The sequence below is a fragment of the Zea mays genome, chromosome 7 (assembly GCF_902167145.1).
Source record: "Zea mays cultivar B73 chromosome 7, Zm-B73-REFERENCE-NAM-5.0, whole genome shotgun sequence".
NCBI classification, from domain to species: Eukaryota; Viridiplantae; Streptophyta; class Magnoliopsida; order Poales; family Poaceae; genus Zea; species Zea mays.
The window spans coordinates 93,124,277-93,195,189 of record NC_050102.1 but is presented as its reverse complement, the minus strand read 5'-3'; the positions used below and the strand labels follow the sequence as shown (position 1 = coordinate 93,195,189).

Sequence of the window (70,913 nt, the reverse complement as noted above, 5' to 3'; positions counted from 1 at the left end):
TCTTTGCGATAGACTTCGGGTTTTTTCGCGCTTGTGCTAGTCCGGCTGCGCCCTTAGGCGACTTCTGCGCGGATAGTCTTCGCGATAGACTTCTGATTTTTGCGCACTTGTTGTGCATAGTCCGGCTGCACCCTTAGGCGACTTCTGCGCGGATAGTCTTCGCGATAGACTTCTGATTTTTGCGCACTTGTTGTGCTTAGTCCGGCTGCACCCTTAGGCGACTTCTGCGTGGATAGTCTTCGCGATAGACTTCTGATTTTTGCGCACTTGTTGTGCTTAGTCCGGCTGCACCCTTAGGCGACTTCTGCGCGGATAGTCTTCGCGATAGACTTCTGATTTTTGCGCACTTGTTGTGCTTAGTCCGGCTGCACCCTTAGGCGACTTCTGCGCGGATAGTCTTCGCGATAGACTTCTGATTTTTGCGCACTTGTTGTGCTTAGTCCGGCTGCACCCTTAGGCGACTTCTGCGCGGATAGTCTTCGCGATAGACTTCTGATTTTTTGCGCACTTGTTGTGCTTAGTCCGGCTGCACCCTTAGGCGACTTCTGCGCGGATAGTCTTCGCGATAGACTTCTGATTTTTGCGCACTTGTTGTGCTTAGTCCGGCTGCACCCTTAGGCGACTTCTGCGCGGATAGTCTTCGCGATAGACTTCTGATTTTTGCGCACTTGTTGTGCTTAGTCCGGCTGCACCCTTAGGCGACTTCTGCGCGGATAGTCTTCGCGATAGACTTCTGATTTTTGCGCACTTGTTGTGCTTAGTCCGGCTGCACCCTTAGGCGACTTCTGCGCGGATAGTCTTCGCGATAGACTTCTGATTTTTGCGCACTTGTTGTGCTTAGTCCGGCTGCACCCTTAGGCGACTTCTGCGCGGACTTGTCGCACGCGAGGGTGGCTAGCGCTTAGCCTCGCGGTGACTTCGAATTGGTCGAATGCCGAAGACCGTTGTCGCGGTCTTTTTTCGACACATGCTTTTGCGGGGGATTTTTGTCACATATATTGCATGGCTCCGCCTCGTTAAAAACCTCACCCCCCGGGAGGAAAAGAGTGCGGGCCGGTATAAGTTTGATTGCGGCGAATTACAAGGGCGAAAACAGCCCTAAATGGGTCAAACAAAAAATTTGCGAAGGTTGTCGATGTTCCAGGAGTGCTCCAGGTCCTCGCCGTTTGGCGTTGTGAGCCTGTAAGCGCTGGGGGAAGCTTTTGTCTTGACTATGAAGGGGCCCTCCCACTTGGGCTCCAGCTTGCCCTTGGACTCCGTCCGAGCTGTTCGGACGAGTACGAGGTCCCCCTCGCTGAACTCCCTCGGGATGACTGCGTGGTCGCGCCATGCTTTGGTCTGGGCTTGGTATTTGTTTAGGGCCTGTAGGGCGAAGACCCGGTCTCCGTCAATGAGATCTTTTGAAGTTGGCTCGTCCACGTCGGGGACGGCTGACGGAACTGTACGCGGGGACCCATGCTTTATTTCTTGGGGGGTCATTGCCTCCGATCCGTATAGAAGGCGGAAAGGAGTGAACCCGGTTGCCCTGCACTCAGTTGTGTTTAACGCCCAGACTGCCTCCGGTAATAAGTCGGTCCATCTGCCTTTTTTTTCATCGAGGAGCATCTTCTTGACAGCTGTGAAGATTTTCCCGTTGGCACGCTCCACGACCCCGTTGGACTGCGGATGATAGACTGAAGCGAAGGCAAGCTTGGTGCCGATGGAGAAGCAAAAATCCCTGAAATCTTGACTGTCGAACTGCTTGTCGTTGTCAACTGTTAGCTCGGACGGTACTCCGAAGCGGCAAACAATGTTCTGCCAGAAGAATTTTTGGGCAGTCTTTGATGTGATTGTGGAAACAGCCCTCGCTTCAATCCACTTGGTGAAGTATTCGACGGCTACGAAGGCGAACTTGGGGTTCCCCTGAGCGGTGGGCAGGGGCCCGACAATGTCCAGGCCCCAGCGCTGGAGAGGCCATGTATGGGCAATCAACTTTGTATATTGCGAGGGGTTGCCTGACCGAGGAGAGAACTTCTGGCAGGCTTCGCAGGACCTTGTGACTCGATTTGCTGCGCAGATCATTGCAGGCCAGTAAAACCCTTGTCGGATCACCTTTGCAGCCAGGGCCCTTGGCCCCGCGTGCGAGCCACACGTGCCACTGTGGACCTCGCGCAGGATTTGCATGCCTTCGGTTTCGGTGACGCATTTAAGCATTGGCTGACTGACCCCTTTCTTGTATAATTGGCCCTCGATCAGTGCGAAGTCCCGGCTTCGATGTCTGAGGCGCTTTGCCTCGCTGACGTCGGTTGGATGATAGTACCCCTGTAGGAACAGGGTTATTGGTGCCCGCCAGTCTTCGGTCATGATTAGGTTGACTATACGGTGGCCCTCGCTATCATTGGTTATTTGGAGCCCTTCGGGGCTCCGGACGGCCGGTGTGCCGATGGTGTGAAAGAACACGTCGGAGGGCAGGGGGTCGCCCCTGGCGGCGGCCTTGGCTAATGCATCGGCCTCCTCGTTCTTGGCCCTGTCCACATGCTGCAGGGTGAATCCCTTGAACTGTCTTTCAAGACTTCGGATAGCCGCGAGGTATTGCATGAGCGCGGGATCTTTTGCTGCATAGTCTTTCTCGACCTGGCCGGCAACTATCTTGGAGTCTGTTTTGATGATACATGTGGTGACTCCGAGGGCCCTTAGCTTGCGGAGGCCGAGGATAACCGCTTCATACTCTGCTATGTTGTTTGTACATTTGTCGGATTCCAGAGCGAAGCTGAGGCGTGCTGCATATCTGTGTTTGACTCCGGCTGGTGAGGTGACGACTGCTGCGACGCCTGCCCCCGCATGACACCATGCACCGTCGCAATGGATAGTCCAGACCTTCTCTGTGGACGGGTCCGGCTGTGTTACTGGCCCCGTCCAGTCGACGACGAAGTCTGCCAGGACTTGCGACTTGATAGCTGTCCTGGGCTCGAAGCTGATGTGGTAGCCGGAGAGTTCGGCTACCCACTTGGCAATCCTCACTGATGCCTCCGGGTTTCTGAATAGTTCGCCGAGCCCCCTGTCTGAGGTGACTCGGACCTTGAATGCTTCAAAGTAATGGCGCAGCTTGCGCGAGGACATAATAACTGCGTAGGCGATCTTCTCCAGCTCTGTCATGTTGCATTTGGACGGTGTCAGGACTTCGGAGACATAGTAAACAGGGCACTGTCTGACTGCGCCCTCGACTGTCTGCTCCTGCACTAGTGCCGCGCTGACCGCGTGCGGCGAAGCCGCGACATAGAGCAATAGGGGGAGCGAGGAGTCGGGGCTTGTGAGGATGGCCAGCTCCGACAGGTACTGTTTTAGTGAGGCGAAGGCCGCTGCTTGCTCCGGTCCCCAGGCGAAGTCCTTCGCACCGCGGAGTGTTTTGAGGAAGGGGAGACTTCGCTCGGCGGACCTGGAGATGAATCTATTGAGAGCGGCCAATCTGCCTGTCAGACGCTGGACGTCCCTGGCGGACTGCGGAGGCGACATATCGACGATGGCCTGGATCTTGGTTGGGTTGGCCTTGATGCCGCGGCGGGACACCAGGTAGCCCAATATCTTGCCCTGGCGAACACCGAAGACGCACTTTTCCGGGTTTAGGCGGAGTCGTGCATCTCGCATGTTCGCGAATGTCTCGGCCAGGTCGGCGAGATGGTCCTCCTTATTCTTGCTGGCGACGACGATGTCGTCCACATATGTAAATATATTTCTGCCGACCTGCCCTTCGAGTACTGTTTTGGTGAGTCTGGAGAAGGTGGACCCGGCATTCTTGAGACCCTCCGGCATTCTGACGAAGCAATAAGTGCCGAAGGGTGTTATGAAGCTGGTGCTAGCCTTGTCTTCCTCCTTCATGTATATCTGGTGATAGCCGGAGAAGCAGTCAAGGAGAGACATGACCTCGCATCCGGCCGCGCTATCGACTATTTTGTCGATCCGCGGCAACGGGAAATTGTCCTTTGGGCAGGCCTTATTGAGACTGGTGAAGTCTATGCACATTCGCCATTTCCCGCTTTTTTTCTGTACCATTACGACATTGGAGAGCCACGTGGGGTAAGCCACTGGCTCGATGAATTTAGCCTCCAGGAGGCGGTGCACCTCCGCCTTGGTAGCCTCTGTCTTTTCGTCTAACATTTTGCGAAGTCTCTGCTTTTTGGGTCGCACCGAAGGGTTAATTCCCAAGCTGTGCTCGATTATGGATCGGCTGACTCCGACCAGATCGAGGGCGGACCAGGCGAAGACATCTTTGTTCTTGGCCAGGCAGCAGAGAAGTCTCTCTTCTTCGAGTGAGGTGAGGTCTTCGCTGATAGTGACTGTCTGCTTGGGCGTGGCCTGATCGAGGGGGACAGTCTTGGTCCCGTCTTGGCTCTGCAACTGTGCCTTGTCGTGTTGCTTATCGGTTGGGCTGGCGGGCGCGGGGACCTCGCGCTGGGTCGTGAGACAGTGTACGTTCCTCTGACCAGGCACGAAGTCCCGCTCTATGTTGCGCGCCGTCTGCTGGTTGCCGTAGATTGTGATGGCGCCTAGCGGACCTGGTATCTTCATACATAGGTACAACCCGTGGATGGCAGCTTCGAACTTATTGATGGAGCCCCGGCCCATGATGGCGTTGTATGGATATACCATGTCGACAATATCAAAGGTTACTTGCTCACTTCGGGCATTGGGTGCTACACCGAAGGAGAGGGGCAACTCTATCTTGCCGACTGGAAAGGTGCCCTTGCCGCCGAAACCATACAAAGGGTTGTCCGAAGGCTTCAGCAAGCTGTGGCTTATACCCATGCGGTCGAAGGCGTGTAGGAAGATGATGTCCGCCTGACTGCCGTTGTCGACTAGGACTTTGTGTAAGTCCCAGCCTGCCACACTGCAATTGATGACCATAGCGTCAATGTGGGGGGCGCTGCGCAGATCGACGTCTCGTGCATCGAAGGTTAGCGGTATGTGGGACCACTTCGTCTGTACGACTGGGCCAGTGACCGCGACATGGTTGATGCTGCGGTAGTGGTCCCGCTTCTGCCGCTTGGTGTCGAAGTCAGTGCTGGACACCCCTGTTATCATGTGAATGACTCCGCGATATGGCTGATCGGCGAAGTCTTCCTGCTTTGGGGCATGGGGGATGTTTTGGTGTTGCTGGTGTGGTGGTGGTGGTGGAGGAGGTACGATTTGTACTTCCTGATGGTGTTGGTAAGCGTGGTGCGGTGGATGCGGAGCGGGAGCGTGGATATATGGTGGAGGGGGTGGCTGGTAATTATGCGCGACAATTCTGGGATTGTCGGCTGGCTGCGCCCGCGCCATTCTGTCCCTGGTGGCCTTCGTCTCGGGACAGTCTTTGGTTTGGTGGGCGCAGTCTTCGCCGTGGAAAAGGCAGTAAAACCGGCGCGGCGGCTGCGCGCGCCCTCGGCCCCTGCCACGAGTTCCGTTTCCGCGGCCCTGGGGGGGATATTCCTGGCGACGAGGGGGGTCAGCAGCAGGCTGCTGGTTGGCGATGTTGTGCACTTGCTGTTGACTGCGGCCATCTCGACCGGAGTCTGGTTGCGGAGTCCTCGTCCACGTGCGGCTGGACTGCGGGGCATCTTTGGGCTTCCGCTGTGACTCAATCTTGCGCTGGTGGAGCTCTTCGGATTTGGCATATTTTTCGAAGAGCTGATATAGCTCTTGGAGGTTTTTGGGTGGATCTCTGATACAGTGGCTGTAGAGGACGCCAGCCCGAAGGCCACTGATGGCGTAGTGGATAGCGATCTGATCATCGACGGAGGGCAGTTGTGATTTGAGTGTTAAAAATTTGCGGTAATACTCCCGCAGAGTCTCCTTTTCTAGCTGTTTGCAAAGCGAGAGCTCGGCCAAAGCGTCGGTGTCTGGACGGTACCCTTGGAAGTTGAGAAGGAACTTGTCCCTGAGACTTCTCCACGAATCAATGGACAGCGGAGGCAATCTGGTGAACCAGGTGAGTGCTGGGCCTTCTAGAGCGATGATGAAAGACTTCGCCATTGTGGCGTCGTCCCCTCCGGCGGATGCAACGGCGACTTGATAACTCATTATGTACTGTGCCGGGTCGGTGCTGCCGTTGTACTTGGGATATGCCCCTGCTCGGAAGTTAGCTGGCCAAGGCGTCACTTGTAGGTGCGGCGCCAGGGGACTTCGTTCGTCGAGGTAGTTGACCCCTTGGAATGGCGCGTTGTGCTGGAAGGCATAGTCATGCTGGGGGAAACGCGGGTTCTCCGGCTGCGCCCGGTGTTGCGGGGGTGGGCCATGCTGCAGGCCGAGGTGGCCTTCGCGCGTGTCTTCCGGTTGCGCGCGCTGCCGGAGGGGTGGCTCTTGCTGTGGACCGAGGTGGCCTTCGCGCTGCATCAGCGCGATCTCGCGCTCGAGGTCTTGGGCCTTCTGCTCCTCGTCGCGTATCATTTGCCGCACCTTGGCTAGTGCGGACACACGCTGGCGCTTGGCCTCCAGTATCTCTTTCTGCCTCTGGAGATTGCGGTTCTTGAGGCGCAGGGCGCGCAGCTGTAGCTGTTCTTCTGTTGAGACGCCGAGGACCTCGCCGTCCTCGGTGAGATCCGCGCCCTCCAGTGGGGCGAAGCCTGGGGGCGGCTGCGATTGTCCTTCGGGCCCGCAGGTGCGGAGGGTGTCGTCTTCGCAGGTGCGGGGAATATTGTCTTCGGTGGGCTCTTGGTGGGTGGATTGGGTGAGGGCGAGGGCCTTGCCCTTCCTTGCGGCAAGCAGTGCTGCCTTCGCAGCCTCGTCAGCCTTCGGGTTAGCTCTCTTGGGTGCCATCGCGGGTGGTTTGGTCGTAGCACGAACGGTGGGCGCCAAATGTTGGAACTTGCTCTCAACAGCAAGGAGGCCAACAAGGGTGACTGGTGGTGACCAACAGGGTTACGTGCTCGGGGGCAAAAGCTCTGTTAATCTAGCCTCTCACGGGCACTGTGCGGGGGTATTTATAGGTGTCTGAGTGCTCAACGCCTTGTGTTAAGGACGCATGTGCCCTCAGACACCTAGTTTGTCCCCAGAATATTCCCATAAAGCAGGGTTACAAGCCGTAATTACAAGTACGCCTTTACAAGTTAGGCCCGTAGTACAGAGGCGGCCACGCGGGGCCCGTTACAATGGGCCAGATCACACGTGTGCCTTAGGACTGAACGAGGCCGCACCGCGGGAAGACGTCGCCGCAGGCCTTCGTCAAAGTGCCGAATGGAGCGAAGGGTGTCCATGCCCGCTTTGTCTCTGTCAGACCATCCACTGCGGCGGAGGCCTCGAGCGAAGGGTGGCGTCTTTGCCTTCGCCCCAACACTTATCTATCCACGTCATCTTGCAAATTCACTTGAGTTCTTCCAGTCTCAAGATTTCATAGACAGTACAACATTGCCTTTGCTCTATGGAGACAAACCTATTGTACTCTAAGATCAAGTTGACAAGTAGCCACACTAGCCAAAAAAAGGTGAGGTGTAAAGCACTGCACCCATGGAAATATTACATTGATAAGTTGGGTTGTAACCCAACAGTCAATCAAACTCAACAACACCATAAAACTACATTGTATAGTGTTTTCACACTACACCAAGTCAGATTAGATCCTCTATACACAAGCTCAATAAACAATCGGTCCTACAAGTACTAGAACCCAAGAATCCTTTTGGGAAAAAAACACCCATAGTCAAGCATATAGAAATATATGATGGTAATAGCTCAGAGATTAGTAAACATTGCATCCCAAAAAAACATCATGACGATATGTATATAAAACAAGTACATTAGTATCTTCACTTGCATAATAATTTCAATAACAACCACATCAAGAAACCAATATTAAATAGAAGTAACATTTCATATCAAGCATTACGTCGTCAACGACATACCCCATCAAACCATAAAGGGATTTGGAGTAAGGAAATTCTAGTCATCTATACAATAAAATACTAATATGAAAGATATATGAACCCATACCCTTCCTATATGTGCAAGTGTGTCAAATTTATCTTCAAATTGCGTAGAATCTAAAGCTTATCCTCTGATACCAACTGTAACACTCCGGGTTCCACAAACAACCCGGAATGCTACTGAACTACACTTCCGACGTCCATATATAAAATTTCGGCAGCATCCCCTTTGCAAGATTGCATAAAAGAGGGGGCAACAGAGTATAAACATATATCATGACTAAAACATACTAAGTATTATTAATCGGCTAGCAAGGAAAGATAAACATACGACCTGAACTGAATTAACCAGTGCGCACGACCATATAAAAAATAAACAAACTTCCTTTGACAATAAGTTTCTAATTAAATCATGGCTGCGCCTGGGCAGCGTTATTGTGAGAGTGAAAGTGGACGTGCTGCTACTCCCCTCATTCCCAACATGTATCAAGTACCTGCATTGAGTAATGCAAGAGTGAGATGACACATCTCAGCAAGTAAAATAATATCAAACAGTTTAACCACATAAGAACATTGCTTTACCACCACTTGATTCCACAACCTTCTTATTACAAAGGTGCAGAACGTATACAACGTACAACACACCTAGTTACCACACCTCGTAGGTAGAAACCACAATAGTAACATAGTAATGTCACACTTCATATATTCCTCATGAGTGCAAATGTCTGCAAATGTAAGGATGACTTCTGCCTTCATACCTCTAAGGATATGAAGCCGCATCGTACCCCTCCTCGGGCAACGTACGATGCTAAAAATGTACCGGTACGGTCGGACCATAAGATCACGACATAACTTCAAAATGCAAGATGGATGATGCGATGTGCATGTCATGCCTACAACACTTCATATAACATGATTCAAAAAGACACTTCAACTTCATCCAGATGGGAATCAACCACATATATCATTACCAAATTATGATCATCATAATATTAGACAATTGAGAATTAATACTTCCAAACAAATAAACTTCATCATAGAATTCAATGATTAACATAATTAAAACTTATGCATACTCAATGACAGGGAATAGGATGCAAACCAAACGGTAGCAACCACCACTGTATTTACTTGCCTTTACCAGAAGTTCGGGCAAATCTATAAGTACGATCCGGAAGTCCACCACCTGTTTTTGACACCCAACTTAGTACACCAATTTCACATAATCAGGCTCATAAGCGACGCCGCACCTACGCACAAACTCAAACCCCGCCGCGGGTTACATCTCTCCCTACACCCACCAAACTGCAGCGACGCTGCTTAATAATTTCGTAACTTTAAAATTATGATAGCAGTGGTAACAAACAAAAACTCCAGAGGCATCTACATAAAATTCCCCACAAGTTTTGTATACAATTTATAATAAAATTCCAATATCTAATTAGCACAAAACAGTCCACAAGATGAACCCTGTAATATGTTTTTCTTTGTCTTTTGGACAGCGACATACCCGGATTCAAACAGCGATATCTTTTAAAATATAATTCCAAATCAAGCGCATAAGTACTCATTGGAAAGATAAGAAAAATCCCTACATGATTATCATACTGGTTAACACTAATTACCCACGAAAAATTCTCAGAAACTGCTAATACCACTGCTGTTCACCCACCTGAAAAATCTGTTTTTTTTGGACAGCAACATAACCGGATTCAAACAACGATATCTCCTAAATTATAACTCCGAATCGAGCGCATAAGTACTTGTTGGAAAGATAACATAAAGCCCTACATGATTCTCATACTGATTAACACTAATTACTCCCGAAAAATCCCCAGAAACTGCTAATACTGCTGCTGTTCGTCCACCCCCTTAAAATTCTGGACAGCCCTTCTACCAAATCGCACACGCAACATCTAAACAATTGGATTGCCGCTTAAAATGAACAAGAGATAAACACAAAAATCACCTTGGGTTCTCCCCCTTTTCTTCCTCCCTTCCTCCCTCCACCGAAAACTGTTGAAGATTTGCACCACGCGACGGAGATCCGAGCGGCAACGAATGGCACCATGGGAGGAGGAGATGGGGGGCGGCTAGGGTTTGATGTGTGGCTGCAAGTGCTTGAGAAAGGAGGAGATGGGAGGGGGGCGGCCAAGAGGGTAGGGGAATGGGGGGGCGGCTGCACAAAGAAGGGGAGGTTAGGGGGAGGGCGGCTAAGGGTATGGGGGTTAGTGGGCTGAAACAAGATTTACGGCCCAACACGCCCACGCGACGGCTCCCGACCCCGATGCAAGCGCCTAACCAAAGAAATTCTACTGCCCTACTGGTGAATGTTTTCCTCAAATTCCAAATTCCCAAAACGCAACCACCGAAAGAGAGAAAAAAACAAAAAGAATACCCTCCAACTTCTCTTCTTTGCAAACCGGGTGTCACATTATTACTAAAACTTGGCTCTACTAATAGTAATAAATACTTGACCAACTAAAAGCAACTGCTTAATTAACTCCACATACAACTAGTCCACTTTAGCCAAACGGGACATTTGCTGAGTACGTTGATGTGTACTCACCCTTGCTTTAAAAACCACCTCCACCCCAGGTTGTCCCCACTGTATTCAGTGCTCAGGAGGAGATGCTGGCAACATGGAGGACTTTGAGGAGTTTCAGGACTACGATGAATTCTAGTTATCTTAGTGGCAAACCCCCAGTCAGCTGCTTGTGAAGGCCTTATCTACTACATTTCGTATTTCGCACTTTGATTATGTTAATGGCTATGTTATAGACTTTGTGGATGTCTTGGACATCTGGATGTAATAAAGTACCTTTCCGCTATTTACTTTGAGCAATGTGTGATGATGTCCAATTATGTAATCGCTGTGTACGTGAGTTTCTGATCCTGGCACGTACATGGGTCGCATTCGGTTTGCCTTCCAAAAATCGGGTGTGACATTTCATCTATGATCTCTTATTTAATTGGGATGATATTTATTTATACTTAGTAATTGCTAATAAAATTTTGACCAACAAAATTAAAAGAAATGCTCAACCTTAACCATTATCCTTGGTAAGCCTTACACTACACTTTTACCCACATTTGTTGAGCGATCACCGTATGGGAGCTCACCCTTGCTATAATCACACCAGGTCAAGAACAGGTACCGCCATAGGAAGACCGTTAAGAAGAGATCAGAGAAGTCTAGGTCGTCTTCTCCTAGTCACACTACAGGAAAACACAATTTTTCCGACGGCCGACACTATTTCCGACGGTTCTTAGGGTACCGTCGGAAATAGCGCTATTTCCGACGGCCCACGGCCAGCCGACGGAAATAACGCTATTTCCGACGGCCCCGGTAGTGGCCGTCAGAAATAGGTGGAGGCCCCTAACGGCCGTTACCCGCGCGGCCCCCCGGCCGCACACACACAACGCACACACGCACACACGCGTACAGCGCCGCCGCCGCGCCCCTGCAGGAGCCGCCGCCCGGTTTGCCGCCGCCACCGCCCGGCCGGGGCTCGCCAGAGCCGCCGCCGCCGCCCGGCCGGGGCTCGCCAGAGGCGCCATCGCCCGGGGCTGCCAGAGCCGCCGCGCGGATGTCCCCGCCCCCCGGTTTGCCCGCCGCCGCCGCCGCCCGCCCGGGGCTCGCCAGAGCCATCGCCGCCCGGCCGGGACTCGCCAGCGCCGCCGCCACCCCTCGAGCCGCCCGCCACCGCCCGGACGGGACTCGACGCCTGCCGCTGCCCCTCGAGCCGCCTGCCACCGCCGGCCGAGGCTCGCCACAGCCGCCGCCGCCGCCCGGGCCCGTCGCCCCCGCGCGGACGTCCCCGCGCGACGCCTGCCGCTGCCCCTCGAGCCGCCCGTGCCCCGGTTTGCCCGCCGCCGCCACCCGGGCCCATCGTCCCCGCACGACGCCTGCCGCTGCGCCACCCGTCTCAGGTTTGCGCCCCCATCACATAATCTTACTAGGTAAATATAATAGTTTAAAGTAGTCGTATATTAAAACACTGATGACAATTAAAATCTTACTAGGTAAATATTAAAACACTGATGTACTGTCTCTAATGATTATATTTAGACTTGGAGAGTTGTAATCCAAGTGAAAAAGTAGACAATTGGATATCCTATTGTCTAAAATCCATTAGGTCATCAAAAGAAAGAAAAAAAAATCCATGTCACAACCTCTACCACTGGCAAGGGTGAATTTGGACGAGAGACTCCTATTTGAGACGATTGCGCCAAGTTGCTCTAATATGGCTTGTATAATATGCTGGTGGTGCATAACATAGTATTAGTAATAGGTCTATAGGCGATACTTAACTAAAATAGGTCTAAACTTATGCGTCACCCGTTTCGGTCCAACATATTGCTTAATAAAGTAGTGTGTTGTACCGAAATTGTCCCTTTTTGGACAGCCTTAGAGTGAACGACATATCAAATAGGATTTATGATGAGTCAATGAGTTTGAGCGAGATTTCGACAGCATAACCCTCTTGTTCTCCGTTGCACCATTACGGGCGTGCAATGGAGAACAATAGGGTTATGCTACCGAAATTTCGTTCAAACTCATTGACTTATCATAAATCTGTGATATGTCGTTCACTCTTAGGTGGGTTTAGGACCTATCCTTTCCTATAATTGTAGGACCACCGGCTGATAATATATCTAGAAATTAATGAACTTGTCTTGATCTTTAATTAGTCGAACGATGGGTGATAGTCGTCGCTGGATGTATGAAGGCTGGCGAAAAAATGATCCTTCGCTTGAGTGGATACAGAAAACCGAAGATTTTATCAATCGTGTTTTTTCTTCGTCAAGAAATGGTCGAGTGCGGTGCCCATGCAGTGTTTGCAAAAATTATCAACGTCAAACCAAGAAAGAGATGTCTGGTCATCTTTGCAAAAATGGCTACGTGCCAAATTATGAAGTTTGGGTGCATCATGGTGAGGAGCTTCCCCGTGGATATGCTCCAGAAGGTCAAGACGATTTTGACCCGAATTTAGACCGAATGGAGGAGATGGTTCAGGATTTAAGAGAGGATCCCGATTTAGTGTTTCCAGATAATCCTGAGGATCCTCAACCGCCGGAAGTTAAAAAATTCTTTGAACTTCTCAAGGTAGCAGAAGAGTCGTTGCACGAACACACGAGAGTAACCATTCTTGCTTTTGTGACGCGACTTATGGCTATCAAGTCTAAGTTCGCATTCTCCATCAACTGCTTAAATGAACTTTTGAATTTGATCAGCGATGTATTACCACCAAATCACAAAATGCCCAAAGACGTGTATCAGTCAAGAAAGTTACTCTCTGGCTTAGGTATAGAGTATCAAAAAATTGATGTTTGTCCAGATAACTGTATGCTTTTCTGGAAGGAAAATGAAAAATTAGACAAATGTTTGAGATGCAGCAAATCAAGGTTCGTTGAGGTCGTAAATGAAGATGGAGAAAAAATGACAACAGAAGTAGCAAAGAAGCAACTTCGTTACATGCCTCTCATGCCTCGTGTAAAACAGTTGTTTCTCTCAAAAAACACCGCTAAGCAGATGAGATGGCACAAAGAACGTGAACGCGAGAACCCTCAAGTTATGATGCACCCATCTGATAGTGATGCGTGGAAGGCGCTTGATGATTTTGATTCGGATTTTGCTAGTGAAGCTAGAAATATTCGAATCGGGTTGGCGACGGACGGGTTCTCACCTTTCAATATGACCGCATCACCGTATTCTTGTTGGCTTGTATTTGCAGTTCCATACAATCTTCCACCTCACCTTTGCATGAAATACGATTACATGTTTCTGTGTCTAATCATTCCTGGACCAGAACACCCTGGAAAACATCTCAATGTAATGTTGGAACCTTTAGTCGATGAGTTGAAAAAATTGTGGGAAGGAGTCGAAGCTTACGATTGCTACAAGAAAGAGAGATTCAATCTTCGAGTTGCGTACTTGTGGTCGATTCATGATTTCATGGCCTACGGTATTTTTGCTGGATGGAGTTGTCATGGAAAGTTGACATGTCCAATATGTGGTAAGGATACAGATTGTTTTCGTCTTGAGTTTGGTGGGAAGATCTGTTACTTTGATTGCCACAGATGTTTCTTGCCTCTCGATCACCCGTTCAGATTTGAGGCAAATCAATTCAGAAAAGACACCATTGTTACCAAAGGCCCACCGAAACGTTTGAGTGGCACAGAGATTCATGCTGCGCTCGATAATTTGAAACCAGACGGTACTGGTTACCTGGGATTTGGAATAGAACATAATTGGACACATAAATGTTCTTTGTGGGAACTCCCTTATACGGAGGCCTTGATTCTGATGCACAACATTGATGTCATGCACCAAGAGCGGAATGTTGCTGAAAGCATTATTAGTACATGTATGGATTTTCCCGATAAAACCAAAGATAATATAAAGGCCAGAAAAGATTTAGAGAAAATTTGTAACCGACCAAGCCTGGTCTTGCTTCAGAGTGGTGCTAAGCCACGTGCATCATTTTGTCTAAAATCTAAGCAAAAGAAAGAGGTGATGGTGTGGTTGAAAAACTTAAAATTTCCAGATGGGTATGCCGCGGGATTCAGAAGGTCCGTGAATTTGAGGACAGGAAAAATGAATGGATTGAAGAGTCATGATTATCACATTATTATGGAAAGATTACTTCTTGTAATGTTTCGGGGTTACTTGAATAATGATGTGTGGACGGCGTTAGCTGAGTTAAGCTACTTCTATAGACAACTTTGTACTAAAGAAATTAAAAAAGATGTGATGGAGAAATTAGAGAAGGAGATTCCGGTCCTTATTTGCAAATTGGAAAAAATATTTCCCCCTGGATTCTTCAATCCGATGCAACATCTACTTGTACACCTTCCATATGAAGCTAAGATTGGGGGTCCTGTGCAGTATAGATGGATGTATCACATAGAAAGGGCACTTAAGAAGCTTAGTGCAATGGTTGGCAACAAGGGAAGAGTTGAAGGGTGTATTGCTTAAGAATTTAAATATAAAGAGATATCAGCCTTCACGAGCGTATACTTTGCAGAAGAACACAATGTAAATGCACCTACATTAAGGTATAATGTTGATCAAGCTGGTCCATGCAGTAAACTCAAAATTTTGTCATTCGAGGGAAAGACAGTTGGAGCATCAACTGAATATCACATTGGACGTGAAGAAAAGTTGGATGCATTACTCTACATGTATGAAAACATGGAAGAGATGACTCCATACTTCAAGTAAGCATAGATTTTCAAAATTGAAGAGCAACATGTGCTCATTACTCCTTGTAACTCTTTTATTTACTTTTTTCAATAGAGAGTACGAACGACAGAATAAGGGTAAACTGTCGACGAGGCTGTATGAAATCATGCTTCGCGAAGGAAAAGAAGGCACTCCCAATTTCATTAATTGGTTTCGAGTTCATGTAAATATCATATCTGTTTTCTTATGTGTTCATAGTTTATCTTTTTAATAGTTCCTCCTATTGATCTATATTCGTAACTGACAGTGCGAAAAAACTTCCAACGTTGATGAGGACTTACGTCAGATGTCACGTGCACTTGTCAAATTCAGAAGCTATGGTCGTTATGATGTTAAGGGATATCGTTTTCGTTCAACCAAATTTGAATGTACTCGACCTTTAGCTGCGACAACAAATACTGGTGTGGTATGTTGGTCTTTTGATGAGCAAGGAAGGGAGATGAATTATTATGGAACTATCAAAGATATATTGGAATTTGACTTCGCTGAGGGAAAAAATTTGAAAGTTATGTTCTTCAAATGTGATTGGATCGATCCTAAACATGGGATACGACAAAACCAATTTTGTATGGTAGAAGTCAAACACGAGCGTATAATGACTCGTGGTTGTAGTAAATTTGTTCTTGGTTTTCAAGTGGACCAAGTGTATTATATGTCATATCCCTGTATCGATCTTAAAGACTGGTGGGTAGTGTAGAACGTAAATCCCCGTGAAAGATTATATTTAAAGGGTGATACAAGTTATCGACAAAATGAGGTGGAAGCTGATGTTGAAGAAATTTATCAAGAAATTGAAGTTCTACCCGTTTTTAATATAGAAACAACAATGGAGCCAGATTCAGTAGCGGGCGATCTTAATGATGTAATAGTTCCTCCAAAAAGGAAACGAAAGTCGAAGAAGAAAAAGACGCCCGAGAGAAAGTCGACGCGCTTGAGAAGACAACAAATTAATCCTGATTTCGAATATGATTAAGAAGTAAATATTTATTTTGATGAATTAAAATTTAATTTATTGTTATACTATGTTGTTATCTCTTTATTGTTATACTAATATAATTTTCAATATGCAGGATGGTGGCTCGAAAGTTGAAGAATTTTGTGAAGGGCATGACGAAGGGCTCTTCTTCTTCAGGAAGAAGCAAAGCACAAGAGTGTCTGTTCCAAGGTACCGAGTCGCTCTCGAGCAACAGACGACAGGCTTTGATGGAACATCTTCCACCTGATATGCAGGGACAGGTGTGATTACTCTAAATTATTATTTTATTTCAATATAGTAATGTTTATATGAATCTAATGATTAAAGTGTTTCATGTGCAGGATGTTAACGAGACTCAAGAGGAGGAGGCGAGGGGTGAGGATGCGGCCGATTACGATGCGGCCGATGCAGACTATGAGCAGGAAGATGATGCTGGAGGTGGAGCTGGAGATGGGTGGTCTTCTGGTGGTGGTCAGTTTGAGGGTGGAGGGTCAGCAGGCGGATGGGACTCATGGCCTAGCAGTGATGCTGGAGCTTCTAGTGGTGGAGGGTCTTCTCGGGCACGGAAGTCGAGGAAAACACATTGGGTGCCTCCTCCTAAAGTTCCTGCTCGTGAGGAGGATAAGATTCTGATCGTACCATGTGGCGACGAGTGAGTTGATTCTAATGTTAAATATTTGTTCATACATTATATGAAATTTGTTAATGCTTCTTTTGTACAATGTGGTTGCAGGTCTTGGATTGATGCATCTTTTCAAGGTCAAGGACGTCGCACACAGGTGAATAAAGTTTTGGGAAGTATATGCAAATATCTCTGGCCTGGTGTAGTGATGGAGAAAGGCGTTGAGGTGCCTTGTATGTCTTGGGATCAGTACGGGCTCGCGTTCAATGCAGAACATAGGAATGCCCAAGGTGCTGTGTGGCATGAGTTCTGGGTATGTTCTCTAGCCCAACTTGAATTGATTCAACTATACAATGTGCTAAAAATCTTGTTTCTTGTTTTTTTTCAGAAACGTTACAAGTTGCCTGAAGATGGAAGTATGAACGATCGTGCACGGATCGTTTTTAACAAGAGCGCGACTACCTTGGTTAGGGATCAGATGTATTATGCTCGGATCCAGGTCACTTCTGATTACATATTAAGGCAGGAAGGACGTCGGCCACGTTCCAAAAGTGAGGCATCAAACAAATACTTAACCAAAGAAGAATATCTTGAGGTAAATTGTTTTTATCCTAATTCATGTCCAAGTGTTAGTACTAACAATACATTGGATCGAAATAAAGTTTTCAGACTCGGTGCCATGGATGGCATCAAATGAGGTTGGTTGGCGGGCTGTATGCAAATATTGGGCAACAGATGGATTTAAAGGTGTTTCATTGAGAAACAGCTCAAATCGTGGGCATGATGTTCACCACAGATATGGTGGTGATGGCCACGTTCGTTTGGCAAAGCGCATGGTAAGTGTAATTTATGGTCGTGCATATCATGAATCTTCTATGTGTTTTATGTTATTTTCTTTTGCCTGTAGGAAGCTAGTTCTGGTGTTACGCCGAGTGATGTTCAGGTTTACCTTAGAGGTCACAGGGGGTCGGATCCTACAAATCCAGAACAGTTGTGTTCTCAGTCAGCTGCTGAGCGTGTGGTGAGACTTTCGCAACTAGTTACAATGCACTTCTATTCTAAGAGTCGAGAAAAATATAACTGCATTGTTTATTATTTGTCAGGCCTCATATGGTGCTTCCATGATGTCGGAGCATGGGCAAGACTATGATTGGATGAATCAGCCTATCGATCCTCAGATTGTGTATGCTAGTGGAGGCGGAAAACCTCATGGACGGTGAGTTTGCTATTATTAATTCGTCGATTTGATCTTTTTTAACATGATGTGTTGCGTGTTTAACTTCTTTCTATTTTTTTGTAGTTACCCCATGTTTGGTAGTGTTATCGACTCGACTCAGGTGAGGCCTGAAAGGTCTCACCCATCGAGGTCGTCTAGCCGTGGTCCTCGCTCTAGTACCCAAGGAAACGCCGAGCTGATCCGGGTGCAGGAAGCTTTGAGGCGGCAGGAGGAGTATAACAAGCAACAACAAGAGTACTGGGCTGCTCAATTTGCACGACAGCAGGAGATGATGCAGGTAATTAGATCCTCGTGAGCCTCTACTATAATTGGAGCACATATTTTCTAATATATCCTCGTAACATAGCTTTCAATTTCTTTCAGCAAATAGCACTAGGACAACGTCCAGATTTTTCAGCCATGACTATGCCAACTCCTCCACCTATCCCGCAGTTTGTACCGACTCCACAATTTAGTTGGCCCACACCTGCACCTCAGGTTATATTACTTGACTTTTTCTTTTGACATTGCATAACAAGAATTTAACTACTAACACATTTTTTTTGAATGTTGTAGGTCCCTCCAGGAAACTTGCTAACTCCGGGAAATGAGGACTCTGAAGATGCAGTCGCTTCTTTTGTGGATGGTCTTCTAAACAGCGGAGGAGCTAGCAGATCAAATCAACCCCATCCATTTGATCAACCTCCTCCATTTGAGTAGTTTGTCTCCTTGTGTTTTTCTCGTACTATGGACTTGTGAACTTGTGGTATTGTGAACGAACTTGTGCTATTGTGAACTTGTGAACTTGTGAACATGTGAACTTGTGAACTTGTGCTTTAATTTGTGGACGGATGAACATTTTGTGAATTTAATTGTGTGTTTCATGTGAAACGATGAATTATGGATATTTGTGGTATTGTATGTGATTCTGGATGAATTATTGGAAACTGGATATTGATTGAATTTGTGTGATTGTTTGTAAAATAAAAAGCAGGCAAATTCTGTTTCTCTGTTTTTTAATTACTTCTGACGGCCCCTTATTTCCGACGGGGCCGTCGGAAATAAGTTGTGACGGCGTCAGGCGCCGACGGCCGGCCGTCTGCGGGGCCCACCTCACTTTATTTCCGACGGTCCCACGCCGGCCGTCGGAAATAAACTTATTTCCGATGGCCCCGTCGGAAACGCGGATACTTCCGACTGGGTATCCCCTACGGCGTTACTTCCGACGGGACCTGCCTTAAGCCGTCGGAAGTAACTACTTCTGACGGTTCAGTGCTTATTTCCGACGGTTTAGGCCGTCGGAAACTGAACGTTTTCCTGTAGTGTCAATTAGGGCTATGGAGGAGTCATGTAATTTATTTAGTTATTTTGTACAGAAACTTCTATTATGTAATAAAGATGTGACATTGTTTTCTGTACCCCGAGTCGCCATATGTGTGAGACTTGATCCTGACACACATGTCACCATATCTGGATTTGTCCTTAAATCCAGGTGTGACATGTGCCCCAACAGAATGACATTGTTGAACACAAGAATCAGATCCTTGTTAAGATGGCTAGAATGATGCTCGATGAGCATAGGACTCCTAGGCGATTTTGGGCCGAATCTATCAACATTGTCTGCCATGTGTCCAATCGCATATTTCTTTGTGCTTTTATGAACAAGACTTCTTATGAGTTGCGATTTGGATGGACACCCAATGTTAGCCATTTCAGGATGTTTGGCTGCAGATGCTTTATGTTGAAACATCACAATTTGAACAAATTCGAGTTGTAGTCTACTGATGGTGTTTTTCTTGGTTATGCATTACACTACCATGCTTACCATGTTCTTACCCTTGAAACTAATAGTATCATGGAGACCTCTGAGGTGAACTTTGATGAAACTTCGCCTAATCCATCCTCTATCTTTGAGCATGCGGTCCAGGTCAGATGGGTGAGACCATCTTTGTAGAGGAGGAACAAGACGACACCGATTGAGGTAATCCCGAGCCATCTTCACTTGTTGTACCAGTCGAGCCTGCTTCCACTACTTCGGCCAACAGACTCGACATCACTTCTTCCACGACTTGGGGTCCACTCGAGCTACAGCCTGCTAGGCATGGAGGCGATCAGGCTGATGTTAACCTCTTCGAGGATGCACCACGACACATTCAACGTTGTCACCCACTTCAGTAGATGTTCGAGGAGCTTCACGAGTGAGTCACTCACTATATGCCACAATGGATTTATCACTTTTCTCACTCTCTTTTGTTGCTTCTTTTGAGCCTCAGGATGTTGGAAACACTTTCTCTGATCCTAACTAGGCCAATGCCATGCATGAGGAGCTTAAAAACTTTGAGAGGAACCAGATTTGGGTTTTGGTTCCACCGCCTCAAAACTGCCACCTAATTGGTACAAAATGGGTTTTAAAAAACAATCAAAGCAAGGATGGGTTGGTAGTTCAAAACAAAGCTTGATGGGGTTGATTCGCCCGCAACCCGTAGTGCATACTAGCAAATATTCAGCAATTCAAGGTTTGCTTCAGCTTCAGCCATTTAAGGATTACTTTAACGTACAACATGAACAAATATTTAGCTATTCAAGGTTTATTTTGGCCATTCAATGTTTACTTCAATGTACAATAAAAACAAATATTCAGCCATTTAAGGGTTACTTCAGACATTCTCATCAATTCAAAGTGTTGAGTCGAGGACGAGAGCTGACTGCTGCGACAGATGAATGAAGGCACCACACCGAAAATTTGTGGACGTTGGTGCAACGACTGGATCGAAGCAGAGTTTGACTAATTACAGACGGCGGTCGAGTGGGTCATGCGAGCGGCGACATGGGGAATCAGTTGGGTGGGCTGGTGCGAGTGGTGGTTTGTAGGATTTAATTAGGTAGGGTTATGTCTCGCTGAGTGATGAATAACGCCGCCCTATGTATTGTTATACTGTATTTTTAATTACATTAAACATAAAAAATTATAAATTCGTAATATATTCCTTTTATTTTATATATACTTCTACTATAAAACAAAGGTAAAATCCCTTTAGTTTCTTGGTTCTTACTGCGAGGGAAGAGACAAATAAAATGTATAAAAAGATTGCGAAAATCGCTGTGGCTACCTACCATAGCCGACACGTTCTTCTTGCTAGAAGCGAGGTGTCAGCCACGCCCTCCTAACACGCATACGCCAGGTCCATGGGACCACTCTCACTCATACTCCCTCGTCCCTCCGTGCCAAAACGAAAGGGACCGCTGCTCTGCTCTGCCTGCCTCCCCTTCATCCTCCACTTCTTCCTCTTGGTCTGGTTCGGGCAGAGCATCCGCACCTGCTCGGCCGATTACCCCGGCGTTTTCTGTTCCCTTTCACCCCGCGTGCGGGCGCTATCCTTCCCGTGGCGACGTCTGGGTGACCGCTGCCGCAGCCCTACACTAGGTTCCTAGGTATTCGCCGGGCCCTTCCCCGGCGACGAGCACCCACCATGTATGTCCACCCCTTCCTCTTCCATACCTTACAAAACCTACCCAAACCCTAAATTAAACTGTTTGGCTATTTGTATTCGGATCTGATCTAACTACAAATGCTTACATGTATTACTATGCCTACTATTTCGATTTTCTTTTGCAAATATTATCGGGTCTTATTATTGCTCGGCTATCTTGGTCTCACGCCTCAGTTCCTCTTGCGAAGCTGTTAAGCATAGCATATGTTATGTTAACCTATCTTAAAAGGACTTCCAGACATAGATTTTAAGAGAGTCATTTTGTAGGGCTATTCTTTTTCTCCTTGCGAGCCAATACCATTAGTAAATTAGTGACTTATTTGAAGTTCATAGATAGTCTATCAGGCTGGTCTCCTGGGTCATTTCCCTAGCAGAGCAGGTTTCCGGTTCTCTACAAGCGTTCTGTATAAGAGGTCCCAGTTACATCAAGTTCCATTCCAGCAATCAATTTGGATAGTATTGATAGTTTACGCTAAAAATTCACACTTCCTCGGATTAAACTCATAAATCATGGCCTTTCACAGTAATCGAATCTAATACTCACAGCTTAGCCTACGTGAACTAATATTTTTTGTATAGTGGTTCAGTATATTTACGAATAACTCTACTATGTTTGCATGTATATGACAAAAGGTACATGAGAAATCCTTTTTCAAATTTGTAGCTTAGGCTACCTCTGTGGGGATCTTCTGTGAAGCAAGAGAAGTTACCTAGCACACAACTCAAAGTTCAGTAGATTATTGAGGATCAACATTTCAGCCATCTGTATGTTAGTTAATATGATGGCCGATGGTAACATCTGGTTAGAAAGATAGAAACTCATTATTGCGCTACATATGGTAGTGCCCATTCGACATAAGAACTAAGCTGGACATTGGTAGATCCAAGTTATTAATGGCGCACACTTCCTGTGATGGTGTACATCATGTTATAAGTGTAGCACATGGGGAAACTGCATCAACATCAACCAGTCATCAAGATATGTGCAGTGACTCGGATGAACCACATCAGGAAGATAGGCTATCAACAAGCACACAAACCCTGTCATCAGAGTCTTCGCCATCAATATCACCAACTGCTTATAGCACCAGAAATTTATCTTTTCCTAGAAGAGATAGTATATATGGTCATGGAAGAAGTCCATGGAATTCTGGTTTATGGATCTCGTTTGAAATTGTCATGTACATTGCTCAGGTTGTAGCTGCTATTGTCATCCTCATCTTTTCAAGACATGAACATCCCCATGCTCCTTTGTTCGCATGGATAATTGGATATACACTTGGCTGCATTGCTAGTCTTCCTCTTATTTATTGGCGGTATGTTCATCGAAACAGACATTTGGATCAAGAACCTCAGCAGCCACCTACAACATATCCTACTTTGACTCCTTCTCAGTCATCAGAAGGACGCAACCATCGTACCAGTGGTATTGTTTTGCATCTTGGATGTATCTCAATTTCTTGCCCAAGGTAACTTTTAGTCCATGCCACTTTCCAACCTGGTAGATGAATGGACAAATTGTTAGTTCGATTGAATGGGTTATTATAACCAGGGTGTCCAAGAATTAATTTATTTTGAGCAATTCTTTAGTTTGCATAACATTGTTTGTTAGTTATTTAAAAAGCTGCAATATGGGAACACAGTTTTGAAGAGAGTAAATAAAAAATTATCTTGATGGTTCACAAAGATCATTATGACTGGTTATTTTGCCATATAAGTTGTAGATGCATATTGAGATGGGTGTGCGCACGCCATGTGGATGGCATGAGAGTAGCATACCAGCATTGTTTTCAAGTCGTCCGATTAATCGCGTTATCCAAGTCGGTTTGGAAAAATCGTGATTAATCGCCAAGTCATCCGACTAATCGTGATTAATCGCCCAGGTCGGTCCGCCAGAACGACCAGCAAGTCGTCCGACTTGAAAACATTGCATACCAGTCATCAAAACTACCTGATAATCTCGTTGAAGACATTAATCCAAGTCCAATGACTAAAATACTATGGTTCTGTGGGTCAAGGCCTATCTGAACCAATGGTACAAGTCTAATGGTCCATGATGAAATGCAACCAATTAAAAGAGGAAAACAACATAACTGAGTAAAAATAGAAGCAAACGAACTTATTGGTTTCTGTACATTTTTTGTTTGGTTTACAAGGTAGCGTTATTTGCAGGGACATTATTTTATTTGATCCAGTGTGAATTTGCTGCATGGTTAGTTCTAGGATGTCTTTCTACACATACTTCCTTTTTTCTCCATACTCAGTTGCTCATTTTAATTGGCTTTAGATAAATTAGGCCAAGATATACAGTTGAAACTGTGTTCGCACAAGACACATGTACCGATTTTAGCATGCCATAGTCACTAAATTTTCCAAAGGTACAAATTACAGCACATTTAATTTCTGGAGTCATGTTTTGTCATTTTTAGGCATGTAATAAATACCATAGGAAGGATTCTACACCACATCTGTACAATATTGCGTAAAGTTTTGCCATCTGTTCACGAGTTCTAGAGCCATAGAAGACTTCTTTTTACATGGAAATTTTGAATTTCGTACTTACGTAGCATATAGCATGGTCAGTCTCAACTTATCCTGTAACATCATCATGCATGTTAGGTGGGGTCCTCTCATATTAAGTGAGGAAAAACAGTAGATGGAGCATGTCCGCTTCAGAAGCATCATTAGCTTTGCAGAAGAATGGTCCTTTGTTCTTGTGTTTGTTTAAATGCACACGATAATGGAGATCATGACATGTGTTGTCCAGTGTTCACCTGAAAGTTGAACTTTTGATAGTTTGAGTACTCAAGTGAGTTTCAAAGTTGGCTAGTAGCATCTTGAAGAATTGAGTGGTCTGATATATTGAGTCATTAGTTTTATCTGGAAACTGAAATGAACATTGTGGTCTGAACTCTGAAGTGATTACATATTACAGGCTTAGTGTGCTGGCTTATCACTTCAAGACAGGTGTTGACTGTTTCTTTGCTGTATGGTTTGTTGTTGGCAATGTGTGGATTTTTGGTGGGCGCAGTATTTCATCAGATGCTCAGGACGCTCCCAATATGTACAGGTATCTGCATTGCTCTCTGTTTCTTTTGTTGTCTGTTGAATTCACACGTGACCTTGCTCCCTTTCGCCAGGTTGTGTTTGGCATTCCTTGCGCTTAGTTGTGTTGGATATGCCATTCCTTTTATAATGTGTGCAGCAATATGCTGCTGCTTTCCATGCTTGATTTCTGTTTTGCGTCTTCAAGAAGATTTGGGTCAAAATAGAGGAGCTACTCAAGAGCTAATAGATGCATTGCCAACCTACAAATTCAAACCAAAACGTGTCAAAAACTGGGGGATTGACCATGCTTCAAGCTCAGAGCATCTTGATGAGGGTGGCATTCTTGGCCCAGGAACTAAGAAGGAAAGAGTTGTTTCAGCTGAAGATGCTGTGAGTATATTTCACGTCCTTTTGCTGTGTAATTGAAGGGTTTGCTTTAGTGATATTCTTTAGATTTATTATCTGTTGTCCACACAAATGAAGCCTACATGATTGTGAATTTTTTATGCTGTTTGTAGACATGTTCTCAAGTGATGCAAGGATACTTACTATTATTCTCAAATCTCAATATAAAACATAAATAGTTTTCTTAAGTGCTCTAAGTGAATGTTTTTTTTGAGTAATACCATTTACCATAATCGTGGTTGGTTGGGTTCATGACTCAGGATTGCAATTCACTACCTACTTTCAAGAGGTAGGCTGCCAGGCTGTTAAGCCGACCAATCCAGCCACATACATCACCTGTAATATAGCTACCTGTCAAGCTATTGAGTCTCTGGACTCCCAACTCCACCCACTAGAGTGTTGCCGCCACCAGATACTCTGGTCATGACCCTCTTCCTTGCCATCTGTGCTTCTCTGCTCCAGCAGCAGCAAAAGCTATTCTTGTGCTCCTCTGCCCTGCTCTTAGTGCTCCGTGTGCTGCAGCTTTTCCTCTTGTCCTGAGTTCTCCTGATAGCATTCAAGACAACTGTGGGGAAAACACTGATGCTGTAACTGCTTTGGAGCTCCTTGGGTAAAACCTCCATCTTCTCACATTTTGTTCCATTTGAGTTTGCTCCAGCAGTCCAGCTCCATGTACCAACTTGCGTTTTGGTGGAATCCAGTTTATCACAAACTGTGAATCAGTTCATGAATTCTGGTGACAGTGAGTAATACCTTGTACTAGTCTGTCCTTGACTCCTTGTATTCTTTTGAAACTGTGATTACCCTGTTATTTCACATTATTGGTGCTTCTAATCATGAGTACATTTAACGATAGATGTTCATCAATATTTCTGCACATTACCACTAGCTAAAATGTGAAAGAGATTAAGAGGTTCTTGGATGTCATCTAGTAGTGGCTACTGCCATTTCTCACTATTCTTTTCTGACCTAAGTAGTAATTTGGTATTTTGTCTGTGCACATGATAATTAGGGACTAATATTGCAAAATGGGACAGCTTGTTTGCATGTTTCAACTCCATTTCAAAGCATTGATATTTATTCAGCAACTGATCACTCTTTTAGAGTAGTCAATGTTGTATTCTGGATTTTCTACTTGATCATTTGTTAGTGAGCTCACTCATAGCAGATCTTACCTTTAGTTAATACTCCATTCCAAATTATAAGTTGTTCTGGCTTTTTAGATACATAGCTTTTTCTACGTACCTAAATACATATTATGCCTAGATATATAGTAAAAGTTGTGTATCTAGAAAAGCCAGAATGACATATTTTGGAACAGGGGGAGTAGTATAGATTCAATCACATAGTTTTTCCCTCTTCCATAGCATGTTAAATGTAACATCTAATAATATTGATGCAGGTGTGCTGCATCTGTCTTACGAAGTATGGAGATGATGATGAGCTTCGTGAGCTTCCTTGCACACACTTCTTTCATGTTCAATGTGTAGATAAATGGCTTAAGATAAATGCGGTGTGCCCACTCTGCAAAACAGAGATTGGGGGTGTGGTTCGATCTTTCTTTGGCTTGCCATTTGGCCGCCGCCGTGTCGATAGGATAGCGGCAAGAGGTGTAGCTAGCTCAAGATTCAGTGTATAGAACAATGCTGTTTTTCCGCATAAAGAGCTCTGCTCTGTTGCAATGGTTTGATTGATTGTCAAGGAAAGCGCTGTGTGCATGACTTGAAGACAATGACACCTGGTGGGAGACCTGATGCTTGTAGGGGCAAATTTCTAAGAAATGTAACGGACTGAAGGTGCTGCTATACTCTGATGAACATTTTTTTTCCAAGTATGTAAATAAGGAACACGAAGTTCGCTTGCCAGGTATAATGCAACTTTGCAAGCAACTTCACAGGTGCTCTAGCATCGGCCTTGGTGTTCTTTCCTTCCTTCTGGTTCTGTGATTCTCTTCATAACGGCAATGCACTGCATGCATTGTAAGGCTGTCTTCAGTAGCTTACTCATTCTAGTTTCTATCATCATATATTCTATTTTAAACTTCACCTTGTAAACAGTGTAATTTATAATATAAAATAGTTATTTATAATATAAAATGGTGTTTTATGCGATCATATGCATGATTTGTTGGAGATTGTCTAAATTGTGAAATAAAAGGCAATGACCTATTTATGGAACCCAATGCCTCCTCGAAGCCCATACATTACCATTTTCTATCGTTTTTGCTGCTTTTGGGACCCTGTTACGTTTTTTTGAGAGCAAACTTAACGTTTCTGACATGCTTTACTTATTGTGGCAAGTTTTCATCAGAAATCCGGAATACATTCGAGTCTACTTTGTTTATGTATGGCTCTTGACTAAGGGCCTGTTTGTTTCGGCTTATAGATTATATAATCTGGATTATAATCTAAATTATATAATCTAGATTATAATTTAGATATATTATAATCTATATGTAGTTGTTTGCTAGTTTAGATTATATAAATGTATATTATTCACAAAGACAACAATACCCTTATTTGTTTATTTGAGGTGAGAAAAGAAGGATGACATATATTGTAATTTCTATTTACATAACCATGAGTAGTGGATCTTTTGCCAAAATAATCTCAAATAAGCTACTCTTGAGGAGATTATAAGATTATCATAATCTGAGGTTTAGATTATATAATTTGAACTCATAATCTAGATGTTTGTTTATCTACTAGATTATTTGTGCTGGATTATATAATCTAGAGAGATTATAATCTGAAATAAACAGGGCCTAAATAGGTGAATTGAAACTATAATCTAGAGGAACAATACTATGGACCTAAGAGCTTGAGGATATGAATTCTTGTCACCTGTCATTTGGTTTCGGGCATGGTATCACCCGGTAGGATGGTACTCGGACTTGGAGCATCCTCACATGATTTTTTCTTGCTTCTTGGTAAGGGTGTAATCCGGATATAGATTTTTCTTGCTTCTTGGTAGGGGTGTAACCCAATTGAATATAGGTGGATATTATTTGTTTCATATTTATTTTCATATTTTCTCTTTAGATTCGAATTAGATACGAATATTATTGAGTTGTGTCGTATAAGGTTTGAATAGATATCGACATCTTGAATATCTAACTTTGAGTGTACGGATATAGATCGGGCACTAAGTATCCAGATTCAGATACGGATTAGATTCTAGTCCTCGATCAAATTCGAAAAAGAATAGATAATATATATACCATTTACACTCAAAGTTCTTGGATTTGGTGCCCTGCTTGATGTCAAGTGTGCATGTCAGATGCTATTGGTTTGATTGGCAAATCTAGTCATCACCCATGAACACTCAAACTTGAAGTCGCATTTGGTTCCCTTGTCGTATGCTTGGATGTAACGTAAGAAGGCCTGAAAAGCTGTTTTCCATATAGCCTGCTATTTGCTATTCACGTTTTCGTAGCTCATCCCTTAAGCTATCTCCAACAGCTTAATCATCCTTCTCTCATTTCAAACTCCACTTTATAAACAATGCAATCTACAATACAAAACGGTGTTTTGCATGACCATATGTACGATCTGCTGGTCATAGCCTTAGTACCTGTAATCACTAATAGTTAGTTACTTGCTATAAGTTAGCTCTTCACTAATAATAACTCACCTTCTCTCATAAAGTGTCTTGTTTTCTGTGTACAAGCTTGTTATAAACTTGTAGCATGTTTTTCAGTAGTTAGGCTATTTCCAGTCTGTTGTATCTTATCACAATATACAAAGCTACCATGTCATATTACATAAAATATAACTGTCGGCGTTTCGAGACCGGGGGGTCCCTAAGCCGACGAGTGAATGTCGCCGCGTGTCCCAGCCCAGATGGGTCGAGCGCGTGGGCGAGCGCGAAGGGGGGAAGTGAGGCGGCCGGAGACGGGCGTGAGAGAGGTGGAAATCCCGCGGCCTTCGTGTTCGTCCCGCGCCCAGGTCGGGTGCGCTTGCAGTAGGGGGTTACAAGCGTCCACGCAGGAGAGGGAGCGAGTGGCCTCACGAGAGCACCTGTCTCGTCCTCGTCCCCGCGCGGCCAACCCTCTCTAAGAGGGCCCTGGTCCTTCCTTTTATAGGCGTAAGGAGAGGATCCAGGTGTACAACGGGGGTGTAGCAGAGTGCTACGTGTCTAGCGGGGGAGAGCTAGCGCCCTAAGTACATGCCGATGTGGCAGCCGGAGAGATCTTGGCACCCAGTTGGTGTGATGTTGTGGCCGTCGGAGGAGCGGCGGAGCCTGGCGGAGGGACAGCTGTCGGAGCGGTTGAGTCCCTGCTGACGTCCTCCTGCTTCCGTAAGAGAGCTGAGAGCCGCTGTCGTCACAGAGCAAGCGGGGCGCCATCATTGCCTATCTGGCGGAGCTAGCCAGATAGGACACCGGTCTTGTTCTCTGCGGCCCGAGTCAGCTCGGGGTAGGGTAATGATGGCGCTTCCTGTTGACGTGGCTGGCCTGCGCCCTAGGCTGGGCGACGTGGAGGCTCCTCCGAAGCCGAGGTCGAGTCTGTCTTCCATGGCCGAGGCCGAGTCCGAGCCCCTGGGTCGGGCGAGGCGGAGGTTGTTCGGTAGAGGCCAGGGCGGAGTCCGAGCCCTGATCGAAGCGGAGTTCGTCATCTTCTGGGGCTGAGCCCAAGTCCGAGCCCTGGGGTCGGGCGGAGCGGAGTTCGCCGTCTTCCGGGACTTAGCCCAAGTCCGAGCCCTGGGTCGGGCGGAGCGGAGTTCGCCGTCTTCCGGGACTTAGCCCGAGTCCGAGCCCTGGGTCGGGCGAAGCGGAGTTCGCCGTCTTCCGGGACTTAGCCCGAGTCCGAGCCCTGGGTCGGGCGGAGCGGAGTTCGCCGTCTTCCGGGGCTTAGCCCGAGTCCGAGCCCTGGGTCAGGCGGAGCGGAGTTCGCCGTCTTCCGGGACTTAGCCCGAGTCCGAGCCCTGGGTCGGGCGGAGCGGAGTTCGCCGTCTTCCGGGGCTTAGCCCGAGTCCGAGCCCTGGGTCGGGCGGAGCGGAGCTTCCTATGGTGCCTTTGGCAGGGCCTGACTGCCTGTCAGTCTCACTCTGTCAAGCGGCACTGCAGTCGGAGTGGCGCAGGCGGCGCTGTCCCTTTGTCAGGCCGGTCAGTGGAGCGGCGAAGTGACGGCGATCACTTCGGCTCTGCCGGGGGCGCGTGTCAGGATAAAGGTGTCAGGCCACCTTTGCGTTTAATGCTCCTGCGATTCGGTCGGTCGGTGTGGCGATTTAGTCAGGGTTGCTTCTTAGCGAAGGCAGTGCCTCGGGCGAGCCGGAGATGTGTCCGCCGTTGGAGGGGGCCTCGGGCGAGACGGAAACCCTCTGGGGTCGGCTGCCCTTGTCTGAGGCTAGGCTCGGGCGAGGCACGATCGAGTCGCTCGTACGGACTGATCCCTGACTTAATCGCACCCATCAGGCCTTTGCAGCTTTATGCTGATGGGGGTTACCAGCTGAGAATTAGGCGTCTTGAGGGTACCCCTAATTATGGTCCCCGACAGTAGCCCCCGAGCCTCGAAGGGAGTGTTAGCACTCGCTTGGAGGCTTTCGTCGCACTTTTTTGCAAGGGGACCGGCCTTTCTCGGTTGCATTTTGTTCCGGTGGGTGCGCGCGAGCGCACCCGCCGGGTGTAGCCCCCGAGGCCTCGGAGGAGTGGTTTCACTCCTCCGAGGTCTTAATGCCTTGCGTAATGCTTCGGCTGGTCTGGTTGTTCCCTCATGCGAACTGGCCGTAGCCCGGGTGTACGGTCGGGGCCCAAGTTCTCGTGCTGGTATGTTGACGCTATCAACGGTTCGGCCGGAGCCGGGTTTGCGAGAGCAGCCCCCGAGCCTCCGCACAGGGCGAGAGGGCGATCAGGGACAGACTCGGCTTTTTTACATACGCCCCTACGTCGCCTTTCCGCAAGGAGGAGGGGGGAGAGCGCCATGTTACCCTCGATGGGCATCGAACATGGTGTCTCCGGTGAGCTGCAAGCGGGTAATCCGAGTGGACGTCCGTGCCCCGTTCGTTGGGGGTCGGCTAGGGGCCCAGAGGCGCGCCCAAAAGTACCTGCGGGTGATCTGCCGGACCTGGTCCCCTGGCGACGGGGTCCGAGGGCTCGATGCCTCCCTCCGATGGGATTCCGTTACAAGATCGCTCCCGCTGGTCTCGGAAATGTCCTAGGGTACCTCGGGAGCGCAGCCCGAGCCTTGGTTATGTATCGAACGTACCCCTGGTCATCCCTCGCTCGGCGTCTGAGGCGACTGTGAACCCTTCGGGGGCTAGCCTTCGAACCCCTGATCAGTAATGGGCGCGGAGCCCGAGTAGCCTGAGGCGGCCGTGGAGCCCTTCGGGGGGCCGGCCTTCAAACCTCTGACCAGTAGTGGTTGTAGGGCCCACGCGATCTGAGGCGGCTGTTGAACCCCTCGGGGGGCCAGCCTTCGAACCTCTGATCAGTAGGGGGGGCTCGGAGCCTGGTTCCTTCACAAGGAAGGATGCTTTTCGGGGTATCCCCCTTTCCCGGTCCCTGTTGCAAGAGATAGAGAAAGAGGGAAAAAGGAAAAGGATACGAAATTGAACGACGTGGCATACCTTTTTTTGGCGCGGTTATTGCGGCGAAGGCGAAGCGTCGCCCGCTTCTCCTGCCGGAAACGCCGCCTGTCCTACCGCGGAGTTAATGCGACAGGGCGAGTGGTTGGCGGGGCGGCCGTTGCGCGTGCGCGAGCCGTTCGAGGAACGGCTGTTTCGCTTCGCGTTTTTTGAATCCCGCGTCCGGTCCGGGCGGAACGCTGGAAACGGTCTCGCCCTGGTCTTTATATACCCGGGAGAGGGTCTGGTGACGGTTCTTCGCTCCGCTTCCTGCCTCTTCCTTTAGGTTTTCGCAACCCGAGAGACTTTAGCCAGAGAAGAGGAAACCGCCCTTCCTGCCCCTTGCGCCGCCATCCCTTCCGTTTTGGTGATGGCTGACCGGGTGACCATCATCTCACCGCGTGATCCGTGGCCCTTTTCCACGGTGACGGCGAGCGATCTGGAGGAGCTAGTCGGCGAGGGTTTGCTTCGCCCTCTCACCGATGAGCAGCGACCAGAATGGATTCCTCCCGTGGGTGGAGTCGCTCCATCCCCGCCGCCGGGGTACGTCGTGAGCTTCGTCTCCTTCCACGAGCGGGGATTTGGTGTGCCGACGGGCCGCTTTATGCGGGCACTCCTGTTCCACTATGGGGTGGAGTTGCACAACCTCACCCCCAACTCCATCTCGCAGGCCGCTATCTTCGTAGCGGTGTGCGAAGGGTATTTGGGGATCGCCCCCCATTGGGACTTGTGGACTCATCTCTTTTTCGCCGAGATTTTTGCCTCGCCGACGGGGGAGAGGAAGGTCCGCGCAGCGGTGCGGGCCGGCGGCGGCACCCTCCTGCTGAGGCAGTCACGGGCGTCGCAGTATATTCCTGCCATCCTCGCATCCTCGAACAAGGGGTGGCAGCGCCGGTGGTTCTACCTCCGGAATGACGGTGAGTTGCTCCCGCCGTTCTCCCAGCGAGTAGTTACCGCCGCCACCGACGCCTGGCGTCACGGGACCCCGCACGAAAGACAGAAAACCTCGGACCCCTTCTCCAGGCCCTGGAGGGGTTGCGGGAGGGGGGACTCACTGCTGCGGGAGTGATTGCCGCCATCCACCGTCGGAGGGTGCTCCCCTTGGCGGAGCGACGGCTGTCGCTTTGGGAGATGACCCCGGAGGCTGACTGGGAGGGCTCACGGATGTCCCCTGATCCTCTTCCCTTCGACGCCCTCTAATGGCGGGTGTCGGCTGCGATGGGGAAGCCGGACTCCCACGCCTTCTCCCAGCTTCGGATGCGCCCCGACCAGGGGTGCATGACTCTGGTGAGTGTTCGCTCCTTCCTTCTTCATACATTGGGTTGCTCCCGACTCTTACGATCGGGTTTCTTTCCCCCCCTTTCTTCAGGAGGTGGGGTGGCACAAGCCTTCCCGGCCACGGGTCCCGGAGGATGCAGTGGACCGAGCAGCGCGGCGAGTCGCCGCAGAGGAGAAGAAGAAGAAGGACGCGGAGAAGGCCCGGGCCCGTGAGCGGAGGCGGGCTCGGGATGCCTTGGAAAAGCGCCGTCGCCAGCAGGAGAGGGAGGGACTGCCGAGGGAGCCGTCGCCGGAGACGCCCGACGACGACGACGACGATGATGATGAGGAGGACGACATGGCCGCCCGTCTCGGCTTCAGCCCCGGCTTGGGGTGTGGCCAGGAGCCGTCGAGCCAGCCCCCGAGCGGGCCGACGCTGTCAGTCCCCGGAGCCGGGGCGTCGGGGTCCCGGTCCGAGGCACGGGGGCAATCCGAGAGGACACCTGACCCCCCGGCCGGAGGAGCTGAGGTGACTCCGGGGGGCCAGGCCAGGGTGTCTACTCTCCAAGAGCCGTCGCTCGTGCCGGCAGCGCATGGAGGTGACCCTCAAGTCGTCGTGGCAGCGCCCGGGCAATCTGTTCCCCGGGCGCCCAAAGCAAGGGTGGTGCCGAAGTTGCCGGCGAAGCGGACCTCGGCGGCTGTTCCGGGAGCCGGGATCCAAGAAACTTCCCCCCAGGCGCGGTGGATCATGGCCTGGAGTGGGTAAGTATCTCGGAATGTCTTCGTCTTGGCTTTCCATTCATATGTCTCGGCCGTGATTTTCCTTTTTTCCTCAGCAAGCGAAGCCATGGCCAGACCGACCTGGCACCCCGGAAGGCCCTTAATACGGCGCCGGCCTGTGCGGCCAGCGTCGCCGCGGGCCTTGTCGTTCAGCCGACCCTTTCGCAGGGCGTTTCACCGCAGGGGGCTCGGGCGGCACCTGTCGCTGGGGAGCAGGTTCCCGAGGCCGGCTCTTCTGCCGAGGCGGCCATCGTGATAGGGGAGGCGGCTGACGCCGACGTGGTCCCGAGCCCGCCTGTCGTGTCGGCCATGCTGGCGCCTGCCGCTACCGAAGTTGCCGCCGTCCCAGTCGGGAAGCGACCGGTTGCTGCCGGCGTCGGGATGGCTGATGCGTCGGCGCCCAGTGCCTCGGAAGAGGTGGGCGTGGAGGCGCGATCCGTCCAGCCGGGCGGCAGCCTCATCGCTGTGCGGCGGAGCCCCGGGGCCCGGCGTCAGTTGCTCCGGTTTTGGACCCGCGAGGCCTCGGACCCTGTCTTCGTTCTCGACGATGAACAGGAGAACCAGTCCTGGGATGAGCTCCGCGAGTGTGCTGAAGCAACGGTGGGGTCGCTCCGGTCGTCGCTGGAGGTTTTCTGCAGGGACGTCCCCAAAATCCTCCAGGTAATGGTTTCAGGCATACCTTTTCTTTTCTGCGAGCGAGGCGTTCTTCGTGACGCCCTGTTTCCTTCCCCCAGGATCTGACGGATCGGAGCGCCGCCAAGTCGTCGTTCATCCGCCGTGAGGTCGATGTCTGGGGCTCGCTGCGATCCCTGAGGACCTCGCTCGCCGGGGCTACTGCGCGCCTTTCTCAGCAGGATGCCAAGGTAGCGGACCTCCAGTTGCTCTGCACTGACCTGAGAGCCGAGGCGGCAGCAGCGCGCACGGAGGCGACAGCGGCGCGCGCAGAGGCGCAACGGCAGCGGTCGGAGTTCGTCCAGGTTGTCGAGGAGCGGGACCAATCTCGGGGCCGGGCTGCCGAGGCCGAAAGCCGGGTCGAGACCCTCGCGGCCGACCTAGCCGTAGCCCAGGTCGCGGCCTCGGAGCAGCGTGCCCGAGCCGGAGGTACGCCTTGGCCGTCCCTGGTTCTTGTTCTTGTCTGTTTCCTCTGCTTGTGCTTGAGGTCTTTCTTCTGGTTGTTCGCAGAGCTCGAGTCCGCCCTCAACGAGTCCGCCAAGGCGCTCGCCGAGGCGCTCGCCGGAGCTGCCGAGCAGAGGGAGGCTGACCTCGCGGCCATGTCCGAGACCGTCTCGGACGTTTATCGGATCCTCGGCTCCGGCGACGTCCCTTCAGGAAGCTCCCCTCAAAGCCGCCTTCAAGCCTTGGGTGATCACGCACGCGGCAGAGTCCGCGAGGCGCTACACCACGGCGTCAGGCGGGCCTTCGCCGTGCTTGCTTCCCACTACGTTGTGGACCTGGAGCGGGTTAGTGAGGGGTATTGTCTTCCTGACGAAGATGAAGCTGCCCTGGCAGAAGTTCAGCGGCTCGACACGGTCGCCGCGGGTCCGAGCACGGTGCTGGCGACCACCTTTGAGGCGGAGATCCTTCCCCCTGCGCCGTCGCCGGAAACCGAGATGGACCTTACCGAAGGCGGGGACGGAACTGAAGGCGCGACTCCTTCCCAAGGCGGCGCCTAACTCTTGTTGGAACAGTTTCTGTTGGATGTGCGTGTGTCTTACCGCGGCCGCTAAGGCCTGAACACTTTGTTTTTCTTGCATGAAGTCGCACTCTCCTTTCTTTCAATTTGCGTGTCCGGCTTGGCTTGTCAATAATAGGGTGGCTTCCCGAGTTGGGTCATTTTTCATGGCAGGTGATGAGTGAGGTGTCCCTAACCCAGAGGCATAGGAGTTCCTCGGCTCAGTCGGCCTCGCCACTTACATGTACCCACATTCGCTCCTCGGGACCCTGCTTCTGACATAGCCGGGAGAACGCAAAAAGCCTTTTTTGATCGAAAATTTTGGATGCGGAGAAGTACACCCAATCTTGACGCAGAGGGGTTCCCCCTTTTTAGCCCCCGAGGGAGGGTCGGGCTCTGCCGGGGTGAGGCCGACCCTTCCTTGACGACTAAGACTTGTGTGGGAGCGAGGTATACGAACAACTAGAAAATATCTTAAGGGTAGAAGCGACGTAGCTGTTGGATATTCCAAGCGTTGTCGTAGACCTCGCCTTGACCGCCGGCCAGCTTGTACGTTCCGGGCTCCAGAACATTGGCGATGACAAGCGGCCTTTCCCGGGGGTGTGTGCAGCCCCCGGGTACCCCCAGCAAGGGCTCGGGGTGCTGTGGGATGGTCGGGGTTTTCTCCTGGTTGGCTTCGACGCCCCGTTTGGAGATAATAAACTCCGAGACCATGCCCTGGGGCGCCCCGAGGACCCGCCTTTCAGGGTTGAGCTTGACGCTTTTCGCTTCTTTTAGTTTGTGGCTCTCCTCGCCTATCACTCTGCGCTTCCCCTTGTCGAATCGGCGCAGAGGCTGCTTGACGGGTCGGGCTCCGGCCCGAATATCCAGCGAGTGCTCGGCGACATCCCTCGGTATGCCGGGCATGTCCGAGGGACCCCACGCAAAGACGTCGGCGTTTGCGCGGAGAAAGTCGACGAGCACTGCTTCCTATTTGGGGTCGAGAGGGACGGCCTTGACCGTCTCCACTGGCTCGAAGTTGCCGGCATGGCGCTTCACGTCGGGCACCTCTTTGGAGAGGCTTTCCAGGTCGGCGATGAGGGCCTTGGACTCGGCGAGGGCCTCGGCGTACTCCACGCACTCCACGTCGCATTCGAACGCGTGTTTGTACGTGGGGCCGACGGTGATGACCCCGTTGGGGCCTGACATCTTGAGCTTCAGGTAGGTGTAGTTGGGGACGGCCATAAACTTCGCGTAGCATGGCCTCCCCAATATTGCGTGGTAGGTTCCTCGAAACCCGACCACCTCGAACGTCAGAGTCTCCCTTCGGAAGTTGGAGGGCGTTCCGAAGCAGACGGGAAGGTCGAGCCGTCCGAGGGGCTGGACGCGCTTCCCGGGAATGATCTCGTGGAAGGGCGCAGCACCTGCTCGGACGAAGGACAGATCGACGCGCAGGAGCCTGAGGGTCTCGTGTAACACCCTGAATTTGGGGGTATAAAATTTCTTTGCTCATATTCACAAATTCAGGTGTTACTTCCCTTTTCTCATCCTTCCTTATTCTTTTCTTTTCCATTTCTATAGGAGAAAAGTGCTTATTTTATTTGTAATTATAGTTTAATATGGTTAAACCCTAAGGGAGTATGAGTTGTTGCATCATGTTGAACCCTAGATTTCACTTTTGTTTGGTGCATAATTCTTGGAAAGTTTAATTTGAATTTGTGGCTCATTCTGATTTGAATCAAAAAGAGAAAATAAAAAGAAAAGAGAAAACAAATTTCAGAATAAAAAGAAAAGGAAAGAAGCCCAACCCCGCCGCCCCCTCGGCCTTTCGGCCCACTAAGCCCATCCCGCGCGCGCGCCTCTCTCCCCCCCGCTCTCTCTCTGCCTTGCCGGTCCCGCCCGTCAGCGCAGCCGCCTCTCGCGCGCCCGCCTCCGCTCTCCCCTCTCTCTCTGCTCGCGGGCCCGGGCTGTCAGCCCCGTCGTCCCCGCGTAACCGCCGCCGAGCTGCGCGCGCCCGCTTTCTCCGCGCCCACGTCGCGCGTGGAGCTCGCAACTGACCCGCCCCTGGCCACTTGAGCCCCGAGCCCCACTCGCCCTCGCCCCCTCCCCCATTTGCGCTCTAGCGGACCCCTCTTCCACCTCTCCCTCGCTGCGCGCACGCCAGAGCGCCGCCGCCACGAATCCCCGCCGTCCCGAGCTCGTTTCTCGGCCGCCGTTGGAGCTCCGCCGTGTCCGTTGCCACGGTGAGCTTCGCCCCGGCGTCCGCAACCCGGGACACGCCCAAGTTCCCCCTCCCCCTCCCTATTTCTCTCTGCCCGCGCTCACCCGCCGTTCCCCGTGCAGCCGTGGAGGTCCGCCACTGCCGCCCCGGGCCACCGTCGCGCCATTCCCGCCGCCGAGGAGTCCCCGGAGCCCGCCTTGAGGTAAGGAACCTCTCCCGCCCCTATCGACCTTTGTTTTGCTCTCTGCCGCGTGTAATTCCTCGCCGGAGTAGAGTAATCCCGCCGCCGAGCCGCTCCGCCGTGAACCACCCCCCTCCGGTGCCCCTGCCCCGACCCAGACCCCACCAGAGGACTCCCCGTGCCCTCCCCAACCTTCCCGGCCGCTCAGGTCGCCCCGGAGCCCCGCCAAACGCCCGCGCCCCTCGTCTCCGGCGAGTTCTCCGCCGCGGGGACGAGCGCCGCCGCCCCAGCTAGCCGTAGGATAAGCCCAGGCCGGCCACCCGATCCCCACCGTCCGTCCCAGATCGGGCGGCCCCGTTTTAATCAGGCCAAACCCAATCCTGGCCGTCCGCCGGAGATCCAGCGGCCCAGGCCCACTTTCCCCGCACCCCATCTCCCTGCCGTTTGGGCCTCGCCTGTCAGCCCGCCCGCGCGCGCTCTGCCCGCCGGCCCCGCCTGTCAGCCTGCCCGCGCCCCGCGCTGCCCGCCCGGTCCCGCCTGTCAGTCGCCCAGGCCGCCGCGCGCTCGCGCGCCCGCCCGCAGGATCTAATCCTGGCCGTTCGCTTTAGATCTGACGGCCGTAGTAGCCCGATACCCCTTCGCCCGCGCGTTTTCTTAAAGAGACCCCCGGTTTTCTGGAATTTGAACCCGCCGTCCCTGGTTTCTCGCAGATAAGTCCCTGGACCTTTTATTTAATTCAAAATAGGTATTTAGGGTATAATTTTAATCCCCAAACTTGTAAAATTCATAACTTTGTCATATGAACTCCAAATGAGGTGCTTCAAATTGCAAAATGCTCATGATGTTTTTGTCTATCTATTCAAACAATGTTTCTCTGCTGTTTCCATGTACCAATTAATAGTTAATCACCAGGATAGGATTAAGGCTATTGGAACCCTATTTGAGATAATTAGAAATTGGTAGACTTTAATAAAAGTTGGATTACTTAAGTTTATGGACTTAAACACTTAAGTTTAGTAACCTAAAACCATGTAATAATTTAATCCCACCATTGACTTAAACCTGATTAGTGGATAGTGAATCACTTTGTATAGTCCTCTACCCCAGACCTAGGGAACACTAGAGTGCCTACCCCTTTTCAAACTATGAACTTGTGATCTCTCTGCTGCATATGTTTGGCATGTTGCTTTTTGTTTGTTATCTTCCCAAGTGCATAGTGTGAATGATTACTTTACATAGACAACGAGCAGTCTGTGTTTCCCGAGGAAGTTGCAGAGGAAGTCCCTGATCAGCAGTTTGGTGAAGGCAAGTGTCCTCTGTCCCATTATGTCCTATTCATTTATAACTTACTACCCCGCACTACTTACTTGAAACCTAAGGATTGAGTAGCTTTACATTTTACTTTATCCTTGATGACCTTATGGGCTATTATGGTTAGCACTTTGCTATTGCTTTAACATAATCAATAAACATGATGTGACTATTTATGATACTGTTATCCTGATGATGTTGATGATCTTGTGATACTCTAGGGGGCTCAGGCTGTTTCCTGAGTACCTCTCCGTAAGGACTGGTTCGTTGAGAGACCACCCGGGATAACAGTGCAACCATGAGGGTGAAATGGGATGCCCTTAGCTGATTAATTAGATGAACTAGAGGTGTAGTTGCTTAGCCGTCGTGCCGTCAATGGGGTCTAGGCACAGTGCTTGCTCTGCCGAGGCTGAGTGCCGAGGTTCTTTCGTTTTGCTCTTTGTTAGTCACTCTCCTGCGGGGAGGGGTACTGTGTTTATCAAACTGGAGAAACCTAACGGGCAGCTATGATCTCTAGGGAATCTTTGTAAAAGCTACGTAGTGATGCCCTGCCGGACCACCTAGGTAGTGGTCAATGGGGATTAGCTCTCCCCGGGTAGAAAGGGAATCATGACTCATGGGTAAAGTGTGCGACCTCTGCAGAGGGTAGTGAAACTGGTATATCAGCCGTGCTCACGGTTAAGAGCAGCCTTGGGATCCTCTTTGATTAGAGATACAGATGGTTCGAGATACAAGGATTATGTTATGGTTTTGGTTCGACTATGATGGTGTTGTTCCTCAATGAGGAAATGGTTCACGGGTTGGTTAATGCTAAAATCTGGCTTCTACTAATGATAAATACTTGACCAACTAAAAGCAACTGCTTGAGCCTAACCCCACATAAAGCTAGTCCACTTCAGCCAAACGGGACATTTGCTGAGTACGTTGATGTGTACTCATCCTTGCTTTACCACAAACACCAGGTTGTCCGCATTGTAACCACTGCTCAGGAGAAGGCGAAGCCGTGGAAGGAGACTTCCAGGAGTTCCAAGACTACGACGAATTCTAGGTGTGGGTTGGCGGCAACCCCCAGTCAGCTGCCTGTGAAGGCCTTATCTTTACTGCGTTTCGCTAGCACTTTGATTTACTTGTTAAGACAATGACTAAGTGGATGTCTATGACTCTATGATGTAATAAGTACTCTTTTATGTTATTATTCGAGCATTGTGTGATGATGTTCATTTATGTAATCGCTGTGTACGTGAGTTCTGATCCTGGCACGTACATAGTTCGCATTCGGTTTGCCTTCCAAAACCGGGTGTGACATAAGTGGTATCAGAGCCGTGCTGACTGTAGGACCGCTGACCTAGAGTAGCACTGGTCGTACTAAGGACTATTGACCTTCCCTCTCACCTTGACCTCTGTTGTTACTTCAAAAGTCGGTCACCTCGACCAACCCTATGTTTTACTATCTATCTATACTATACCTTGTTAAAATTTTTATCTTATTCTATCTTTGGTTTATTCACTTGTCATATTAGTTCTGCTCTTACTCTTGTGCTTACGGTGTCTTTTGTAGATGGCTCGTCTTAGACACACTGCACGTAAGTCGGTGATTCCTTTCCTGCCGTCTCGACTTGCGGAGCGTCCTCTGCACCGCACCGTGTCTGGTCAGTCGAGTCACCTGGAGAGGCTGCACCACCGCCTGCGTGAGGAGCAGGAACGCCGGCGTCAGCACAGAGAGCAGCAGGGCTCTTCCTCCCCACCCCAGCAAGAGGTGGAATCTGTGAGGCCCCGTTCCTCTGTGGCCCAGCTGGAGGCGCCCCCTGCACCACCGCGGGACGTCCCGGCTGTTGGAGGAGCTACTGGTGGAGATCCTGGAGGAGACCCCGACGACGACGACTCAGACCACAGCACGGAGTCCTCTGAGCCGCAGGAGGCGGAAGGATGGGTCGCCCGACCCATCACCCGTGACGCCGCTCGCGGTTGTCACTTCCACGACGCACTCGACACCTTGCTGCGCCAGGCTTTCGACCGGCACACCTGGTCGATTGAGTACCGTTGTGTAGTCTACCAGCACAGTCGTGGGAGGTACCCGGACCGCTGGGAGGCTACCTGCCTAGTTCGCCGTCCGGAGGATGACCTCCGGGGTGCGGAGGCCGTTTCGGAGCACTACTCTATCTCCGAGAGGGACACTGTAGAGGCGGCTATGCAGGATGCAGCACGACGTGCACTCTCCCAGTACTGTTCTTTGTTCGGTGGCGTGGCCGACGGTCTTAACCTTCGGTACTACCCCCGCCGTCCTACTGGCAGCACGGAGAGTGTGGTTGTCTCACCTGTTGGTGAGGCTAACCCTAGGTTGAGCAGCACAGTCAACCTAGTCGCAGTGCTTAACACTGAGCTGGATCACTCTCTGGACGAGCTAAGCAGGGCTCGAACGGAGATTGCGGAGTTGCGTGCTGAGTTGGCAGAGCGCCATTACCAGGAGGGTGGTTCTCCCGCACCTGTTGGGACTCAGCACCCTTACCGCTCCCCGCCACGTGGTCACCACACTTATGGTTCCCCTGTCTGTAAGACCAGGATAGATCTGGATCCTTAGATCGTTAGCGTCGGAGTTTGTAATAATTCTTAAGTCAGATGTCTCAGTCTTAGGTAGTCAGTTTAGTTTGCTTATTAGTTGCTTCCATTTAGTTTAGTTTGCTTACCAGTTGTTTGCATGCTTGTTATGATGAACCTGTGTTGGATTTGGATCTTTGTAATGACTGTAGCCAACATGTGGGTTTCCCCTGCAGTTTGGCTTAGCTAGTAATGTTAATGAAGTCAGTTGTTTAGTTGGGAAACCATTTACTTCTACTTTCCTTCTTATCTGAGAGGCTGTGTTGAATCATAATAAGGATCAGTGAAGCTCTTTGTTCACTCAGTGTCATGAAGAATTCTATATTCTCTTTTCTTATGCTGAAGGGTTGTAAGATCAATGCTGATGTATGAATGTCTTCCACAGATGTCTGACAACAGGCGCCGATACAACAGGCGTGCTCAGCAGGAGCAGCATGACCAGCAGGAGGAACAACAGAGGCAGCCTCCCCCACCACCCCCGATGTCAGTGGAGCAGATGTTCTTGATGCAGACCCAGGCAGTGCAGGCCATTGGGCAGACTCTGGCAGCCATGCAGCAGGCTCAACAGCAACCCCAACCCCAATTGCAAGTGCAGATGCCCCAGATGCCACGAGATAAGCGTGGTGAGTTCATGAGAGGGCACCCTCCTACCTTCGCCCATTCTGCTGACCCCATGGATGCAGAAGACTGGCTGCGTGCAGTGGAGAGGGAGCTGCGCACCACCCAATGTGACGATAGGGAGAAGGTTCTGTATGGTCCCCGCCAGCTAAGGGGAGCAGCCCAGTCCTGGTGGGAGTCCTACCTCGCCACCCATGCCGACCCTGAAGCCATCACGTGGGAGGAATTCAGCGAGAGTTTCCGTCGGTACCATGTGCCAGAGGGACTAATGATCGTGAAGAAGGAGGAGTTTCTGGCTCTGAAGCAGGGACCCCTGTCTGTTAGTGAGTACAGAGTCAAGTTTCTGCAGCTGTCTCGTTACGCACCTGAGGATGTCAACACTGATGCCAAGAGGCAGTACAGGTTCATGAGGGGTTTGGTGGATCCCCTGCATTACCAGCTGATGAATCACACCTTCCCCACCTTCCAGCACCTGATCGATAGGGCAGTTATGACTGAGAAGAAGCGTAAGGATATGGAAGATCGGAAGCGCAAGATGAGTGGACCCCAGACCGGAGGCATCGGCCGTCCATGTTTCTCAGGCAGTTCGTCTCAGCAAGGCAGGCCTGGTCACCCACAGGGATATCAGAATCAGAATCAGCGTCCGCATCAGCAGCAGTTTCAGAGGCAGTACCCGCAGCAGCAGCAGCAGTATCGTCAGCACAGCCAGCAGGGAGGTAATCAGTATCAGAAGCAGAACAACCAGGCACCTCGCCTTCCTGCCCCAGCAGCAAATCAGAGCAACCAATCAGCCCCAGCACAAGGAGGAGGCAGAGGATGTTTCCACTGTGGAGATCAAGGCCACTGGGCGATGCAGTGCCCAAAGAAGATGGCGCAGCAGCAGACCAACCCCAATGCTCCAACAAGGCAAGGTGTACTGCAGCCGGCAGCAGGCAATCGTAACCAAGCGTACAACCGTGGAAAGGTGAACCACTTGGAGGCCGAAGCAATCCAGGATGCACCGGATGTGGCAGTAGGTATGTTCTCAGTCGAATCTCATCCCGCAAAAGTGCTATTTGATACTGGTGCAACTCATTCATTTGTCACTGCAACATGGGTAGAATTGCATAACATCTCAGTAGAGGCAATGATGCCGCCCATGAGGATTAATTCGGTTGGTGGCAAAGTGCAAACAGATAAAATATGCTCAAATATAATGGTGGAAATAAGGGGGATAGGATTCCCCAGTGACTTAATAGTAATAGACACCCCTGGGATAGATGTTATTCTAGGGATGAATTGGTTAATGAAGTATGAGGCAAATGTTAGTTGTGACAAGAGGACCGTAACATTGAAGTCCCCGTCAGGAGAAGAGGTAGTGGCCAAGCTATGGATGCCTAAATCAGAAGAGGGAGTCTGTCACCGGATTTCGGTGGATAGTAAAGAGCCCAACCCGCTCGAGGCTATCAGGGTTGTGTCAGACTTTCCGGATGTGTTTCCCGAGGAGCTAACGGGCATGCCACCCGAGAGAAAAGTCGAATTTGCCATAGAGCTTATCCCTGGTACCGCCCCCATTTCCAAAAGAGCCTATCGAGTGTCTGGACCAGAATTGGTGGAACTCAAGAAGCAGATAGATGAGATGTTAGAGAAGGGTTACATCAGGCCCAGCACCTCGCCTTGGGCCGCTCCAGTGTTGTTTGTAGAGAAGAAAGATGGTACCAAAAGGATGTGCATAGACTACAGAGCCTTGAATGAAGTCACTGTCAAGAACAAGTACCCCCTGCCAAGGATAGAAGATTTGTTCGACCAGCTTAGAGGTGCCAGCGTATTCTCGAAGATAGATCTGAGATCTGGTTACCATCAACTCAGAATCCGACCCTCGGACATACCGAAGACAGCATTCATCACCAAGTATGGGTTATATGAGTTCACAGTTATGTCCTTTGGATTGACAAATGCGCCAGCCTTCTTTATGTATCTGATGAACAACGTGTTCATGGACTATCTAGACAAGTTTGTGGTAGTGTTCATCGATGACATTCTCATATACTCTCAAAGTGAGGAAGATCATGTAGAGCATTTGAAGATGGTATTGCAAAGACTTCGAGAGCATCAGTTGTATGCCAAGCTGGGCAAATGCGAGTTCTAGATTCATGAAGTCTTATTTCTGGGTCACATCATAAACCAAGATGGGTTGGCAGTGGATCCAAAGAAAGTAGCAGATACCCTAAACTGGAAAGCACCGAAGGATGTTCGTGGGATCAAGAGCTTCATTGGAATGGCTGGATATTATAGGCGTTTCATTGAAGGCTTCTCAAAGATTGCTAGGCCAATGACAGCGTTACTAGCAAAGAAGGTTGAGTTTAAATGGACTCAAAAGTGTCAGGAAGCATTTGAAGAACTGAAGAATAGATTGACTACAACTCCTGTGTTAGTTCTGCCTGACGTTCACAAGTCATTCTCAGTGTATTGCGACGCTTCGTACACCGGATTGAGATGTGTGCTAATGCAAGAAGGAAGGGTTGTAGCGTACTCGTCCCGACAGCTGAAGATCCATGAGAAAAATTATCCCACACATGACCTGGAGTTGGCAGCAGTGGTTCATGCCTTAAAGACCTGGAGACATTACCTGTATGGGCAGAAGTGCGACATCTACACAGATCATAAAAGTCTGAAGTACATATTCACCCAGTCAGAGTTAAACATGAGGCAGCGAAGATGGTTGGAATTGATCAAAGACTATGAGCTGGAGATACATTACCATCCAGGCAAAGCCAATGTTGTTGCAGATGCTCTGAGTAGGAAGAGTCAAGTTAATATGTTGGCTTCGTACCCGATGCCGTACGAGTTAGCCAAAGAGTTCGACAGACTGAGCCTCGGTTTCCTGAACAGTACGCAAGGAGTAATAGTGGAATTAGAGCCCACCCTAGAACGGGAGATCAAAGAAGGGCAGAAGGATGATGAAAACATCAACAAGATCCGGCAGCTGATCTTAGAAGGAAGAGGCAAAGACTTTCGAGAGGATGAAGAGGGAGTAATATGGTTCAAGGACCGATTGTGTGTCCCCGACCTCAAACCTATTCGGGAACTGATCCTCAAGGAAGCTCATGAGACAGCCTACTCCATACACCCTGGAAGTGAGAAGATGTATCAGGACTTAAAAAGAAGGTTTTGGTGGTATGGCATGAAAAGAGAGATCGCGGAATATGTCGCCATCTGTGATAGCTGTCAGAGAACCAAAGCGGAGCATCAGAGGCCTGCCGGATTGTTGCAGCCATTGCGGATTCCTCAGTGGAAGTGGGATGAGATCGGGATGGATTTTATAGTTGGCCTACCTCGTACCCGGGCCGGTTATGATTCCATCTGGGTGGTTGTGGACCGCTTAACAAAGGTGGCCCATTTTATACCTGTGAAGACGACATACACCGGAGCAACGTTAGCTGAGTTATACATGTCACGGATAGTCTGCCTTCATGGTGTGCCGAAGAAGATAGTGTCAGATCGAGGAACGCAGTTCACCTCTCATTTTTGGCAGCAGCTACAAGAAGCTTTGGGTACGCATTTGAACTTCAGCTCAGCTTATCACCCGCAGACAGACGGTCAGACTGAAAGAACTAATCAGATCCTAGAAGACATGTTGAGAGCCTGTGCGTTGCAAGACAAGTCAGGATGGGACAAAAGGTTACCTTATGCAGAATTCTCCTACAACAATAGTTACCAGGCCAGCTTGAAGATGTCACCGTTTCAGGCGCTCTATGGACGGAGTTGTAGGACTCCGCTGCATTGGGACCAGCCTGGAGAGAGACAGGTGTTTGGCCCCGACATTTTGCTTGAAGCCGAAGAAAATATCAAGATGGTTCGGGAGAACCTGAAGACAGCCCAGTCAAGACAGCGAAGCTATGCGGACAGAAGGAGAAGAGAACTGAGTTTTGAAGTGGGAGACTACGTCTATCTGAAGGTGTCACCTATCAGGGGAGTCAGAAGGTTCGGAGTAAAAGGCAAGTTAGCACCCCGGTACGTCGGACCATATCAGATTCAAGCAAAGCGTGGAGAAGTGGCCTACCAGCTTGACCTACCAGAGAGCTTGTCAGCAGTGCACAATGTGTTCCATGTGTCACAATTGAAGAAGTGTCTGCGAGTACCAGAAGAACAATTGCCAGTGGAGGGTTTGGAGGTCCAGGAGGATCTGACCTACATAGAGAAGCCAACGCAGATTCTGGAGTTTGCAGACAGAGTCACCCGGAGGAACACCATCAGGATGTGCAAAGTCAGATGGGGCCACCACTCTGAGGAAGAAGCAACCTGGGAACGAGAAGATGATCTGAAGGCCAAATACCCTGAACTCTTTGCTGACCAACCTTGAATCTCGGGGCGAGATTCTTTTAAGGGGGATAGGTTTGTAACACCCTGAATTTGGGGGAATAAAATTTCTTTGCTCATATTCACAAATTCAGGTGTTACTTCCCTTTTCTCATCCTTCCTTATTCTTTTCTTTTCCATTTCTATAGGAGAAAAGTGCTTATTTTATTTGTAATTATAGTTTAATATGGTTAAACCCTAAGGGAGTATGAGTTGTTGCATCATGTTGAACCCTAGATTTCACTTTTGTTTGGTGCATAATTCTTGGAAAGTTTAATTTGAATTTGTGGCTCATTTGGATTTGAATCAAATAGAGAAAATAAAAAGAAAAGAGAAAACAAATTTCAGAATAAAAAGAAAAGGAAAGAAGCCCAACCCCGCCACCCCCTCGGCCTTTTGGCCCACTAAGCCCATCCCGCGCGCGCGCCTCTCTCCCCCCGCTCTCTCTCTGCCTTGCCGGTCCCGCCCGTCAGCGCAGCCGCCTCTCGCGCGCCCGCCTCCGCTCTCCCCTCTCTCTCTGCTCGCGGGCCCGGGCTGTCAGCCCCGTCGTCCCCGCGTAACCGCCGCCGAGCTGCGTGCGTCCGCTTTCTCCGCGCCCACGTCGCGCGTGGAGCTCGCAACTGACCCGCCCCTGGCCACTTGAGCCCCGAGCCCCACTCGCCCTCGCCCCCTCCCCCATTTGCGCTCTAGCGGACCCCTCTTCCACCTCTCCCTCGCTGCGCGCACGCCAGAGCGCCGCCGCCACGAATCCCCGCCGTCCCGAGCTCGTTTCTCGGCCGCCGTTGGAGCTCCGCCGTGTCCGTTGCCACGGTGAGCTTCGCCCCGGCGTCCGCAACCCGGGACACGCCCAAGTTCCCCCTCCCCCTCCCTATTTCTCTCTGCCCGCGCTCACCCGCCGTTCCCCGTGCAGCCGCGGAGGTCCGCCACCGCCGCCCCGGGCCACCGTCGCGCCATTCCCGCCGCCGAGGAGTCCCCGGAGCCCGCCTTGAGGTAAGGAACCTCTCCCGCCCCTATCGACCTTTGTTTTGCTCTCTGCCGCGTGTAATTCCTCGCCGGAGTAGAGTAATCCCGCCGCCGAGCCGCTCCGCCGTGAACCGCCCCCCTCCGGTGCCCCTGCCCTGACCCAGACCCCACCAGAGGACTCCCCGTGCCCTCCCCAACCTTCCCGGCCGCTCAGGTCGCCCCGGAGCCCCACCAAACGCCCGCGCCCCTCGTCTCCGGCGAGTTCTCCGCCGCGGGGACGAGCGCCGCCGCCCCAGCTAGCCGTAGGATAAGCCCAGGCCGGCCACCCGATCCCCACCGTCCGTCCCAGATCGGGCGGCCCCGTTTTAATCAGGCCAAACCCAATCCTGGCTGTCCGCCGGAGATCCAGCGGCCCAGGCCCACTTTCCCCGCACCCCGTCTCCCTGCCGTTTGGGCCCCGCCTGTCAGCCCGCCCGCGCGCGCTCTGCCCGCCGGCCCCGCCTGTCAGCCTGCCCGCGCCCCGCGCTGCCCGCCCGGTCCCGCCTATCAGTCGCCCAGGCCGCCGCGCGCTCGCGCGCCCGCCCGCAGGATCTAATCCTGGCCGTTCGCTTTAGATCTGACGGCCGTAGTAGCCCGATACCCCTTCGCCCGCGCGTTTTCTTAAAGAGACCCCCGGTTTTTTGGAATTTGAACCCGCCGTCCCTGGTTTCTCGCAGATAAGTCCCTGGACCTTTTATTTAATTCAAAATAGGTATTTAGGGTATAATTTTAATCCCCAAACTTGTAAAATTCATAACTTTGTCATATGAACTCCAAATGAGGTGCTTCAAATTGCAAAATGCTCATGATGTTTTTGTCTATCTATTCAAACAATGTTTCTCTGCTGTTTCCATGTACCAATTAATAGTTAATCACCAGGATAGGATTAAGGCTATTGGAACCCTATTTGAGATAATTAGAAATTGGTAGACTTTAATAAAAGTTGGATTACTTAAGTTTATGGACTTAAACACTTAAGTTTAGTAACCTAAAACCATGTAATAATTTAATCCCACCATTGACTTAAACCTGATTAGTGGATAGTGAATCACTTTGTATAGTCCTCTACCCCAGACCTAGGGAACACCAGAGTGCCTACCCCTTTTCAAACTATGAACTTGTGATCTCTCTGCTGCATATGTTTGGCATGTTGCTTTTTGTTTGTTATCTTCCCAAGTGCATAGTGTGAATGATTACTTTACGTAGACAACGAGCAGTCTGTGTTTCCCGAGGAAGTTGCAGAGGAAGTCCCTGATCAGCAGTTTGGTGAAGGCAAGTGTCCTCTGTCCCATTATGTCCTATTCATTTATAACTTACTACCCCGCACTACTTACTTGAAACCTAAGGATTGACTAGCTTTACATTTTACTTTATCCTTGATGACCTTATGGGCTATTATGGTTAGCACTTTGCTATTGCTTTAACATAATCAATGAACATGATGTGACTATTTATGATACTGTTATCCTGATGATGTTGATGATCTTGTGATACTCTAGGGGGCTCAGGCTGTTTCCTGAGTACCTCTCCGTAAGGACTGGTTCATTGAGAGACCACCCGGGATAACAGTGCAACCATGAGGGTGAAATGGGATGCCCTTAGCTGATTAATTAGATGAACTAGAGGTGTAGTTGCTTAGCCGTCGTGCCGTCAATGGGGTCCAGGCACAGTGCTTGCTCTGCCGAGGCTGAGTGCCGAGGTTCTTTCGTTTTGCTCTTTGTTAGTCACTCTCCTGCGGGGAGGGGTACTGTGTTTATCAAACTGGAGAAACCTAACGGGCAGCTATGATCTCTAGGGAATCTTTGTAAAAGCTACGTAGTGATGCCCTGCCGGACCACCTAGGTAGTGGTCAATGGGGATTAGCTCTCCCCGGGTAGAAAGGGAATCATGACTCATGGGTAAAGTGTGCGACCTCTGCAGAGGGTAGTGAAACTGGTATATCAGCCGTGCTCACGGTTAAGAGCAGCCTTGGGATCCTCTTTGATTAGAGATACAGATGGTTCGAGATACAAGGATTATGTTATGGTTTTGGTTCGACTATGATGGTGTTGTTCCTCAATGAGGAAATGGTTCACGGGTTGGTTAATGCTAAAATCTGGCTTCTACTAATGATAAATACTTGACCAACTAAAAGCAACTGCTTGAGCCTAACCCCACATAAAGCTAGTCCACTTCAGCCAAATGGGACATTTGCTGAGTACGTTGATGTGTACTCATTTTTGCTTTACCACAAACACCAGGTTGTCCGCATTGTAACCACTGCTCAGGAGAAGGCGAAGCCGTGGAAGGAGACTTCCAGGAGTTCCAAGACTACGACGAATTCTAGGTGTGGGTTGGCGGCAACCCCCAGTCAGCTGCCTGTGAAGGCCTTATCTTTACTGCGTTTCGCTAGCACTTTGATTTACTTGTTAAGACAATGACTAAGTGGATGTCTATGACTCTATGATGTAATAAGTACTCTTTTATGTTATTATTCGAGCATTGTGTGATGATGTTCATTTATGTAATCGCTGTGTACGTGAGTTCTGATCCTGGCACGTACATAGTTCGCATTCGGTTTGCCTTCCAAAACCGGGTGTGACATCTCGGCGTAGATGATGTTGAGGCAGCTGCCCCCATCCATAAGGACCTTGGTGAGCCTGACGTCGCCGACGATGGGGTCGACGACGAGCGGGTATCTCCCCAGGCTCGGCACGTGGTCGGGGTGGTCAGCTTGGTCGAAGGTGATGGGCTTGTCGGACCAGTCTAGGTAGACAGGCGCCGCCACCTTCACCGAGCAGACCTCCCGGCGCTCTTGCTTGCGATGCCGAGCCGAGGCGTTTGCCGCATGCCCACCGTAGATCATGAAGCAGTCGCGGACCTCGGGGAATTCTCCTGCTTGGTGATCTTCCTTCTTGTCGTCGTCGAGGGTCTTGCCACCCTCCGCGGGCGGCCCGGCCCTGTGGAAGTGGCGCCGAAGCATGACGCACTCCTCAAGGGTGTGCTTGACGGGCCCCTGATGATAGGGGCACGGCTCCTTGAGCATCTTGTCGAAGAGGTTGGCACCTCCAGGGGGCTTCCGAGGGTTCTTGTACTCGGCGGCGGCGACAAGGTCCGCGTCAGCGGCGTCGCGTTTCGCTTGCGACTTCTTCTTACCTTTCTTCTTGGCCCCGCGCGGAGTAGGCGCCTCGGGAGCATCTTCCGCTGGGCGGCCCTGGGGCTGCTTGTCCTTTCGGAAGATAGCTTCAACCGCCTCCTGGCCAGAGGCGAACTTGGTGGCGATGTCCATCAGCTCGCTCGCCCTGGTGGGGGTCTTGCGACCCAACTTGCTCACCAGGTCGCGGCAGGTGGTGCCGGCAAGGAACGCGCCGATGACATCTGAGTCGGTGATGTTGGGCAGCTCGGTACGCTGCTTCGAGAATCGCCGGATGTAGTCCCGGAGAGAATCTCCCGGCTGCTGCCGGCAGCTTCGGAGGTCCCAGGAATTCCCGGGGCGCACGTACGTGCCCTGGAAATTGCCGGCGAAGGCTTGGACCAAGTCATCCCAGTTGGAGATCTGCCTCGGAGGCAGGTGCTCCAACCAGGCGCGAGCAGTGTCGGAGAGGAACAGGGGGAGGTTGCGGATGATGAGGTTGTCGTCGTCCGTTCCACCCAGTTGGCAGGCCAGGCGGTAGTCCGCGAGCCACAGTTCCGGTCTCGTTTCCCCCGAGTACTTTGTGATAGTAGTTGGGGGTCGGAACCGGGTCGGGAACGGCGCCCGTCGGATGGCCCGACTGAAGGCCTGCGGACCGGGTGGTTCGGGCGAGGGACTCCGATCCTCCCCGCTGTCGTAGCGTCCCCCACGCCTGGGGTGGTAGCCTCGGCGCACCTTTTCGTTGAGGTGGGCCCGATGGTCGCGACGATGGTGCTCGTTGCTGAGGTGGCCCGGGGCCGCAGGCGCGGTGTTGCGCATGCGCCCGGTGTAGACCGAGGCTTCCCGCATGAATCGGGAAGTCGCGGCATGAGGTTCCGAGGGGTATCCCTGCCTTCGGGAGGCAGGGCTCTCGGCCCGTCGGACCGCAGCGCCTTCCAGGAGATTCTCGAGCTCTCCCTGGATTCGCCGACCCTCGGTGGTTGATGGCTCCGGCATCGCGCGGAGGAGCATCGCTGCGGCGGCCAGGTTCTGACCGACCCCACTGGATGCGGGTGGCGGCCTGACCCTGGCGTCATTGGCGACGCGGTGCTGGAGACCCTGGGGCAGGTGACGTATTTCTCCGGCCGGGGGTTGGCCCGCCCATACCTGCCCGACGTCCCGGCGGATCGGCTCAAGCGCTCCTACTCCCTCGTCGAGCCTGGCCTGCGCCCCGCGGACTTGCTCGAGCTGTGGGTCGTGACCCCCCGCCGGAACGGGGACCACAGCTAGCTCCCGCGGGATGTCAGCGCGAGGCACCGGCCTAGGGAGATCACCGTCCTCCGGCATGCCGAGATGGTTGCCTTCGGAGGGATCCCCTAGCTCGACGTGGAAACATTCGCGGCTTGGGCCGCAGTCCTCGTCGTCGAGGCTGCGGCTTCCGTCGGAACAGTCGGAGAGGCAGTAGTCACATGCGGTCATAAAGTCCCGCATGGCACTGGGGTTGCCAAATCCAGAGAAATCCCAACAGATGCTGGGATCGTCATCTTCCTCGGACCCAGAGGGCCCGTAGGTTGAGACGTCCGTCAATCGGTCCCAAGGCGACCGCATACGAAACCCCAGAGGGGTTGCACTCGCCTCAACGAGAGCGCCCGCCAAAGCGAGGTCGCTAGGCGGGTTGAGGCTGAGTCGAAATGACGTAGGATGGGAATCGGTCGGTACCTGTTGGTCGACGAGCAGCGACATAGTCACGTCGGGGACTGATTGCATCGTCGTCTCAGGTACGAGGGCGACGTCCTGCAAGCTCTCCGCGAGCGCGCTGGCGTCGTCCACTTGCTCGGGATTGGAGTGTCGCGGGGAGACAGCGCTCGTCTTCGTCTCAAACGCGAGGTCGACGCCCGACGCGCCCCCCGTTGGAGCGCTGGGGACGTCGACTCGCTCGACAGCCGACGAGGCGCAGCCTCCCGCTTGGCCTTGGTTGCCCCGCCTCCTCCCCCTTTGGTGGGGGAGAGGACGGGGCGAGCTCGAATGTTGTTCTTCTACCACGCGGGGAAGACGTCGTCGATTCCGCCGTCGGCGGGCGGGCTGTCGGCCGCCATTGTCGTTGTCGCGCGGCGGTGGGAGGAGTATCATGTCGTAGCTGCCGTTGAAGGACATGAACTCAAGGCTCCCAAAACGGAGCACCGTCCCGGGTTGGAGAGGTTGCCGGAGACTGCCCATCTGGAGCTTGACGGGAAGCTGTTCGTCAACACGCAGCAGGCCCCTACCTGGTGCGCCAACTGTCGGCGTTTCGAGACCGGGGGTCCCTAAGCCGACGAGTGAATGTCGCCGCGTGTCCCAGCCCAGATGGGTCGAGCGCGTGGGCGAGCGCGAAGGGGGGAAGTGAGGCGGCCGGAGACGGGCGTGAGAGAGGTGGAAATCCCGCGGCCTTCGTGTTCGTCCCGCGCCCAGGTCGGGTGCGCTTGCAGTAGGGGGTTACAAGCGTCCACGCAGGAGAGGGAGCGAGTGGCCTCACGAGAGCACCTGTCTCGTCCTCGTCCCCGCGCGGCCAACCCTCTCTAAGAGGGCCCTGGTCCTTCCTTTTATAGGCGTAAGGAGAGGATCCAGGTGTACAACAGGGGTGTAGCAGAGTGCTACGTGTCTAGCGGGGGAGAGCTAGCGCCCTAAGTACATGCCGATGTGGTAGCCGAAGAGATCTTGGCACCCAGTTGGTGTGATGTTGTGGCCGTCGGAGGAGCGGCGGAGCCTGGCGGAGGGACAGCTGTCGGAGCGGTTGAGTCCCTGCTGACGTCCTCCTACTTCCGTAAGAGAGCTGAGAGCCGCCGTCGTCACAGAGCAAGCGGGGCGCCATCATTGCCTATCTGGCGGAGCTAGCCAGATAGGACACCGGTCTTGTTCTCTACGGCCCGAGTCAGCTCGGGGTAGGGTAATGATGGCGCTTCCTGTTGACGTGGCTGGCCTGCGCCCTAGGCTGGGCGACGTGGAGGCTCCTCCGAAGCCGAGGTCGAGTATGTCTTCCATGGCCGAGGCCCAGTCCGAGCCCCGGGGTCGGGCGAGGCGGAGGTTGTTCGGCAGAGGCCAGGGCGGAGTCCGAGCCCTGGTCGAAGCGGAGTTCGTCGTCTTCTGGGGCTGAGCCCAAGTCCGAGCCCTGGGGTCGGGCGGAGCGGAGTTCGCCGTCTTCCGGGACTTAGCCCAAGTCCGAGCCCTGGGTCGGGCGGAGCGGAGTTCGCCGTCTTCCGGGACTTAGCCCGAGTCCGAGCCCTGGGTCGGGCGGAGCGGAGTTCACCGTCTTCCAGGACTTAGCCCGAGTCCGAGCCCTGGGTCGGGCAGAGCGGAGTTCGCCGTCTTCCAGGGCTTAGCCCGAGTCCGAGCCCTGGGTCGGGCGGAGCGGAGTTCGCCGTCTTCCGGGACTTAGCCCGAGTCCGAGCCCTGGGTCGGGCGGAGCGGAGTTCGCCGTCTTCCGGGGCTTAGCCCGAGTCCGAGCCCTGGGTCGGGCAGAGCGGAGCTTCCTATGGTGCCTTTGGCAGGGCCTGACTGCCTGTCAGTCTCACTCTGTCAAGCGGCACTGCAGTCGGAGTGGCGCAGGCGGCGTTGTCCCTTTGTCAGGCCGGTCAGTGGAGCGGCGAAGTGACAGCGATCACTTCGGCTCTGCCAGGGGCGCGTGTCAGGATAAAGGTGTCAGGCCACCTTTGCGTTTAATGCTCCTGCGATTCGGTCGGTCGGTGTGGCGATTTAGTCAGGGTTGCTTCTTAGCGAAGGCAGTGCCTCGGGCGAGCCGGAGATGTGTCCGCCGTTGGAGGGGGGCCTCGGGCGAGACGGAAACCCTCCGGGGTCGGCTGCCCTTGTCTGAGGCTAGGCTCGGGCGAGGCACGATCGAGTCGCTCGTACGGACTGATCCCTGACTTAATCGCACCCATCAGGCCTTTGCAGCTTTATGCTGATGGGGGTTACCAGCTGAGAATTAGGCGTCTTGAGGGTACCCCTAATTATGGTCCCCGACAACAACTATCCCAATGCATTGTATCATAGATTGTTTTTTGATCTTTTATAGAATATTAAATACTAGCATATATAAGATTATAATATGTGGGTCACTTGGATGATTCAAGTTTCAATGTCTAAGATTCCGTACTCAAGCAGTATCTCCCTCAAAGGTGCAATTTTCTTCTCTTTTCTCTTAACTCTCTTGCCACCATACAAAATACTTATGTAACATATATTGCAACTTTGCAAGCAACTTCATAGGTGTTCTAGCATTGGCCTTGGTGTTCTTTCCCTTTGGTTCTGTGATTCTCTTCATAATGGCAGTGCACTGCATGCATTGCAAGGATGTCTCCAAGAGATTACTCATTCTATTCTCTATCACATCTTACATTTCAAATTTCACTATGTGAATAGTGCAATCTATAATATAAAATAGTGTTTTGCAACTATATTCACTGGAGACGGTCTAAATTGTGAAATAAAAGGCAATGACCTATTTATCGAACCTAATGCTTCGAAGCCTATACATTACCATTTTCTATCTTTTTTATTGCTTATGGGACCATGATGCGTTTTGGTGAGAGCAAACCTATTGTTTCTGACATGCTTTACTTCTTGTGGCAAGTTTTCATCAGAAATCCAGAATACATTCGAGTCTACTTTGTTCATGCATGGCTGCTAACTAAACAAGTGAAGTGAAACTATAACCTAGAGGAAGAGTGTTATGGACCATTGTAACACGTGACATGAACTTCAGGATATGAATTCTTCCCACCTGTCATTTGGTTCCGGACATGGTATCACCTGGTAGGATGGTACTCGGACTTGGGGCATCCTAGCATGGTTTTGCTTGGTTATGGGGATTTTGGTGCCCTGTTTGATGTCAAGTGTGCATGTCGATGTCATGCGTTTGGTTGGCAAATCCAGTCATTACTCATGAACACCCAAACTTAAGGTCCTGTTTGGACCAGTTTTTAATAAACTGGTTTTTATCTTTTAGTTAGGGGAGGCCAACTTCTTGGTTTTTAAGAAACTGAGAATCAAATTTCTATAAATTGAGACATAAACTGATATGTTTGAAGCCACTTCAATTTACATAAACCAGTTTCTTAGAAACTAGGTGCTTCCAAACAGGCTCTAAGTCGCAGTGTTAGATTGCTAGATGCTTGGACGTAACGTAAGGGAAGGCCTTGTTAGAGAAATAGGCATTTTTAGTTTTAATTTAATCCAGAAAATTACAGTGATGTATGTGAAGACATGTATGTGCATATGTTTATCACTACTCACATAAGCAATAAACAACAGTAAAATATGCACAAATACTAAGAACAGAGTGTACCCTGTGGAGGGACCGATGCTCAAGGCATCAGTGGCTCCATTCACACGAGACATCTCGTGTGTATGTTTAATATAGTCGTATGCAGTCAATGTACGCAGATGTATGCAGTGCAGTCCCACGAACATCGCCGACGATGAAGAACTGGATCAGCGTTGGTCGAGCGGACGGAGCGAGCAGTCTCGAGTACGCTCCCCAAAAACATGATCGCTTGCACACCCGTGCAAGTGTAGCTCTGTGGACGGAGATTTCGAAGGCCTGCTCTCCCACACTCTCTGTGCTCACAGAAGGTGGGACGGGAATGGTTGTGTGCAACGCGTCTGAGACTGTTTGATGTTCGTACGTGCTGTCGTCACCAGAAGCAGCCTCACCTCCTCCATATACACACACACAGAGAGAGAGAGGCCAATGGACAGTAACGGTCGCCATCAGAGCTACCGTTACAACTAGCTAGAAACTGATGTCATTAGTGATGTCCGTTACTAGCTGATAGCCATTACATCCCGTCCGTTGATAGCCATAACATAGGAAACGGCCAGTAACAGACGAAAGTAATGGACGGTCATCACTCCAGGCAAAATGCATAACTGTTAGGAAGGAATATTCGGACCAAGGTCCGATCTACCATGGCCACGGCCCAACCGGCGGCACACGCGTGTGATAGTCCTTCATCCTTTTCTCAGCTTCTTAATAGATGCACCAAAAGTTCACATATTTAAGTTGATTGAATTGTCCCTTGAACTTCCGGTATGGTACTAAAGTAATAGTACACCGTAGCATTAAAGTGGGCCTTTAGCGTTGACTATTATTGAATATTAATTTGGGCCAGGCCCACATTAATTCAACAATCCCCACCAAATGCTAAATCACACTAAAATACTCTCATCATCTCAAATGTTTGGTATATTGGTGTTTTGTTGGAGAATGTTAAGTTGAACATCCACCTAGAATCTAGACTACACTTGACCATAACTGCAAAATGGACTAGGTCTTGAATTGGAAGTTTTGCGTGGAATAAGTTTCATCTAAACTCTTTACCAGTACTAGATTGCCGAGCGCACCCCCTCTGGTCGGAGCATATAAGTCAAACTCTATAGCCTTTCATGGGTATCTAGAGACCACCTAAATCTCATAAACTGTGACTAGCAGTTAACCCATATGTGTATGTTCCTCTAAAGATGTTCTATAGGACAACATCTTTGCTTCACAAAGCCACTTGAAACATATTAAGGTGTAAACACCAACCTACCTTACAGTAAGGAAATATGTGCATCTGGAATGAACCTTATTAAGGGTCTTTCCTCTCAGTCTACCACTAGCTTGTTTAACATTTCTAATTCACAGGATCTTCGATCACATAGAACATGCTACCACTATGATAAACTTTAGGTGGGTCTTAGGCCCATCTCACTCGATGCACTATCTATCACACTACGTGATAGCTCCTTAGTAAATTTATCTGCCAGATTTTTAGACGTATGGACATAGTCCAACGCTATTACTCCGGGGTTTCTCAATTTCCTGACAGATTTTAAACACCTCTTTATGTGCCTTGTCGACTTCATATTATCCTTAGAACTGTTTATCTTGATTATCATAGCTATCACAGTTCATAGAAATAGCCGGCACAAGTTTTTCAACCACAAGTAAATCCATAAGGAGTTCACGACGCCACTCAGCCTCAACTGAAGCGGTATCTAATGTTGTGAGCTCTGCTTCCGTAGTCGACCTCGTTAAGATGGTCTGCTTGCAAGACTTCCATGAAACAGTGCCACCTCCAAGTGAAAACACATATCCACTTGTGGCATATATCTCATCAGCATCAGATATTCAATTTGCATCACAATAACCCTCCAGTACTGTTGGGTACCCAGTATAATGGATGCCTAAACTCATAGCACCTTTTAGATAGCGCAAAACTCTCTCAAGTGCATGCCAGTGATCATCTCCCGGATTTAAAACAAACCGGCTAAGTTTGCTCACAGCAAACGAGATGTCAGGCCTCGTAGCGCTAGCTAAGTACATGAGTGAACCAATTATTTGGGAATACCTCAATTGATCCCTAGATATCCTTCGATTTTTCTTCAAAAGCTTACTAGGATCATAAGGTGTTGGAGCAGGTTCACATTTGCTGTAAGCCAAAGCGACTCAAAACCTTTTCCACATAATGGGATTGCACAAGTGTGATCCCACCATTACCTTCTCTCAGTAGCTTAATGTTAAGAATAACATCAGCTTCTCCCAAATCTTTCATTTCAAAATTATTAGACAGAAAGTCTTTTGTCTCTTTAATCACATCGAGACTCGTGCCCAAGATTAGAATGTCATCAACATACAGGCATAAAATTACTCCCTCGCCCCACCATACCGATAGTATACACATTTGTTTGCTTCGTTCACAACAAAGCCAGCAGATGTCAAAGTTCTATCGAACTTTTCATGCCATTGCTTAGGTGCTTGTTTTAGGCCATATAAAGATTTCAATAACTTACACACCATGCCTTCTTGACCGTTTGCTACAAACCTAGCTAACTGCTCCATGTAGATTTCCTCATCTAGCTCTCCATTTAGAAATGCTATCTTAACATCCATTTGATGGACGAGAAGACCATGAGAGGTAGCCAGAGAAAGTAGCACACAAATTGTGGTCAATCGAGCCACAGATGAATAAGTATCAAAGAAATCATCACCTTCCTTCTGTGAATAGCCTTTAATTACAAGCCTCGCCTTGAACCTTTCAATAGTACCATTAGGCCTATGTTTTTTCTTGAACACCCATTTACTCCCAATGGGCTTACGCCCATAAGGATGCTCAACGACCTCCCAAGTTGCATTAGACATAATAGAATCCATCTCACTTCTTATTGCTTCCTTCTAAAAGTCAGTATCAGGAGAGGAATATGCCTCTTCAATGGTACTTGCCACAAGATATACAATGTAATCATCACCAAAGGACTTTGCAATCCTTGGTCTCTTACTCTTTCGAGTTGATACATTATCATCTTCCACAGTAATATGTATATGAGATTCCTTAGTGTGTTCTACCCGAATAAAATGCTCATGGGGTATCGATAGTTCATCACTAGATGTATCATGTGTGGCTTTCATTGGAAATTCGTCCTAAAAAACGTAGCATCTCTAGACTCCATATTAGTACCAATCAACATGTCCGATACTCCAGAATTTATAATTAAGAACCTATATCCAATGCTATGGAAAGCATACCCAAGGAAAACACAATCAACAGTTTTCGGTCCTAATTTGCGCTTCTTGTTAATTGACACATTCACTTCAGCCAAACAACCCCAGGTGCACAAATATGAGATATTTAATTTCCTCTTTTCTATTCTTCAAATAGTGTGATTTCTTTGTTCTTTATGGGAACTTTATTCAAGACATGACACGCTGTCAAGATCGCCTCACCCCACCATTCCTTAGATAGTCCCGAAGTCTCTAACATGGAGTTAACCAAATCAGTTGGAGTTAACCAAATCAGTTAGAGTACGGTTCTTTCTCTCAGCAACCACATTGGATTGCAGTGAGTATGGCGTTGTCCTCTCATGAACAATACCATATTCCACACAAAAATCAGAAAAATCACCTGAAAAATATTCTCCACCATGATCAAACCTTAACCGTTTAATTTTCCTCATGAGTAGATTTTAAACTTTAGCTTTGTAGGTCTTAAAAATAATGCAAAGCTTCGTCTTTTGATTTTAAGAGATACACATAACAAAATCTAGTAGAATCATCGATAAAATTAATAAAATATCGCTTGCTTCCTTTAGTCAATATTCCATTCATCTCACATAAATCGGAATGTATTAAGTCTAATGGTGCCAAGTTCCCCGCTTTCGCAACCTTATGAGGCTTGCGAGGTTGCTTAGATTGCACACAGACCTAACACTTAGAACCTTTGACTAAATCAACTTTGGGGATTAAATTTAAATTTTCTAACCACGACACACAACCAAAATTGATGTAACAAAGTCGTGAATGCAAAATATACGACTCGTTCGAAATAACATTGTTCACAGACTTATTACACACATCATGCAAAGATAAGCGGAACAAGCCTCCACTGTTATAGCCTTTTCCAAAAAATGTCTCATACTTTGACAATATACATTTATTGGATTCAAACACAAGTTTATAGCCATATCGACATAGAAGTGAGCCACTAACAAGATTCTTTTTGATGGAGGGGACATGCTGCACGTTCTTCAATAGCATCGTCTTTCCCGAAGTAAGTTTTAGAATGACTGTACCAATACCAAGAACACGTGTATGTGATCCGTTCTCCATCTGCAAGGCTCCAGCCCCTTTGCACTGATAAGAAGAAAACAAAGAAATATCAGCACACACATGAATGTTAGCACCAGTGTCAGTCCACTACTCAGGGGATTGACACACTGAAAAAACAGTAGGTAAAAGATTACCATACCCCGAGTTCCTTCTGCGGTCTCGCTAACAACCATATTTGTTTTTTTCTTCTCTTGAGCTGTTTTTTTCTCTTGTTTAAATTTGCGGTCTGGACAAGCGCTTGCCCAGTGATCAGTACTCCCGCAAACAAAACAATCAGCTCCTTTTTCTTCTTTTTGAACGAGGCTGCCTGCTTAGGCTTCGTGACTTTATGTTGCTAGTTCTTCCTTTTATTATTATGTGACGCATTGGAGTTTTTATTTTGTACCATATTGGCACTAGAAGTCTCAACTCCTCTTCCACGATTGTCTTTTGCTCTTGCCCTCTCCTCAACATCAAGAGACCCAATAAGCTCAGCCACGCTAAACTCTTGTCTCTTATGTTTTAGAGTGGTAGCAAAATCCGTTCAAGAAGGTGACAACTTAGCGATAATACCGCCAACCACGAACTTGTCAAGCAAGACACATGGTAACTGTTCGAGTTCCTTAGCTAGTGCCTGTATTTCATGAGCCTATTCAACTACAGGACGGTTTTCCACCATCTTGTAGTCAAACAGCTGCTCCATGATGTACAGCTCGTTACCAGCATCAGAAACACCGAACTTCTCATCTAATGCATCTCATAACTCTTTTACAGATGTACACGTTAGATAAGAATCAACATACGTTGTTGGCAAGAGCACCAATCATGGTGTCTCGAAACAGGTTATCGGCAACGTCGAACATTCTCTCGTCTTTAGGAGGGAATTATTTGGGTTTCCCCTATGCGGTGTGATAGCAGTTCATTGCAGTCAACCACAGTATCATCTTACTATGCCACCTCTTATAAAATGTCAATTAAAAGTGTTGGGGACCATAATTAGGGGTACCCCCAAGACTCCTAAACTCGACTGGTAACCACCATCAGCACAAAGCTGCAAAGGCCTGATGGGCGCAATTCAGGTCAAGGCTCCGTCCACTCAAGGGACACGATCTCGCCTCGCCCGAGCCCAGCCTCGGGCAGGAACAGTAGACCAAGGCAGATTGACGCCTCGCCCGAGGGCCTCCTCAAGCAACAGGCGCACCCTCGACTCGCCCGAGGCCCAGCTCGGGCAGGCTTCGCGGAGAAGCGACCTTGGCCAGATCATCTCGCCAACCGACCGGATCGCAGGAGCATTCAATGCAAGGATCGCCTGACACCTTATCCTGACGCGCGTTCCACAATCGACAGGGCCGAAGTGACCACAGTCACTTCGCCCCTCCACTGATTGACCTGACAGGAAAACAGCGCCGCCTGCCCTGCTCCGACTGCTGTGCCACCCGCTAGGGTGAGGCTGACAGCAGCCGAGTCCAGCCTCGGGTGCCATAGGAAGCTCCGCCTCGCCCGACCCCTGAGTTCGGCCTCCGCCTCGCCCGACCCCAGGGCTCGGACTCAACCTCGACCCCGGAAGACGGTCTCCGCCTCGCCCGACCCCAGGGCTCGGACTCAACCTCGACCCCGGAGGACGGTCTCCGCCTCGCCTGACCCCAGGGCTCGGACTCAACCTCGACCCCGGAAGACGGTCTCCGCCTCGCTTGACCCTAGGGCTCAGACTCAGCCTCGACCTCGGAGGAGTCACGGCCTCGCCCGACCTCGGGATCGGATCGACCACGCCGCAGGGGGGTACATCATTACCCTACCCCTAGCTAGCTCAGGCTATGGGGAACAAGACCGGCGTCCCATCTGGCTCACCCCGGTAAACAAGTAATGATGGCACCCCGCGTGCTCCATGACGACGGGGGCTCTCAGCCCCCTACAGAAGCAAGGAGACGTCAGCAAGGACCCGACAGCCCCGACAGCTGTGCTTCTACAGGGTTTAAGCGCTCCTCCGACGGCCACGACATCACATGAACAGGGCACCAACACCTCTCCGACAGCCACGTCGGCATGTACATAGGCTCTGGCTCCTCTCTGCTAGACACGTTAGCACTTTGCTACACCCCATTGTACACCTGGGCCTTCTTCTTACATCTATAAAAGGAAGGTCCAGAGCCCTCGTACGAGAAGGTGGCCGCGCGGGAGGACGGGCTGACGGACAGGCTCTCTCTCTCTCCCTCGCGAACGCTTGTAACCTCCTACTGCAAGCGCATCCGCCCTGGGCGCAGGACAACACGAAGCCACGGTTTTCCCCCCTTGTGTTCCGTCTCGCGCCGACCCATCTGGGCTGGGACACGCAACGACAATTTACTCATCGGTCCAGGGACCCCCCGGGGTCGAAACACCGACAGTTGGTGTGCCAGGTAGGGGCCTGTTGCGTGTTGACGAACAGCTTCCCGTCAAGCTCCAGATGGGTAGTCTCCAGCAACCTCTCTGGCCCGGGACGATGCTCCGTTTCGGGAGTCTCGAGTTCATGTTCCTCGACGACAGCTACGACATGGTACTCCTTCCTCCGCCACGCGACAACGACAATGGCGGCCGTCAGCCCGCCCGCCGGCGGCGAAATCAACGACGTCTTCCCCCCGTGGCGGAAGAGCAGCATCCGAGTCTGTCCCGTCACCTTCCCCGCCGTAGGAGGAGGAGGCGGGGCAACCATGGCCAAGCAGGAGGCGACACCTCGTTGGCTGTCGAGCGAGTCGACGGCGCCGGCGCCTCAGCGGGGGACACGTCGGGCGCTGACCTCACGTCTGAGACGAAGACGAGCGTTGTTTCCCTGCAACACGCCAACCCCAAGTGGACGAATGATGCCAGCACGCTCGCGAAGGACTTGCTGGGCGTTAGCCTCGTACCTGAGACAACGGTGCAGTCCATCCCCGACGCGACTTCGTCACCATCCATCGATCAAAAGGTACCGACCGTTTTCCACCCTGTGCCTTTTAGATTCAGCTTCGACCCACCAAGCGACCCTGCTTCGGTGGACGCTTTCATAAAGGCATATCCAAGCCTTCCGGGGTACCATATGTGGTCAACCTGGGATAGACTGACGGCCGTCTCGACCTACAGGTCCCTGGGTTCCGAGGAAGATGACGAGCCCGACTCTGGTTGGGATTTCTCCGGGCTCGATAACCCCAGTGCCATGCGGGACTTCATGACCGCATGTGACTACTGCCTCTCCGATTACTCTGATGGTGGCCACAGCCTCGGCGACGAGGACTGTGGCCCAAGTTGCGAATGTTTCCATGTCGATCTAGGGGGTCTCGATGAAGGCAACCACCTTGGTATGCTGGAGGACGGCGATCCCCCTAGGCCTGCGCCTCGCGTTGACATCCTTCGGGAGCTAGCTGTGGTCCCAGTCCCTGCGGGGGGTCAGGACTCATAGCTCGAGCAAATCCACGAGATGCAGGCCAGGCTCGACGAGGAAGCAGGGCAACTTGTGCAGCTCCGGCAGAACATCAAGCAGGAGTGGGCAGGCCGAGCACCAGCCGGAGAAGCGCGTCATCTGCCCCAGGACGTCCAACAACGCATCACTGACGATGCCAGGGCAAGGCTGCCCTAGGCTTCCAGTGGGGTCGGCCAGAACCTGGCTGCAACAGCAATACTACTCCGAGCGATGCCGGAACCATCCACCACCGAGGGGCGGCGTATCCAGGGAGAACTCAAGAATCTCCTGGAGGATGCCACGGTCCGACGGGCCAAAAGCTCTACCTCCCGAAGGCAAGGGTACCCCCGGAGCATCGCGCCGCGACTTCCCGTTTCATGCGGGAAGCCTCGGTCCACACCGGGCGCACGCGGGACGCAACGCCTGCAGCCCCGGGTCGCCTCAGCAACGAGCACCACCGCCGCGACCGTTGAGCCCACCTCGACGAGAAGGTGCGCCAAGGCTACCACCCCAGGCGTGGGGGATGCTACGACATCGGGGAGGATCGGAGTCCCTCGCCCGAACCACCCGGTCCGCAAGCTTTCAGCCGGGCCATACGATGGGCGCCATTCCCGACCCGGTTCCGAACCCCGACTACCATCACCAAGTACTCGGGGGAAACAAGGCCGGAACTATGGCTCGCGGACTACCGGCTGGCCTGCCAGCTGGGTGGAATGGACGATGACAACCTCATCATCCGCAACCTCCCCCTGTTCCTCTCCGACGCCGGCCGGGCCTGGCTGGAGCATCTGCCTCCTGCGTAGATCTCCAACTGGGACGACTTGGTCAAAGCCTTCGCCGGCAACTTCCAGGGCACATACGTGCGCCCTGGGAACTCCTAGGATCTCCGAAGCTGCCGCCAGCAGCCAGGGGAATCCCTGCGGGACTACATCCGGCGATTTTCGAAGCAGCGCACCGAGCTGCCCAACATCACCGACTCAGATGTCATCGGTGCGTTCCTCGCCGGCACCACTTGCCGCGACCTGGTGAGCAAGCTGGGTCGCAAGACCCCCACCAGGGCGAGCGAGCTGATGGACATCGCCACCAAGTTCGCCTCTGGTCAGGAGGCGGTCGAGGCCATCTTCCGGAAGGACATGCAGCCTCAGGGGCACCCGCAGGAAGACGTCCCCGAGGCGTCCGCTCAGCGCGGCACGAAGAAGAAGGGCAAGAAGAAGTCGCAAGCGAAACGCGACGCCGCCAACACAGATCTTGTCGCCGCCGCCGAACACAGGAACCCCCGGAAGCCTCCCAGAGGGGCCAACCTGTTCGACAAGATGCTCAAGGAGTCGTGCCCCTATCATCAGGGTCCCATCAAGCACACCCTTGATGAGTGCGTCATGCTTCGGCGCTACTTCCACAAGGCCGGGCCCCCGGCGGAAGGTGGCAGAGCCCACGACAACGACGAGAAGGAGGGCCACAAGGCAGAAGAGTTCCCCGAGGTCAATGATTGCTTCATGATCTACGGTGGGCAAGTGGCGAACGCCTCGGCTCGGCACCGCAAGCAGGAGCGCCGGGAGGTCTGCTCGGTGAAGGTGGCGGCGCCAGTCTACCTAGACTGGTCCGACAAGCCCATCACCTTCGACCAAGGCGACCACCCCGACCACGTGCCGAGCCCGGGGAAGTACCCGCTCGTCGTCGACCCCATCATCGGCAACGTCAGGCTTACCAAGGTCCTCATGGACGGAGGCAGCAGCCTCAACATCATCTACGCCGAGACCCTCGGGCTCTTGCAGATCGATATGTCCACGATCCGGGCCGGTGCGGCGCCCTTTCACAGGATCATTCCCGGGAAGCGTGTCCAACCCCTTGGGCAACTCGATCTGCCCGTCTGCTTTGGGACTCCCTCCAACTTCTGAAAGGAAACCCTCACGTTCGAGGTGGTCGGGTTCCGAGGAACCTACCACGCAATGCTTGGGAGACCATGCTACGCCAAGTTCACGGCCGTCCCCAACTACACCTACCTCAAGCTCAAGATGTCGGGCCCCAACGGGGTCATCACCGTCGGATCCACGTATCGACATGCGTACGAATGCGACATGGAGTGCGTGGAGTATGCTGAGGCCCTCGCCGAATCCGAGGCCCTCATCGCCGACCTGGAGAGCCTCTCCAAGGAGGTGCCAGATGCGAAGCGCCATGCCGACAACTTTGAGCCAGCAGAGGCGATTAAATCCGTCCCTCTCGACCCCAGCAACGACGCCTCCAAGCAAGTCCGGATCGGCTCCGAGCTCGACCCCAAATAGGAAGCAGTGCTCGTCGACTTTCTCTGCGCGAACGCCGAGGTTTTTGCGTGGAGTCCCTCGGACATGCCTAGCATACCGAGGGATGTCATCGAGCACTCGCTGGATATCCAAGCTGGAGCCCGACCCGTGAAGCAGCCTCTGCGCCGATTCGACGAAGAAAAGCGCAAAGCCATAGGCGAGGAGATCCACAAGCTGATGGCTGCAGGGTTCATCAAAGAGGTATTCTATCCCGAATGGCTAGCCAACCCTGTGCTTGTAAAAAAGAAAGGTGGGAAATGGCGGATGTGTGTAGACTACACTGGTCTAAACAAAGCATGTCCGAAGGTTCCCTACCCTCTGCCTCGCATCAATCAAATCGTGGATTCCACTGCTGGGTGCGAAACCCTGTCATTCCTTGATGCCTACTCAGGGTATCACCAAATCAGGATGAAAGAGTCCGACCAGCTTGCAACCTCTTTCATCACACCCTTTGGCATGTACTACTATATTACTATGCCATTCGGTTTAAGGAATGCAGGCGCAACATACCAAAGGTGCATGAACCACGTGTTCGGAGAGCACATTGGCCGAACAGTCGAGGCTTACGTCGATGACATCGTAGTCAAGACGAGGAAAGCCTCCGACCTCCTCCCTGACCTTGAAACGACATTCAAGTGTCTCAAGGCGAAAGGCGTAAAACTCAATCCCGAGAAGTGTGTCTTCGGAGTCCCCCGAGGCATGCTCTTGGGGTTCATCGTCTCCGAGCGGGGCATCGAGGCCAACCCAGAGAAAATCGCGGCCATCACCAACATGGGGCCTATCAGGGACTTGAAAGGAGTACAGAGGGTCATGGGATGCCTTGCGGCTCTGAGCCGCTTCATCTCGCGCCTCGGCGAAAGAGGCCTGCCCTTGTACCGCCTCTTAAGGAAGACCGAGCGCTTCACTTGGACCCCCAAGGCCGAGGAAGCCCTCGGGGACTTAAAGGCACTCCTTACAAGCGCGCCCATCCTGGTGCCCCCCGCTGCGGGAGAAGCCCTCTTGATCTACGTAGCCGCAACCACTCAGGTGGTCAGCGCCGCGATCATAGTCGAGAGACGAGAAGAAGGGCATGCATTGCTCGTCCAGAGGCCGGTCTACTTCATCAGTGAGGTACTGTCCGAGACCAAAATCCGCTACCCGCAAATTTAGAAGCTACTGTACGCGGTAATTCTGACGCGGCGAAAGTTGCAACACTACTTCGAGTCTCATCCGGTGACTGTGGTGTCATCCTTCCCCCTGGGGGAGATCATCCAGTGCCGAGAGGCCTTGGGTAGGATTGCAAAGTGGGCGGTGGAGATCATGGGCGAGACAATCTCGTTCGCCCCTCGAAAGGCCATAAAGTCCCAAGTCTTGGCGGACTTTGTGGCTGAATGGGTCGACACCCAGCTTCCAGCAGCTCCGATCCAACCGGAACTCTGGACCATGTTTTTCGACGGGTCACTGATGAAAACAGGAGCGGGCGCGGGCCTGCTCTTCATCTCACCCCTCGGGAAGCACCTCCGCTACGTGCTGCGCCTCCATTTCCCGGCGTCCAACAACGTGACCGAGTACGAGGCCCTGGTTAACGGGTTGCGCATCGCCATCGAGCTAGGGGTTCGGCGCCTCGACGCTCGTGGCGACTCGCAGCTCGTCATCGACCAAGTCATGAAGAACTCCCATTGCCGCGACCCGAAGATGGAATCCTACTGCGACGAGATTCGGCGCCTGGAAGACAAGTTCTACGGGCTCGAGCTCAACCACGTCAACCGACGGTACAACGAGACTGCGGACAAGCTGGCTAAAATAGCCTTGGGGCGGACAACGGTTCCCCCAGACGTCTTCTCCCGAGACCTACATCAACCCTCCGTCAAGACCGACGACACGCCTGAGAAGGCCTCGGCCCTGCCCGAGGCACCCTCGGCTCAGCTCGAGGCACCCTTGGCCGCCGAGGGTGAGGCACTGCGCATCGAGGAAGAGCGGAATGGGGTCCCGCCTAATCGAAACTGGTAGGCCCCGTACCTGCAATATCTCCACCGAAGAGAGCTACCCCTCGACAGGGCCGAAGCTCGGCGACTGGCGCGGCACGCCAAGTCGTTCGTCTTGCTGGGTGACGGAAAGGAGCTCTACCACCGCAGCCCCTCAGGCATCCTCCAGCGATGCATATCCATCGCCGAAGGTCAGGAGCTATTGCAAGAAATACACTCGGGGGCTTGCGGTCATCACGCAGCACCTCGAGCCCTTGTTGGAAACGCCTTCCGATAGGGTTTCTACTGGCCAACCGCGGTGGCCGACGCCACTAGGATTGTACGCACCTGCCAAGGGTGTAAGTTCTACGCAAGGCAGACGCACCTGCCCACTCAGGCCCTGCAAACAATACCCATCACCTAGCCGTTTGCTGTGTGGGGTCTGGACCTCGTCGGCCCCTTGCAGAAGGCACCCGGGGGCTACACGCACCTTCTGGTCGCCATCGACAAATTCTCCAAGTGGATTGAGGTCCGACCCCTAAACAACATCAGGTCCGAACAGGCGGTGGCATTCTTCACCAACATCATCCATCGCTTTGGGGTTCCAAACTCCATCATCACCGACAACGACACCCAATTCACTGGTAGAAAGTTCCTAGACTTCTGCGAGGACCACCACATCCGGGTGGATTGGGCCGCCGTAGCTCACCCCATGATGAATGGGCAGGTAGAGCGTGCCAACGGCATGATCCTGTAGGGACTCAAGCCGAGGATCTACAATGACCTCAACAAGTTCGGCAGGCGATGGATGAAGGAACTCCCCTTGATGGTCTGGAGTCTGAGGACGACGCCAAGCCGGGCCACGGGCTTCACACCGTTTTTTCTAGTCTATGGGGCCAAGGTTATCTTGCCCACAGACTTAGAATACGGTTCCCCGAGGACAAAGGCGTACAACGAACAAAGCAACCAGGCCAGCCGAGAAGACTCACTGGACCAGCTGGAAGAGGCTCGGGACATGGCCTTACTACACTCGGCGCGGTATCAGCAGTCCCTGCGACGCTACCACGCCCAAGGGGTTCGGTCCCGAGACCTCCAGGTGGGCGACTTGGTGCTTCGGCTAAGACAAGACGCCCGAGGGCGCCACAAGCTCACACCTCCCTGGGAAGGGCCATTCATCATCGCCAAGATCCTGAAGCCCGGAACATACAAGCTGGCCAACAGTCAAGGAGAGGTCTACAGCAACGCTTGGAACATCCAACAGCTATGTCGCTTCTACCCTTAAGATGTTTTCAAGTCGTTCATATGCCTCGTCCATACACAAATAAAGTCTAACCATAAAGGAAGGGTCTGCCTTGCCTCGGCAAAGCCCGACCCTCCCTCGGGGGCTAGAAGGGGGAACCCCCTCTGCGTCAAAATTTTCCTCGAAAAAAGTCTTCCACCAAAACGACTTTCGTGTTTACCGGCTATATCAGTAACAAAACCCCGTGAAACGAACAAGAGCGCATGTAAGCGACAAGGCCGACTGAGCCGAGGGACTCCTATGCCTCCGGGATACAGATACCTCACTCGTCACCTACCGCGAAAAATAACTCTTACTCGGGTAAGCGATTCTGCTACTGACGAACAAGTCCGGATACGCGAAATAGGAGGAAATGAAACGCAGCTTTGTAACATGACGACAAAGTGTTCAGGCCTCGGCGGCCGCGAAAGACGCATACATGTTCAAAACAAACTGCTCCGGCAGAATCAGGCATCGCCCGGGGGAGGAGCAGCACCCTCGGCTCCATCTCCACCCTCGGCGTCGTTTCCACCCTCGGCGAGGTCCACCCCGGCCTCGGACGACGACGCAAGCGGAAGGATTTCCACCTCGAAGGAGGACGCCAGCATCGCGCTTGGGCCCGCGGCGGCCGCATCAAGCCTCTGAACTTCGGCCAAGGTAGCTTCATCTTCGTCGGGAAGACAATACCCCTCGCTGACCCGCTCCAGATCCACATCATAGTGGGAAGCGAGCACGGCGAAGGCCCGCCTAACGCCGTGATGCAGCGCCTCGTGGAGTCTGCCGCGCACATGGCCGCCCAAGGCCTGCAGGCGACTCTGGGGGGAGCTTCCCGAGGGGACGTCGTCAATACCAAAGATTTGGCAGAAGGCCGAGATAGCTTCGGACATGGCCGCGCGGTCGGCTTCCTTCTGCTCAGCCGCCTGGGCAAGTGCCTTGGCGGTCTCGTTGAGGGCAGACTCGAACTCTGCAAACAACCAAAACAGAATTCTTCAAAACGAGTTGAAGAATGAAGCTGAATCAAACTCTCAAAGCAGCCAAGACATACCTTCAGCCCGGGCACGCTGCTCCGAGGCTGCGGCGTGGGCGGACTGGGCAGACCCGACAGCCATGGCCAGGTCCTCCGCAAGGGCTCCGGCCCGAGCAGACACCTCGGCTAGCTGGCCCCCAAGGGCCTCGGCCCGGCTTTCAGCCTCGACAGCCTGGTTCCAAGATCGGTCCCGCTCACCGATGACCTGGCCAAGCTCTGACTGCCGCCGCTGCACTTCTGCGCGTGCCGCCGCTGCCTCCGTCCCCAGCTCATCACAAAGCAACCGAAGGTCCGCCGCCTCGGTGCTCCGTTGGGAGAGGTGCTCGGTAGCCTCGGCAAGCGCGGCCCTCAGAAACCGCAGCGAACCCCAGACGTCGGCCTCGCGATGGATGAACGACGATTTGGCGGTGCTCAGATCCGTCAAATCCTGAGGAAGGGAAGCAGGGCGTCACAAAGAATGCCTTGATCACGTGAAAGGTACGCCTGAAATCCTTACCTGGAGGATCCTGGGAACATCCCTGGAAAGGACCTCCATGGTCGACCGAAGTGACTCCATTGTTGCCTCGGCACACTCACGAAGCTTGTCCCGGGACTGCTCCTCCCGCTCATCGTCAAGAACGAAGAGGGGTTTCGAAGCACCATGGGTCCAGAACCGGAGCACCTGCCCACGCTGCTCATTGGGATCGCGCCACGCGAGGACGAGGTCGCCGCTCCCCAGGACGGGCCGCGGTTCTGTGCCCCCCTCCTCCAAGGCATCGACACCCCCTGCAGTCGGCGCATCGGGTACCTCCTCGGCTAAGGGGGCAGGTTTCTGATCGTCGGCCTTGAGTAGCGGCGCCTCAGCCATCTCAGCATCGGCGGC

The 70,913-nt window shown here is 51.4% G+C and overlaps 2 protein-coding genes and 1 long non-coding RNA gene across 6 annotated transcripts; all 3 read left to right on the top strand.

Moving 5' to 3' along the window:
• Positions 1–17,451: 17,451 nt before the first annotated feature.
• LOC109941239 (uncharacterized) lies at positions 17,452–17,914 on the top strand. Its single transcript, XR_002263875.1, has 3 exons — positions 17,452–17,560; positions 17,632–17,745; positions 17,828–17,914. It is a non-coding gene; the product is annotated as an uncharacterized lncRNA (long non-coding RNA).
• Positions 17,915–18,030: 116 nt separating this feature from the next.
• Positions 18,031–18,846, top strand: LOC118472947 (uncharacterized). Its single transcript, XM_035960965.1, has 3 exons — positions 18,031–18,238; positions 18,325–18,438; positions 18,517–18,846. Exons 1-3 carry the CDS (start codon positions 18,032–18,034, stop codon positions 18,658–18,660), a joined length of 465 nt encoding a protein of 154 aa, XP_035816858.1. The 5' UTR covers position 18,031; the 3' UTR covers positions 18,661–18,846.
• A 2,221-nt stretch (positions 18,847–21,067) lies between these two features.
• LOC100279906 (RING/U-box superfamily protein) lies at positions 21,068–26,998 on the top strand. 4 transcript variants are annotated; one of them, XM_008653129.4, is made up of 6 exons: positions 21,081–21,412; positions 22,096–22,900; positions 24,367–24,501; positions 24,572–24,869; positions 25,543–25,626; positions 26,287–26,756. In XM_008653129.4, the coding sequence occupies exons 2-5, from the start codon at positions 22,326–22,328 to the stop codon at positions 25,600–25,602; spliced, it is 1,068 nt and encodes a 355-aa protein (XP_008651351.1). In that variant the 5' UTR covers positions 21,081–21,412; positions 22,096–22,325; the 3' UTR covers positions 25,603–25,626; positions 26,287–26,756.
• Positions 26,999–70,913: the final 43,915 nt, after the last annotated feature.

Excerpts from the sequence above, each read along its gene's own strand:
- LOC118472947 (XM_035960965.1), top strand. The coding sequence starts at position 18,032 with ATGTTTGGTAGTGTTATCGACTCGACTCAGGTGAGGCCTGAAAGGTCT. Across the intron at positions 18,239-18,324 it reads GACAGCAGGAGATGATGCAG|CAAATAGCACTAGGACAACG; the intron begins GTAATTAGATCC and ends AATTTCTTTCAG. Across the intron at positions 18,439-18,516 it reads GGCCCACACCTGCACCTCAG|GTCCCTCCAGGAAACTTGCT; the intron begins GTTATATTACTT and ends TGAATGTTGTAG.
- LOC100279906 (XM_008653128.4), top strand. The coding sequence starts at position 22,326 with ATGGCGCACACTTCCTGTGATGGTGTACATCATGTTATAAGTGTAGCA. Across the intron at positions 24,502-24,571 it reads GACGCTCCCAATATGTACAG|GTTGTGTTTGGCATTCCTTG; the intron begins GTATCTGCATTG and ends CCCTTTCGCCAG. Across the intron at positions 24,870-26,286 it reads TTGTTTCAGCTGAAGATGCT|GTGTGCTGCATCTGTCTTAC; the intron begins GTGAGTATATTT and ends ATATTGATGCAG.